The sequence below is a fragment of the Schistocerca americana genome, chromosome 1 (genome assembly GCF_021461395.2).
Source record: "Schistocerca americana isolate TAMUIC-IGC-003095 chromosome 1, iqSchAmer2.1, whole genome shotgun sequence".
NCBI classification, from domain to species: Eukaryota; Metazoa; Arthropoda; class Insecta; order Orthoptera; family Acrididae; genus Schistocerca; species Schistocerca americana.
In genome coordinates this window covers 802684495-802756583 of record NC_060119.1, presented here as the reverse complement: position 1 = coordinate 802756583, position 72089 = coordinate 802684495, and positions in this window count along the sequence as shown.

The following is a 72089-nucleotide window of genomic DNA, read 5'->3' as shown; positions in this document are numbered from 1 at the left end:
GTCGTTGCCCGACGATTTTTGTGATTTACTTTGTGATCCGGCACTAAGCTTTGCGTATGAGTGTTTTCTCTGTAACAGGCCATGGTATGACTTCATTCGGTTTTTGTTTAACGGTCATTTTCTGTTAGAGAATAATTCTGCTATTTTAATTACGCGTCCGGATTTTTTTTTTTTTTTTTTTTTTTTGCAGTGTAATTCCGGGTCATTTACAGTTAAATGAACAAAATTAACATTAACCTTTAGTCTGACGATTCAAAGCAACGTACCTACAGCTCTTGTGTCTGCTCACTTTAACCTCTTCGAGTGTATCTAAAAATTAATATCTCTCAACGCATGGGCTGTATATTCAGTGGATCGACTATTTTAAGTTAAATTTTTGGTATGTGAGTAAGTTAGTGATCTTGAGTGATGAGTTTCATTGTCATACCCACGTCGTGTAAGGTCTGTTACTGTTTAGTTGGGCAATCGCCTTCAACAATCTACTCATAGTTCTTGTGCGTGCTTTCACTATTTTTACTATGGATTTTGTAATTATTTCCTTTGTGATGGTGTTTAAACTTTTGTGTCACTTGAATGCCACGTATGATGTAGGTGACAATTTCGTGGTCGAATGCACAGACCAAAGCATTCTAATAGAACAAACCCCAGTTTGTGTCGCAAGAACTCAATTTAAATGTAGTTTTCGAAATTATTGACTTTTGTATGAAAGCTCTGATATTGTAATTCTATCCCACTTTAGTCCACCTCCCTTTTTCTTTTGTCTTTGTGGTGTCATGGTATTGAAATAAGGCGGTAATCTTCCTAGAACTTCTGCGGCTCGTTTGATTATGTATATACAAGATGGAATGATTTTCCCTTTTATGAAATTTGCTAATTTTGATGTCCATACCCTCACAAGTCACGCATGTCAGCTCTCTCACTGAGTCCTGACAAGGTTTAATTATTACGAATGTTAAGGGACCACTTTTCTTTCAATACTGATTCAATAATGTTTGATTTTTCTTCATGTGGCTATTAAAATTATTGCTAAGAACCTCTGTTTTGATCATAATTCACTTGTAAATGTTCGAGCTAGTCACACATTTCCATGTCCTATGAAACAAATGATTAATAGCTCATGCTTTTCAAGACATAATGTAATAGATCATCTAATATTTCTCATTATGAGTGAAACAGATAACTTCATACGTATTTCGTCTCCGTGTGTTCGTACCATATCTGTAGCATCCCTCTGTTGCGCAACCTAAATTGAAGGCTTAATAAAGAACGCCAACTGAAAGGAACGGAAAGGATTGCATGCGCGGCAGGCGATAGCGATATAAAAGAAATAAGAAAATTGCGAGCCTGCCCACCTTCGAGTCCAAGGAAAAAGAAAGTCCGTGGTTATACAGCAAAACGTGATCTGTTAAAGGGAACGGCAAATTAAACAGTTATAACTGATAAAATATATAATCAGAAAAAGGAGTAGGCAGTTTTGATTCACTGACAACTGCCACAATTACTTGAAATAAAAACTAGTAGACTGTTTCTAAGCTCCCGTAAAATCTAAGTTAAAACACGTGCACTCACGAATATTTATAAGTCAAACTGTAGCTAATTGGAGAAAAATGGCAATTTCAGCGCTTGTCCTCGGAAGTCAAAATCCCTTCCAACGTACCCGCAAAAATAAGTTCAAAATTTGTTCTCATAAAATGAAGATCTCCAGTGGCAGGTGATTAGAAAATATTCTCAGTTCAACACTGGTGGCCAAACAATCAGAGTACTATTTTTTTTCAGCGGATAATGTGAAGTTTCGCAGGGAATCTTTACGAATATTACAAGACCACATTGCTGTAGTGCGAAATATTCTAAATCCTTGACTGTCAATGGAAGGCTGTCCTCAGAATTACGTCCTTATGTCTACAACGCTGTACCTCGATAATTCTTTTAAGTACACAGCAGTGGTGCCAAGAAAATTAATCTAAGGGCTCTGAAAATTTTCAAGCAACTAAGAGTCACGTGTGTATCCGATAGTATCTACTAAGATTACATGAGAACTAACTACTAACCAAGATGGCCATCGCATTTTATTATTTCTGCTCTGTCGTGGCAAATTCTTAGAAACATGTTTCTCACACAACAATCACACATGTACCACATTAATGTAGAGTAGAATTTTCTCACCTTTCTAGCGCTGTCCTCAGAATTACGCTGCCTAAACTAGTTCTAAGGAAATTAATAGTTTTATCAATGTCGTAACTATAATACTCAAACCATGAAAGAAACACATTTATAGCAAAATATCTTAGCGTAGTTTAGCATGTTACTGCCACTTTTATTTAATTACAGGATATTTTAAGTCAAGTTTGGTTTTTATACACGTTAAGACAAAAAAAAGAAAGAAAAAACGTCGCACCACGAAGGAATTATCGGAATGGGACAGAAATAGATAGATGTGAGGTACATGTACAGACAGACAAATGACTGCAATTTCAGAAAAATTGGGTGATTTATTCAAGAAAACAGCTTCACAAATTGAGCGAGTCAATAACATGTGGGTCCACCTCCGGCACTTATGCAGCTAGTTATTCGGCCTGGCATTGGTTGATAGATCTTGGATGTCTTCTTGAGGGATATCGCGCCAAATTCTGTTCAATTGGATTGTTAGATCGTCAAAATCCAGAGCTACTTGGAGAGTACTGCCCATGATGCTACTAATGTCCTCAATTGGGGAGAGATCTGGCGATCTTGATGGCCAAGGTAGGGTTTGGCAAGCATGAAGACAAGTAGTAGTGCGGGCGGGCATTATCTTGCTGAAAAGTAAGCCAAGGATGGCTTGCCATGAAGGGCAACAAAACGGGATGAATATCGTCGACGTACCACTATGCTGTAAAGATCTACGGATTACCACCAAAGGTGTCCTGCTATCAAAATAAATGGCCTTTTGCGGGCTACAGTTCAGTCAGGTAGGTATCCCGTCGCTGTCTAGTCCGTCTCCAAACATATATTTACCGGTAGTCGGTGCCCAGTTCGAAGTGGGACTCAACAGTGAGGTGATTTCTACTCCAGTCCGTGAGGATTCCCGGCCGAAGTCGTGGCTAGAGACGGCCATGTGTATCACATCTACCACTTTCCTTCTAATTATGATTATTCTTTCATTTATTTTTGCCTTAGAGTGTACCTCAGAATGCAAATGCTTATAATTAAAATTCTATTAAAAGTTTAAAAAATTCTGATAGCATGCTTAATAGCGTTTATCACGCGCTGTTCTTTGAGAAGTCATTTCTAAAAGTTACCCAGGGAGTTAGGGAATTATTAACTTTCAAATTTCATGAATATTAATAAATCTTCCATCCTAAATAACTTTACTCATTTATAGTCTGTTCAGTTCCCGCCATAAGAGGCTCATACCACTGTGCACTCTCAGCCGTCGCCAGCTTGGGTTTTTCCGGCGCCAGCAAAGCTCGCGCCGCTACCTGCTGGTCTCCTGACAGCGTGCCGCTTCACGTGCTCCAGTTTCAGCTAGTCGCCGAGTTCTTGTCGCCCACTGTGCCGACCATTGGATTCACTCCAGCGCCTCGCTCACACTGCGGCCCAGTATCCGGCTAGCCTAGAGCCGCGCCCCCTTCCCAGCCGTAGTAACACGTCGTGCACCCCATGTCAAGCCCCGAGTGGCCACGCCCCCTTTCGCTGTCATAACAAGGCGCCCGCGAACAGCCCCGTCCGTCTAAAATTCATATGTGCTCACGGGTCGCTAACGGCCCTGCTGCAACACGACAAGTCAACATACTGCACCCCGGCACGAGAAGTGGCACAAGTCAAAAAATGGCATTTCTTTCGTTTTTGCCACTGAAAAATACGTGTGAAGTGTCCATATGTGCACGAAAAAGGCACATCTCTATTTCGCAGTTTGTCCACTTCAGGGTTATAGTGTCACTTTGGCACAGGCTACCCATTATTCGACACAACAAGAGCGGTGTCACTTCAGCGTTGCTACTGGTGGGTGTGCATGGGTTGAAACGTCCCCTTAGAAAAATTATTGAATTACTGTGCTGATAAATCTCTTACATTATTTGATTTTCAAACAGCTGAGCAAAACTGAACGTACTCAGACATTTCGCTCTTTACCTATTCTGATCAACACTAAAATGACACACAATATTTTTAGTGCAACGCAATTTGACTTCCAATAATCCCTACAAAAGAATGGCCTGACTAACATTAAACTATACCTTTAAAAAACACTTACCTCACAAAAATCTTCGTTACTCGGACTACTGCAATACAGCGAGCGCCACTACTGCCAGTTAAATAAAAGATTCAAACTACTGAAGGCACTAACTACTGATAGGCATAGTTAGCAAATGAAAGATTTTGATAGAGAACAAACAATGTATTTACCTTAATAGTTTTCAAAGGTCATAATATATAGCAGTTCATGACATCCAGTCTTACAAATTTACTGTCTCTGATGGACACATGTCCACATCACCTGCTCTCAAATCTCCGCCATTTCTCTCCCCACATCCACCACTGCTGGCGGCTCACCTCCAACTGCGCAATGCTACGTGCTGTTAACAGCCAACAGCCCAACACTACAATAGCAGACAACAATGCAAACTAGCCACAGACTGCACACAGCACAGCCAGTGATTTTCATACAGAGCGCTACGTGGCGTTACCAATAAACAACCTAAACAGCCTACTTACATAGCCCCCACGCTCCCCACAAAAATTTTTACAAGTTGTTTTGGGCACTGGCCAATGCATATTTGTTAAAAAATGTTCACAATTACAAGAACAAAGAAATAAAATGCACACACTTATTGATACAATGTTGGTCAAAAGCTAAAATTTTCTCACAGTCCATAAAGACTGTCCTGATCGTTCATTTTGAAGAATATTGATAGGTAGGTCATCACAGGGCAGGCCCACTGTAGTCCTGGTAGAGATTACGGCATTGGTGGGCCACCAGAGTTGCAGACCCACTGCAGTCCTTGTAGAAATAATGGTATTGGTGGGTCATCAAAGGTGCAGACCCATTGCAGTCCTTGTAGAAATAATGGTATTGGTGGGTCATCAAAGGTGCAGACCCACTGTAGTCCTTGTAGAGACGGCCAGCAGCCATCTGTTGCGACTGTGTAGGTGCACAATCACCATCGAAGAGTCTTGCAGAGAATATAGCAAGTCCATAAACCACCACTTGTGCACTCACAAAGTTTTTGGAATTGTCCTTAGAACCAGCAATGCTGTTATCCAGTCCCTTGCTGAATTATTAACACACGTGCAAACACTATCAGTCCTTACTTCTCACATATTGTCCATATGCTATGATGTGCGCAGTGAAATGTAACTTACAAGTTACTTAATTTGATGAACTGGTGACAATTACAATTTTATAACATAAGAATAAAATTACAAAGGTACAAAATACATCATTAAAGAACATAACAATACAAATAACATTTGTAGTAATACAGGCTTTACAAAAGAATAGAAATAGACATATACATCAGTGTTACAGGAATTATGACATAAGTAAATACATAAAAGATCAGAATAACTTTTAAAACATCAACTTCACACATGCGCATTAAAACAAAACAGATTAAATAATGTCTAAACAACTTTACAAAGTAAATAACATATTATTAATGCAAATTATATTTGACGATAACAGTATTCCTCATCATAGTGAATGTAGCTGAGTATTAGAAAAATTCTACAACATAAATCTTATTAGCTAAACACATAAAGACAGGAAAAAGACAAATACACAAGGGTACAAAAACACATAGCGGAATAATACAAAAGGAAAGACAGGGTTCGTTTTCTGTGTAGCGTTTGGTACTGCTGTCCAACCCAAAACTTCATTCCATAGATCTTTCGTCTTATTTCAACATTTGTTTCCACAAAAAAATCCAATCCAAGCATGCTTTCTGTATTTATATGTTCACATATTTCTTACCTCATTATTTATTTTCCATTATCTTACCTCATCATTTATTCCCAAGAAAATCCTACCTAAACCTGTTGTCCCTAAATCCTACTTTTTTGTTCATACCCTCTTTCAAAATCCTTTTTTGGCCAAACCATTTTCTTATAGCTTCTCAATGCATTTCTTCCAGTTCATCATAGTTAGTTTCTTATATAGTCTACCCCCTCTTAAGCTAACTTAAATCTACTGAGCTCAAATATATATACCAAGGGACGAGGTAATGCAGCAGCACATAACAAATTAACACAAACAGCAATGACAAAAAAATGGAAATTGGCAAAGCAAGCAGCAGTATAGATAATTAGCAAAGCAATTGCAATATTACAACTAATATAAGGCAAAGTGCAACAAACAAGAAAAATAAATCTGTAGTAAAACTGGCTTAACAGAGTAATACAAAGTCAAATTCAGTAACATTATGCCTGGCAAACAGCAACAGCAAATGCTATAACTTATACCTAAACATGACAAACCCACAAGCAGAGAAAATAGTACACTAAAGACAACAATGCAGATAAGGGAAATGTCTATTCACATTTTAATTTCTATGTCATTAAAGTGGTGCACCACAACTTATTCTACCATAAAAATTACCAAGTACTTGAAAAGAAAATTATGTATGCAGTTACTGTTACTAGTCTCCTCTTATTGTTCTTTCCTTTACAAGTGCTCCTTTTTTTTTTTTTTTTTTGAAGAATGTGGATCATAAAATTATTATCTAACAGATCTGTTGACAGAAAGTGTTCACATTAGCAAATGCATTTAATGTTATTTTATAAAACCAATGATGCAACACACCTGGAAAACAGATATCAAATTAAATAAGCAACTATGTACAAAGTAAAGCATAAAAATATCATTCAGTAGTCATGAGGCATTTCATAAGTTAGTAGAAATTCTCTCAATTCTCGTAGAAAGACACTTGTCCTAATCAGGTGTGCAGATGGATGCATATTTCCCATCAATTCATAAGCATTTCAATAAGTAGCACAAAGTACAAGTAATCATATGTTTCCAAGTAATGAGCGTGTCGTATTTGCGATGCTTTCTACAAAGGACTGTCAATAGCGAGGTTAATGGCCACCTTTTTCTCCACCTAATGGCTGTTTCTCCAGGTGGCTGGCACAGCTGGCCACTCACGACGCATTACGTCAAGGTCAGTTGGCTTTCTTAGCGAAATATTTACAACAGCAGTTTGCACTACAGTGACAGTCTCATATAAAAATTTCACAGGTAGAGAATTTGCGTTACAAATGTGTAGAAACAAAATCCTATAAATATAACAGTGTCCAAAAAATTTTCGTCGGCATTGTAATACATTCACGCATTTACACACATTTCATAACTCTTGAAGTACGATTCTTGGTTTGCAACATCCTTTTTCACAAGTCAGAGTCCCTAACCACTACTCATTATTCCTTACCTTATTACATATATACATATTCGTCGACACTTCTTCAATATTTCACCGTAATAAATACGTAGCATAATCAAATTCCTCATATAGCATCAGCTTATTAATCATAAACATACCTTAACAGCATAATACACATTGTCATCATAATAATAACATCATAAAAACTCAGCCAAATCTCAAAAAGGTCGTAGCTTTCTTCAGTAATTTCAAAACCTAAAAAAATTCTCTGCTCATTTCAACAGTGTCATCTACCTACCTCAATCACACTTTAAAAATCGTGATCCCATACCAAATATATCATTCAAAGCTCTCATAGTATCACAATGGTTCCGAAAAAATATGAACAGTTCACAAAGTACAGACAAAATACAGTTTCATAAGTGTGAAGTTATCCAACTGTGTAATTGTGTAAACATCTGTCACTGATGCAGTAAAAAAAAATGTTTGTTTCTCTGTTAAATAATCAGGTAGCTGTGTAATTCTGTGTTGGAGAAATATGGTACCCATGTGTAAAGTTGTATAAGCAAATACCGTATTAGCTAGGGCTCCTTGTGCTTGCCAAACACATGGTACACAAAGTAAGTGTGTACCCCCCTGAAAATTAATGTAACTATACCCTCAGGTGTTACAGATTACAGCAATGGAATGAAATGTATCACAGAAAACTTTCTTTGTAATTCAAAAATCTTTAAAAAATAATGTTTTAAGTACAAAATTAATCACTCAAATGGAGCGCTAAATGTGCGTCTCACTGTAAGATAATTCTGTGGAAGTCTCGTAGTTACCGTCCTCTGTAAGCAAAGTTCTGCTGAAGTCAATGTACTCACCTCCTCATAAACAAAAATGAAAAGCTTTGCGTATAGATATCTTAGTTATTACGCTTATTGCCGTGATGAAGAAAGTACTGTGCTGTAACGTATTGTTGTGCTATGGAAAAGGCTGTCTCATTGTAGCTATACCACAAAAGTTACCACTAAAACATGTTTTACTTTCCAGAAGAATTCAGACGAAACTGTGCAGATATAAAACAGATACAGCGCAAAAGCAATAATATAAATTATTTCACTCATTAGTAGCGTCATGATATAATCGTGTAACTGTCAAATAAACTAACCACTGTGTCATCTGGTATCTCTCAGAAAGTACTTTAAACCCAGAATGTATTTTCAAGTGAACCAAAATGTTGCATTAAAGTCTCATTAGCAGTACCGGTACATGTTCTAAGTATATGAGCCTTATAGTCGTTACGCAATCGTGCAACTAACAAGCAAGAATGTACGCACACAATAACACCGTGTCGCCTGTTCACTATAACAATGCACTCGTAAATACTGTCTAAATATGTTCCCTAGGTTCTAGCCTGGATAGTTAACTTCAAAACATTGTTGCATGTTAACGGTTTCTCACTGTGACAAATTGTACTGGTAGTGTGAAGTGAAAAATTTTATGGCAAAGACTAAGCTAAAAAGCAGATTATCTCTCAATAAACGGTTTTCCATGTGAAATGTGGTGCAATCCTTTACTCTTCATAGTACTCAGAGTATGAACTTGAATGCAATTATCATGCGGTATACGTCGGTAAGGAATGCTCAAATTTTTCTCAGGGTTAGCGTCTATGCAATTTTCTCTGAGCCAACCGGCGCACGTGGCTGCCTGGGGTGCGAGTCATTGTCTGGCTATCTCTTTGGTGGCGTGCGTCATTATTGGGATTAGGAGACCTAACTTCTACAAATTCACCTTGCCGAGAGGGCCCAGCCCTGTTTGAATCCCGCCAGTTCTGATGAAATTCAGGTCTGTCGTTATGATTATATCGTCTGTCGTCGTGTCGGTAGTTCCTGTAGTTTCTTTCTTGTCGGTTAAGTGGTGGAGAATTTCTCCCTGAATTATCACTGCATGGTGGACCGTTGTGTCTGAAGTTATTCTCTCTCCCATGATAATAATAGTTCTGGTTGCCATATTGTCTGTTTCTATGATTATTTCTGTCGTATTCATTACTACGGAAATGCGATCTTTCTCTGTAACTATTACTCTGCCAGTGGTTGTCATATGGGTGGTGTCTGTTGTGTTCACGATTTGCGTTGTAAGAATAGCCTTGTCGTGTCCAGTTATTATTTCTTTCATCTCGGAATTGTGATGGATGAGACCTGTAATTGTTGTGTTCCTGTTTTCGCGTCCCGCTATTGTCAGTGTCAATTTCCAATTCTTGTAAGAGTCCCTGAAAAGCTGCAATGTCATCTTTGCAACGTCCTGCCAAAATAATATGTCGCAAATGTTCAGGCAATTTGATTAAGCAAATGCGGATGAGTTCTGAGGGGCTGTAAGGGTTTGACAGGTACTGATTCTTGTGCAACATGTCTTCAAAATATTTCACAAGACTGGAAAATTCAGATTGTTCGAAATGTTTCGTCATTATGATGCTATGTTTTACTCGGTCTTGTGTGGCTTGAGACCAATATGCTGAGATGAAGGCATAGTAAAATTCTCCTTCACTGTGGCAATCATGAATGACCGATCACATTCTTACAGCTGTTTCATTCTCTAAGTAGCCACACATAAATTCTAATCTGTGCTCTAATGACCAGTTGGGAGGAAAACAATGAGAGAATTGATGAAGCCACGCTTGTGGATGAATGTCGTTACCGGAATTCTTAAATGTTTTGAATTTACGTGTAGTAATAAACATCTTATAGTCAAAATCATCATGTCGACGAGTCGCATGTCGGTCATTGTTACGTCGTTTCGGCGGTTCCATCTCAAAATTCGGTGCACCTTGCCAATTTCTTTCATAATTTCCGAAGTGCCCTGTGTTATTATTTTGTGGCTGTTCCGTATTTCTATGTCCCTCTTCCCGTATTGGAGCGCGACTGTCCTCTGAAATATGTAATACTTGAATTACCTGTGTCAACTGATCTTGTACTTCCCGGATTTCTCTTTGGTGTTGCGTATTAATCTGATTCTGATTTTGTTTGAATTTTCTAATTTGTTCGTACTCTTCTGTGTCAGTGAAGGCTACAGGTCTTGGGTCATTCAGATCATCATCCACCTTTGTAGATAAGCTAGTGAACTGATCCGATAGTTGGCTACTTTCTCTGATAGTGAACTTATTTCCTCAGTGTGTTTTTCTGAACCAAGTTTCAGAGTGTCCATTTGTGTTGAAATCGTATCTAATGTGTCCTTTAAGTTTTCCTGAGTTTTTGCAAGTTGCGTAACCGAATCGGTAGATGCAACTGAGTCAATCTTAGCTTGCAAGGTCTCATGATTTTCATGAACAATAGTTTGCAGTTCTTTTATGGCTGCTTCGTGATTCTGTAATGTATTTTCATGCCGCGAAAAAATAGGTTGGAAATGCTCACAAATTTGTGTTTTTACGTCATTACAGACTTTTTGACATTTCGATTCGATTTTATGTAACTCAGTAGTTAAATCTTCACGTGTTTGTTCAAGCGTGGTGTCTAACCTTTGAAGATTTTGTTCCATTGTGTCTAACTTTCGAAGATTTTGTTCCATTGTGTATAACTTTTGAAGCTTTTGCTGTGTTTGTCCCATTTGTTGTATTAATTGTAATAACAATGCACTGGTGTCTGAAACATGTTCCTCAGTGCTTTTCGGCAGTGAATTTGCACCGGCAACATTCACATTTCGACAAGCAGAAAATGTGTCTTGACTTATTTGAGAAAACGTTGAGGACCCAAAACCTGAATCTACAGTATTTGCGAGATTGTGTCCTGTCATTTCGGATTCCTGAGGTGAGCTGTTGCCGACCGATCAATCGATAATGCTTCCCTGTTCACTAATTGTTTCACTGTCTACGCCATTATTTGCCGCCCGCTCCATTTCCCTATGCACAATTACCAAATTACCACTTTGAATGTCTGTTAATTCATTACACAGTGGTGCTGATAAGCTACGCTCGTCGTCACTATCATTTCTCAGTTTACTTTGGAGCCTAGTGTTACGTTTTTGACACGCCATTATTGTCACAATATTTCACACAATAACACAGAAAAGAGCCAGTCATGACAAAACTCTACCATCTGGTGAGCAATATGTATGAGACAGGCGAAATACCCTCAGACTTCAAGAAGAATATAATAATTCCAATCCCAAAGAAAGCAGGTGTTGACAGAAGTGAAAATTATCGAACTATCAATTTAATAAGTCACAGCTGCAAAATACTAACGCGAATTCTTTACAGACGAATGGAAAAACTGGTAGAAGCGGACCTCGGGGAAGATCAGTTTGGATTCCGTAGAAATGTTGGAACACGTGAGGCAATACTAATCTTACGACTTATCTTAGAAGAAAGATTAAGAAAAGGCAAACCTACGTTTCTAGCATTTGTAGACTTAGAGAAAGCTTTTGACAATGTTAACTGGAATACTCTCTTTCAAATTCTGAAGGTGGCAGGGGTAAAATACAGGGAGCGAAAGGCTATTTACAATTTGTACAGAAACCAGATGGCAGTTATAAGAGTCGAGGGGCATGAAAGGGAAGCAGTGGTTGGGAAAGGAGTGAGACAGGGTTGTAGCCTCTCCCCGATGTTATTCAATCTGTATATTGAGCAAGCAGTAAAGGAAACAAAAGAAAAATTCGGAGTAGGTATTAAAATTCATGGAGAAGAAGTAAAAACTTTGAGGTTCGCCGATGACATTGTAATTCTGTCAGAAACAGCAAATGACTTGGAAGAGTAGTTGAACGGAATGGATAGTGTCTTGAAGGGAGGATATAAGATGAACATCAACAAAGGCAAAACGAGGATAATGGAATGTAGTCAAATTAAATCGGGTGATGCTGAGGGAATTAGATTAGGAAATGAGACACTTAAAGTTAAAGGAGTTTTGCTATTTAGGGAGTAAAATAACTGATGATGGTCGAAGTAGAGAGGACATAAAATGCAGACTGACAATGGCAAGGAAGTCGTTTCTGAAGAAGAGAAATTTGTTAACATCGAGTGTAGATTTAAGTGTCAGGAAGTCGTTTCTGAAAGTATTTGTATGGAGTGTAGCCATGTATGGAAGTGAAACATGGACGATAACTAGTTTGGACAAGAAGAGAATAGAAGCTTTCGAAACGTGGTGCTACAGAAGAATGCTGAAGATAAGGTGGGTAGATCACGTAGCTAATGAGGAGGTGTTGAATAGGATTGGGGAGAAGAGAAGTTTGTGGCACAACTTGACTAGAAGAAGGGATCGGTTGGTAGGACATGTTTTGAGGCATCAAGGAATCACAAATTTAGCATTGGAGGGCAGCGTGGAGGGTAAAAATCGTAGAGTGAGACCAAGAGATGAATACACTAAGCAGATTCAGAAGGATGTAGGTTGCAGTAAGTACTGGGAGATGAAGAAGCTTGCACAGGATAGAGTAGCATGGAGAGCTGCATCAAACCAGTCTCAGGACTGAAGACCACAACAACAACAACACAGAAAAGCACAATTTGAAGAGCAAAATAAGAAAACACATTAACATAGCACTGAAAATAATATCTAGTTAATTGCAAGTGCAGCTGCGAAATACTTGGTGCAAATCTACATGCATGCCACAACTATTTTACTGTACAACAATGAAAAACTACAATCACAAAGGAAATTCTCTCTATGATTACGCACTAGCAATAAACAATAGCTACACTAATTACACAAACTAGAAGAAAAAAAAAATCAGAAAATTCCAGTGAGGTATCCTCGGCTAAGGGTCGACATATGTAACGTCCCCTCAGAAAAATTATTGAATTACTGTGCTGATAAATCACTTACATTATTTGATTTTCAAACAGCTGAGCAAAACTGAACGTACTCAGACATTTCGCTCTTTACCTATTCTGATCAACACTAAAATGACACACAATATTTTTAGCGCAACACAATCTGAGGTTCAATAATCCCTACAAAAGAATGGCCCTGACTAACATTAAACTATACCGTTCACAAATCACTTACCTCACAAAAATCTTTGTTGCTCGAACTACTGCAATACAGCGAGCGTCACTACTGCCAGTTAAATAAAAGATTCAAACTACTGAAGGCACTAACTACTGATAGGCATAGTTAGCAAATGAAAGATTTTGATAGAGAACAAACAATGTATTTACCTTAATAGTTTTCAAAGGTCATAATATATAGCAGTTCATGACATCCAGTCTTACAAATTTAGTCTCTGATGGACACACGTCCAGATCATCTGCTCTCAAAACACCGCCATTTCTCTCCCCACATCCACCACTGCTGGTGGCTCACCTCCAACTGCGCAACGCTACGCGCTGTTAGCAGCCAACAGCCCAACACTACAATAGCAGACAACAATGCAAACTAGCCACAGACTGCACACAGCACAGCCAGTGATTTTCATACAGAGCGCTACGTGGCGTTACCAATAAAAAACCTAAACACCCAACTTACAGGGTTATTCCAGAAGACCGACACATTCTAGGTTGTGACACTTTTGATGTGTAAAGTAAGGTGCATGTAATTCTTTATAAAACTGATTATTACAGCGTTTGTGTTTATACCGTGTCTGTGTCGTACATTAAAATGTGCTTCAGACATGCTTGGATGTTAGAAGGAACAGACATTGTATTGGTGATGACAGCTGTTCTAAATCTTACGAAATTTGGTGAGTTGCAACGTACACGGGAGACAAATGGAAACTTCTGCTATACAGAAAGTTCATATTGAATCCCTTTTCTCGGCGAAAAGTATTTTGTGTTTCTTATTTTTTATTTTAAGTACAAATTATCCATGACGAAGGTTCGAATATCGTATTATACGACAGTAAGTAAAAAAATATATATATGTGTATGTATTATATGGGGTGGAAAAGTGGTAAAAGTATTACATGAAGTATCATAACCAAAACAAAACAGCTTTTAGAAAATCAAAAAAAGTGACAAAAGTCAAGGAATTAATTAGTAATTATCTGATAACATTTTAAATTCGAGCAGAACAGAACTACATGTCCATATTACTTTTCTCAAGTACTACATTTTTGAGTTGCATCACTGTTATTGCCAGGGAGCGATATTGTTCTCACTGATTAGGTCGGAAAACCATCAAAATATGCCGCAAACGTAACGTAAATTTGCATGAAAAATGCTTTGCGGAGATTCATTAATAATGGTATTATGTTTTATGTTCATTACCAACCTAATAAGATTGATTAATAGTTCACACCTTGTAATACCAGTAATAAATGCTATTTGTCAAATTCCTGAAACAAGTACTGATTGGCGTGAAATATATTTTGTTCTCCTTATGGAGCTTCTGTATCCATGGGGTAACTGTCGACACTGAAAAAATGTCCTTTCAGAACTCACAACTACAAATTACAGTTACAGGTGTTGTTTGTGGTCACTAAATAGTATACGTGAAAATCATGAAATCCCGTATTTAAAAAAATTCTGGACATGTATGGGTTATGGTTCTGGCGTTTAACCGCCTCAGTCTGTCACCTCACAATATATAGAATTGCATTTCACAATATTTCAAGTCCAATTTTGTTTAGGGCATCAAAACGAATAAGTTTACATTTACATCGTAAGGTCCTCAAAATTACCATCGCGGATCAGCAACAGACAACATGGTTCACAGTGTTTAAGCATCTGTAACGCTCGAGAAAGAAAAGTGAAAGTCAGATGCTCACAGGTTTTTGGAGGGAAAAGTTTGTGGGTAAAAAATTCGAAACAAAAACTTACCGTACGACAAAATGACAGGCGAATTTGAAAAACCTTATATTATGGGCAAAGCTGCTGGATTTAGCTGTTTCAAGTGGATTGATTTGGATGAATATTTAACCTGCAGTCCGTGGACGACCAGGGAATAACATCTGAGTTGTTGCTGGTCTCGGATGGGGAAATTTTGGACCTACCGATCAACTAAAAACCTCTGTTAGTGTACTGAACGAAATTCTATACATATTTTGTATGACTTAACCACAGTAACGAGATAACTATAGCCGTAAATGCCCGAGAATAATAAGGCAGAGAATATAAGGTCAGCGAAGGTAATATCCATCGTCAACTACGCGTCATGGGTAGACCACAGGATAAGGTCACTGTTGATGACGCACTGTACACAAAAGATCTCAACAGATAGCAGTGAATTTTATCCTTCAGCAATAGTGTGGTGTTAAAGATGACAGCAACCAACCTAATGATTTAACGATCGTGATGACATCATTGGACTGGACTACCCTCCACCTACAAAAAAAGAAACTGCTGAAGAGGTAAGTAAGTTAAAGCGTCCCTTTTTAAGAAACATAGAATAAGAGGGACTTAGTCTAGGTTCTGCAGTTATGCACATATCGAAAAGATAGTTAAAAAGAACGTCAGGAATTAGTAAAAGATACAGGATTATTTTGGTCAATTTGGCCTTACCACAAGTAATTTGAACTAACTGAAAGTGACTGAGCATTTTAAATGCTATGTGTTATCAAAATATTATAATATTATACGCACTTTAAATACTCCTTTTTTATATTTGTGTAAGAATTCTTTCTCAGATTTCAATTCACCACAAGTACTTCGTTCCCCTAAGGGCAAAAAAAGCATTGTAAATAAAGCAACAAATTAAGTTATTAAACTGCTGTAGGATGCTAACCTTTCTCTAAACTGCAAACTCTTCTTCATAATGGACAGTTTTCTTTCGTCCAGGACTGCCCGTTATTGAGTAGTTTCTCTGTATTTTTCGCAAGTCCTACAGCCAGTGATAAAGTCCACGTAAGTTAAATTTCTTTCTTCACACTAAAACTATATAATCGTCTTTAGAACTGTCAGTCTTCCAGTGGACACACTTATTAATCCACCATACAAAAAGATAGTTCAATTTGCTCTCTACACGAGATTGTTTGGCTAAACTTGAATAAAAAATGAATAGAAAGTAGACCTGAAGTTCTCCATTTCGGAAATAGAAGTTTACTTGAGGTCCATATGCATCCATTGAAACATAGTTGATTCAGTGAGATTGAAAAGATTTCGTGCCCTAAAAACAAAATCTGAAACCAAGTATACAAAACTAATTGTATGTCAAATGTTTGATAGCTACGCACTAAATATTTTTTTGAAGGTGCATTACTTTGATACATGACGGATAAGCATTTATGGAAAGTGTATTGATTGTAATTATTAATAGGAATACAGATGCTATCCTAATTAAACGATCTGTAATTATGTCATCATATCGTTAATTGCAGAATATGTTATGAGTTAGGAAATAAAGCTATAAAATGTTCACGAAAGCTGCTTTTAATCATATACCAATATTGCCATGTTGATTAATCGGCTGTCTGCTGGTTATTCGCGTCTTTTCTGTACGATATTGCATCTGCATGACTCGCAGTCTTCTTCAGGTGCTGTCTGAAACTGTCAGTTTCAGACAGCACCTGAAGCAGACTGCGAGTCAAGCAGTTGAAATATAGTACAGGAAAGACGCGAATAACCGGCAAAATCCGATTAATCAACATGACAACGCCTCGCCGGGAAAGCTTGAAAAATTACATATATCAATAATGTTGGATTCATATTAAAAACAGAAAAAATCAGATCCATCCAAGAAAGCCTATTCGTTGTCAACAAAATGAACCAGAAAAAATTAATATACTTAGAAGTGGAGAAACAGAAAAAAATACTGCTTACTCAGCTTTGATGTCATGTATGACACTTTATTTGCATACAAAACTTGCTATTTTATGGATTTATTTTATTATCTCCTTGTCTTCTATTTTTTAATGTTGAATAACGTGATAACGACACGTGTTTTGAAAGCTACACTTTTGGGTTGTTTCGATTAGGTGTAACTTAGGAGAGATCATTGTAAGAGACCCTCCGAAGCACTTACATTTAATGGTAGAACCTATTCTTGACAGGGTAGAGCTTAACCAAAACAGTCCTCATCTTCCAGGTTTGAGGATTTATTGTTCAGCGGAGTCAACTGGACTGCAGGATTCGTGATTTTATTTATGCATGTTGCATTTTGTTACGTCCTATACAGTCTGAGTAGGTCCCAACTTCTAGTAAGGGCTTCTTTCCAACTTCGTAATTTCGCAATTATTTTCTCTCGGTTACAGCAGAAAAGGGTTTCCTTGTTTAGAACTCATGCATTTGGGCCTCGAGGTGAAGTACGGAATAATTGAACATACCAACAATATAAGCACAGCCGTGTTTTTCAATGTGCTCTACAATTGCTCTGCCGTGCAAAACAGAATACAGTGTCAGCAAACCTTCACAGCTTATGTCTGTGCCTTCTTTATAGAAAGCTATTCCAGAACTCAAAATGCGGTTTTCTAATGGGTTCTCATCGGTTATTCTACTTGTGCTTCAGGAACTATCGTATGAAATGGATACCAGTTCTCAAATACATATTGCTCGCGTGACCATGGGGAGTCATATAGAATAAATAAAAAGTATGTAATTTTTTAAAAAATTGCCTCTGCCATTCTCTGTAATTAAATAGATACAACCGTCTGCAATCCCTATATTCATTTTTAATTATTCTGTACAAGTAGTCCCAGAGACCAAACCAGAGACAGAACTTCTCATTCAACGTTAGTCGTCTTTAATAACATGGAAAACAGCGGGAACATGAAGCATCAGAAAAAAACCATAAACAGAGACTTTGCTGAGAAGTCACAAAGACCAACTCTTAGGAATTACTACCCACGTTAAAGCAACAACAGGATGGAGTGAAAGTTCGTGGGAAGCACTCAATATTGATGATATCTAACATGCATAAGCGCAACGTCTTTGTTTCTGCGAATCATTTTCTTTAGATTCAACGCAAGGAATGATGCAGTTGCTGTTACGTACGTGACGGGTATTAAAATGAAAATAACTAAATCACGTTTCTGCACAGGTATTTTGCAAATTTGAAAGCAGTTTTCGCGCCTCCGAAGCCAGAGCCGCTGTAGTATGTTCATGATTACGGGCTACAGGGAGGAAAAGAAAAGAAATATATATTATTATCTCAGCACATACACTACCAATCGCAAAATAGACCTAGCGTTTGAGTTCGACATAAGCTGTCAGCGGAAATACTCATTAAGGTTCCGCTGATTTTTCCCCAGACTGAATACGTTTCGTTCTTCATTGCCATTGCAGGCTCTAAGTATTTATTTATTTATTAATTTATTTAGAGTAATTTTGTCAGTTGAATCGGATTCGCTGCACGCATTTCGAAAAGAGATGCTAAGCTTAGTCCAGAACTTAAAAAGCTATCCCATGGACGCTTTAAACTCACGGCGCCCTAATTCTTTAGCGATAGGGAGTGAGTTTTCACGGATAGGAGATTTACTGGCGGGTATGTTGTTGCCATGAGCTTGGCTAAACCACTGAGATGTGAGATTCTCAACTTAAAAGTCTGGTATATTCGAAAACGAGCGTTTATCAGAAATACTGACATCACATCGCATGTATATTTGGCGGGAAATTTTAGAATTTAGAAGTGACCTGTTAGGAGAAGTTGTATAATGTATGGCAACAGAAACATTGGTTGAAACAGTCAGTGTAGACAGTGGAAAATTATTGGCATAGTACGCAGCGTTCCAGTATCTGTCGTGGAATGTTTTGAGGACATCGGAGGTCACTGACTGCTTTGTGTGGGCGCCGACGTAGGGCGCTAGGCTGGGAACCTGTTTCTTCGAGAGTGACTCACCCAACCAGCAGCTGGTCCCAGCTGGAGCCCGAGTGTGCCACTCGGTGGTACGACGACAGATTTCTGTGGTTTTCTCTTCTTGCTGGCTTCGTCTGAAGTGATCGTTGATCCACGTGCAAATAGTACCCCGTTGTGTATTATTATGGAACATTTCCTGGCGTGTTAAACGAATTACTACATATGCGTCATAATGACAAAACCGCTGCAGTTAGTCTAGATCCTTGTCAGTAACGTACATTTAGAAGGAGAGATACATCTTCACTGTTTCAGCTGGGTATCGGAACTCCTTCATTTTGATGTCAACGCACAGAAACGGGAATGTGTTAGTGGTTATAATGCGATTTTAATTGAAATTCGTAAAATTGTGGTAGAACGTATACGGAATTACGGTAGGCTATAGACACAGTTTACTAAAAATTAACAAAGTGCGGGTGGATTGTGCTGCTATTAGCTCCATATGATATCGCAACGACGTATCTGCTCCATATTATTTACAGTCGTGTATGTGCTTCTCACGGAATATTTTTCAAATATGATCCTACGACTTTCAAAGTACACTACAAACTGAATGGATATTTTAGTTCTTCAGAGATGACACACAGCTTACATGTTAGACCGTCGTAACACTATCTACGAGCAAATTCCACTTAGATATTCAATGGGAAAAATAATATAATTTATTCTAGAAACAAGTTGAAATTAAACTTGAACATTTGTGTTACTGGTTGCAAAACATATTGAACGATTACTGCTATTTCTTTCCTTATAACTGTATATTGGTAATAAATTGCCATCACCAACCATCTTTTGCAGAAACGGCTCGAAAACTGAATTTAATATTGTTTGAACCACAAGCGTCCTTTTGGATGGTGGCAGCTTACGACTCATATCTCGCGGAGCACTAATTGCACTGGAAAACGAAAATAAGCAGTCACCCTGCAGGAAATATGTTGTATAAATACCTCACTAAATAAAGACTGAGGCAGGTTAGAAGTACTCCAGGAGGCAATATGTCACTGATATAACTGCTTATAAAAAAAGTGTAGTTTTCATCTGAGATGAATTCCCACAATATAGAAGAAAACTTAGACACTGTTACTGAATAGTGAGAAAAAGTTAAATGAAACGAAGCATTATACTGTGTTGAATCTGTTAAACACCTCGGGTAAACTTTAAGGAGTTGAGAGGAGACAATATGAGCTCCTTCCAGGTGTCGTTCAAAAATGGTTCAAATGGCTCTAATCACTATGGGACTTAACATCTGAGGTCATCAGACCCCTAGACTTAGATCTACTTAAGTCTAACTAACCTAAGGACATCACACACATCCATGCCCGAGGCAGGATTCGAACCTGCGACCGTAGCAGTCGCGCGGTTCCGGACTAAAGCGCCTAGAACCGCTCGACCACAGCGGCCGGCCCCCAGGTGTTTAAAGAGAGTGTGTGGGTCATGAGATATGATTCGCTATCGTAGTGTATGTGGTCCTGTCCGTCATTACAATGTCCTACCTGTGTGAAAAAGACCAAATGAAGAACAAAATTCTGCCAATGAATGCCTTTAAGACCGTTAGAAACAAGTTTTTGTGTAAATTACTGAATGCAATGATCGTCTTCTTGAATCTCAAAGGGGGAATCGACTACATTCCGCCGGTCGTTGTGGCCGTGCGGTTCTAAGCGCTTCAGTCTGGAACCGCGTGACCGCTACGGTCGCAGGTTCGAATCCTGCCACGGGCATGGATGTGTGTGATGTCCTTAGGTTAGTTAGGTTTAAGTAGTTCTCAGTTCTAGGGGACTGATGACCTCAGATGTCGAGTCTCATAGTGCTCAGAGCCATTTGAACCATTTGACTACACTCCCTCATAAAGTGTAACACGTTAATACGAAACGGTTATAGATACCAATCCGACGCCCAATAAACTACACAGAGTCAACTTAGCACCAAGTCCAAGCTGCAACCCATGCGTGCGGTGGTCTCCGTCATTCACATCTTTCTGTGGATATAATCGCTCCACACGCGGTCAAGTTCAGTCACATTCTGAGACACGACTGGCTGATTTTTCTTGTAGCCAAACAAAGTGGCTGCACTTGATTAGCCAGCCGCTCCACATATTACAGGGTTATTACAAATGATTGAAACGATTTCACAGCTCTACAATAATTTTATTGTTTGAGATATTTTCACAATGCTTTGCATAAACATAGAAAAACTCAAAAAGTTTTTTTAGGCATTCACAAATGTTCGATATGTGCCCCTTTAGTGAGTCGGCAGACATCAAGCCGATAATCAAGTTCCTCCCACACTCGGCGCAGCATGTCCCCATCAATGAGTTCGAAAGCATTGTTGATGCGAGCGCTCAGTTCTGGCACGTTTCTTGGTAGAGAAGGTATAAACACTGAATCTTTCACATCACTATGCGTGAAACTTGCCCGCACGCGTTCAACCGTTTCTTCGCTCACTGCAGGCCGACCCATTGATTTCCCCTTACAGAGGCATCCAGAAACTTTAAACTGCGCATACCATCGCCGAATGATGTTAGCAGTTGGTGGATCTTTGTTGAACTTCGTCCTGAAGTGTCGTTGCACTGTTATGACTGACTGATGTGAGTGCATTTCAAGCACGACGTACGCTTTCTCGGCTCCTGTCGCCATTTTGTCTCACTGCGTTCTCGAGCGCTCTGGCGGCTGAAACCTGAAGTACGGCTTCAGCCGAACAAAACTTTATGAGTTTTTCTTCGTATCTGTAGTGTGTCGTGATCATATGTCAATGAATGGAGCTACAGTGAATTTATGAAATCGCTTCAATCATTTGTAATAGCCCTGTACATAACTAGCACCACAAACCGTCTGATGCAAGACTTCTCAGTGTACCACACAGATCAGTATTGGAAAGTTCAAACGGATTTAAGGAGTTATACACAAAACTCCTCCAAATTTCTTGTGTATTACTCTCTTTACCCCTTCAAGTGATAAATAAGAACTCCCACGATGATGAAACTCAGCGCACTTCAAGATGAAAGGGGCTACTTTCTAGAACACTGTTTTTCTCTTAATTTGGAACAAGAATAGTTCTACTAAGCTTATCAAGAAGTGTCATCTGCAAGAAGCATATTTCAAATACTTATTAATTTTATCTTTCCCTGACAAGGGGTAGTGTAGAAACGCCTTCCACATAGAATAAATTTTAAGCCCTTATTTAATTCAACCCAGCCTGAAAAATACGATATAGTTCCTTTTGTCTGAAGCTCTAGTTCATAGGCAAAACTCTTTGTCTTTGGCTTTTTTTTCTTTTTTCCTTTTTTTACTATGTCCCTTATTATAAATGCTTGTATAATTCAAATTCCATATCCTTCTGTATAAAAACTGCTGTCTGCCGCTGTTATTTTCGTAACGGATTAATCTGGACAACTATATAAAGACAAGACGTTGTTTAACGTTGTGACCGAAAATCGCGAAAAGTTCTTGATCGATTTACTTCAAATTTTTACACGCTGCTATAATAAATACTGGGACGGGAGTTTTGTAAATAACGTTTCCCTCTTTTATATATAGCTTTGTTCGTCTGAATGCTGATTAGAGTATGGTGTAAAAATTTGAGATTAATCGGCTAAGAACATTTCGAGATTTCCACTGCAACGCATTTCCGCCAGTAGACGAGTGTTTCTCCCACATATATTTCTTCTTTTACATATTTTTAATACACAACAGTTAGTTGCTTTGTTTTTTTCCTCGCAGTCGCTTTTACTAGAGCACACGAAAGTTGTATTTATGGCTTATCGGTTTAGGAACAGAATACCACTACAAAATGGGAACTGACCAAAAATTTATGATTCTACCCATTTGCAGATTAAAACTATACGAAATAGTGTTACTGAAGCAGCTATCCTCATAGATACAGCAGCTGGAAAGGTCTCCCTCATACCGCGTATACCAATGATCTCAACTGATTTACGCACTCATTTTAAGCGACTTCAATTCGCAATCAAGGTTTCGTTTGCAGAAACAATAAACAATGCTGAGGGTCAAAGAGAAGGAGGAAGAGAACATGAACAGATATGGTGGGGGGGGGGGGGGGAGGAAGTGAACAAATAGCCGCGCGGGGTAGCCGCGCTCTCTTGGGATTCTTGTCACGGTCCGCGCGGATCCCCACGTCTGAGGTTCGAGTCCTCCCTCGGGCATGGGTGTGTGTGTGCGTCAACCTTAGCGTAAGTTAGTTTAAGTTAGATTAAGTAGTTTGTAAGCTTAGGGACCGATGAAAAAAATGGTTCAAATGGCTCTGAGCACTATGTGACTTAACTGATGTGGTTATGTCCCCTAGAACTTAGAACTAATTAAACTTAACTAACCTAAGGACATCACACACATCCATGCCCGAGGCAGGATTCGAACCTGCGACTGTAGCAGTCGCGCGGTTCCGGACTGAGTGCCTAGAACCCCTAGACCACCGCGGCCGGCCTAAGATTAAGGTAGCAATACCAAAGGAACTTCAGGTTGTCAATTGTAAATAGCATCCAGAACCAAGTTAAGTTATTTTTATGCTTGTTATTATTTTAATAAATGTGTGTGAAAATTAAAGTGTTTACAGTTGGTCACCGTCAATCTGCTACTCTAAGCGTGCAAGTGGCATTTCTATCGTCTGACCTAACGGCAGAAGATAAACACGCCACGATAAGACCACGAGACATATTGCTGACACTCGCCTACTTCGTTACAGCGACATGTCAAATAATCTGATGGTGTGTGTACTGAAGGTCTTACAGTACGCACACCATACTCTGGGAAAGGGAGAGAGAGAGAGAGAGAGAGAAAGAAAGAGAGAGTGAATCGATTACAAGTTCTGCAGATTAACTATGTACAAGAACACATGGGCGCACAAGAATTCGCAGGAAGTATAGACGTTAATCTAGTAGTAGTGGTAGTAGCTGGTGTCGAGTATAGTTCGACAGCATTCTGTATTCATTATCGCAGCAGTTACGTGGAACGACTAGCCACTTCTCTTCCCAAATTATCCTTCATCAGCCTGCCTTTTCCCTTGTCGATGTAACACTGAAGAGACCCAGTAGCCGAGGCTCCACGGGATCTTTAGCAGCGCGACCCGCCCTTTCCTTGTCGACGTTTGCCGGACCATCGATCCCCGAGCCAGACGGCTAACAATTTGCAGCCCGTCCCGCCGGAATGGCGACTCACCGCCTCCTCTGAGGGGGGAGAGGGGAGCGCATTTCTGGCCCGGTAATTGCGTCGTTAGGGGAAATAGCCTGCCTCCCACGGCGGCAGTGCTTGTAACCTCGTTCTCCACTTCTCTGGGGTACCAGCCGTCCCTGCTCATCCGTTTGCGAGATTTTCTTCCTGGGATGTGGAGAGTAAGGCAGTACGGTGAGAGCATTTGCACCCGTCGAATTCCGCGTCATTTAGTGTGTGGACGACTTACAGGGGCTACTGCACGGAACTAAGAGACCGGTGGTGACTCTGTACTGGACACTTCCAGACACAGGCAGTTAATCTCACTGCACATTGCCTGACGTAAATGGAAAGAGTTGAACCATGAATATTTGACCGAAAGCTACCAAACTGATGCCCCAGTGCATTCATGGATGTGAAGTGAGTTGTTTAAAATTTCGTCCCTCGTATTTTCAGTGCATTTCTACAGAACGAGAATGCAGCATTGGCCTTCGGGTGTATCAAACGTTATTGGTATTTTTCAGGTGAAGATCATAACAGAGCATGCCCAGAAAACGTGCATCACCAGCTTATCGCCAACATTAGGATTTTGAGGAATGTCAAATCATTAGCATGAGGTTAATGGAAGCATCACACTGACAGATCGCAGACCCCACACGTCCAGAATTTCTACAGAGTAGGGACGATGTGGACTCAGTACTACAGTGTGGCAATAAGAACACGCACGGGTCCTTCCAGAAGAACTACACCGCGAGAATATAGTAGAAATGCTTCTTTGACTCTGACGAATACACGGTTGACAACAGCTAGAATAACTACAGATGTCACAGGCAGAGTGTCACCACGAACCGTGGAAAATATACTACTGGAAGCTGGACTGAGCTGTCTAGTTGCCAGCACTGTTTTACTGCTGACACTACGTCACAGGCCAAACACTTCCATGGTATAGAGCAAGAGGCAGATAGTACTTTGTATGACATCCTATGGTGATCAGCGGAGAGGCTTCCTTCTGTTCGTGGCGGTCACATCGAGACCAGTGTGTCCATAGATAAAGGTATCAAGAAGTAGCGACACCTTGGACCCCTACCTTCCCAAGTCACGGGATCGCGGTGTGTGGAACTATTGGATATGACAACAGGACTGATTGGGTAATTTTTGAAGAAAGGTTGAATGCTTCCCAGTATGTGGCAACAATGGTAAACTCAGGAGTCGTACCCTTCATTACCAGGGTAGAGCGTATTTCAGTAGTACACTGTAAGACACCATACTTCACTTCACACCATAATCTTTAGGAATGCATGGATCGCTGACTGGCCTGCCTGGTCCCATGGGTCCTCACATACAGGGCATGTCTGGCATGCGATGGAAGCTTTCATACCAACCTCCTCTCAGAAGTGTTCATGATCTAACACAGTATGTTTTTCAGCCATGGCTGCGAATTCGTCAAGAAAACATTTTAAGATTGTTTGTTTTCATGCGACAATAAATATAAGATTGAATTCATGCCCGTGGGGCATACGTGTTATTGGTTTTGACGGCCATCAGTTCATATTGGGATGAAAATTTAATCGTTTACTGCCCGTAATGCTAAGAACATATTCACCTAGTCTGATAAATATTTGACTTTCCTTTCACATCACCGTATGTATAGCATGACTTATGAAAGACCTCATCTTTTGTCTGGTTAGTATTGGAGAACGTAGTCTCTTGCCTTTTGGATGGGGAGGGGAATATGAGAACCCAGCGGTGGCGATGGGAATCTCCCGGAAGGAATCAGGAGCAGACAGGGCCAAAAGTTAAAACGAATTTGTTACATAAAATGTTTTAGACGAATTGCCGCTTTACTCTGTACAAAATCCCGATCTTTAGACAATATTCACGATTATCTTGGCGAGAAGGGCAATGATTGACACGCAGCTGACGGAATTAACTATTTTCATTTATGTAGTTATTCCTTTGAAAATATCAGGCATTTAATCAGTTAAAAGATACATAATATATTTTTATGAAGTTCATTGACTGATGTAACATGCAGTTAATAAAGTCACAAGCTTAAGAGGGCTGTCTCTCAGGCCAAAATTACGTACTTTGATTCAAATAAGAGGAAAATAGGAGCTGAATTATAAGTACAGCTCAGAAGTACTGACTATTCGATTTTGTCACAGACGGACAAATAACGAAGAGCATTATGTACAAGTAAAGCAGATGTTTATGAAAAACGATGGTTGTTACAGACCCGTAAGTATCTGGTTCTAAGAAGCAATACATGTTAAGTTTAATCCAAGGGAGCTAACAAAACAGTTAGGGTAGTGCGAAAACCTAACTTCTGCAGTTACCATTAAAAGTCACCTGTAACGTCAATATTTTTTAACAACCACTTGAATTAGAAAAATCACGTGCAGAAGGTGACTAATGAGGAAGAGGTAAGAGCCCAGAGAGAACTGTGCTCGACATTTGTGGAAAGGAGAGGAGATCAGAAGCAGAACGGTGCAGACCAACGGAGTTTCCTCCGGCAAAAGACTTCATCTGCTACCAAATATTGAGTTGAGGAGGAAGAATGTTTGAGATAGTCCTTTTTGCATGACGTAATTCAAATGTGAAACGCAGGCATTCAACTAGTCTCGTTCGACGTATATTTTTAACATGCCAAATATATTCAACGCAGTGTATAGTCAGTCCCTAAAGCGGTGGTCACGAGTGATGATACCAGTGTGCTATTAAATATATATGAAATATGTCCAATTACGTAGAAAGCTTGAAAAGTACAACTGTAAAGAAGGCAGTACGCTATATCGTCATTTGTTATTTTGACTGAAACATAGTGAAATTTTAGAAAAAAGAGCGACATCAATTCTTTGCAGGAATAAAACTACATGTCTGTGACGTCAATTAAAAGAAAAACAAAGTTATTGTTATATCAGAGACACAGGTTCAGCGGCTTACAAAAATCGACCTTTCGATACATTGCCTTACGGCATAGGTTCTGTAAGCAACAAACAATGACTGTGTGGCTGTGTGGACGATGTGGCCTATTCTACACCTTATTTTAGATCTGTGTGACGATGCTGTGCTGACTATATTTATATGTTTTGACGATGCCATTATGACCTTATCACTTTAGGACATGATGTAGAAAAGATCTGAGGATGGACATCACAGACTGAAACCGGTCATCGTCAAAAGAATTGATATTGTGATCAAAGACTAGAATATAAAACATTAAACAATGAATGCATTTACACAATAGAATGCTGCATCGCTCGCCTCTGAGAGACGATGCCAGATGTTTCGGTTTTCCATTTCCTCTCGTGAGGACATACCGCACATGAGAATACCTCTTATCACGTGTCCGACAGTGAGCCGTTGGCAGGCCGAGTATTTTGCCTCACACAGTCATCGACATACTCATACACTGCCATTCGTGTGTTATGGTGCTCCACAACTCATCCGTCGAGAGACGTTCAGCTGCGTTCGTGCAGTAACGTACATACTCAGGTGTGGTCGTGGTTTCTGTGACCCTCAGAAAAGAGGTTTGTGAATGGTATGGCTGCTTACCACTTCCTATTCTTCAGCACTGGGAACTGACGGACGTCGACTGGAGTAGCCTATAGAATGAGGTGACAAAAGTCAAGGGATAGCAGTATGCACATATACAGATGGCGGCAGTATCGCGTATGGCGTGTCGCGAAAGCCTTGAGGTGCCGATGCCACCCGGCAACACACCACCGTTGGGCTGGTTGCCAGCGCAGCCCCTGAGACTACACGACGTTCCGACTCCCGCCATTTGCAGCGCGACCTGCTGAGGGCATTTGCGTACATTGGACCACAGTATAGGGAGGGAGTGAATCAGCAAGCGAGATCGCGCATTCCACGAATCTTTTGCTGTGTCCGCCAATGTTACGGACAGCCAATCAGGAAAAAGTGCAACTCTGCCGTGAGAGAATTTAGGATCGCGTCCGCGACGATCAGCAGTTACGACTTAGACAGCCAAGAGATGAAGTCTGCTCCGGATCCAGCACCACCACCCGCACGTCGCCGTCGCTGGGAAGGGACCTCGGAGCAGATCACGGGCCTGTTGGTATTCCGTCAGACTCACTTCGCAAAACTGTAGGACCTGCGAACTCGTACAGGCTGAAAGTTAAGTGTTAATTTTTTCCAGTGTGCTCCACTCAGCTAGAGTGAGGACTTAAACATTTGATAGTCAACTAGTAGAAAACGAACTCTGAGTATGGAAGCATCATTTTTGGTGTTCCAGATGTTTGCATTTAGTTGTGAACTTATTCCCCTTGTAGTAAAGAGATTCAGAGTTGGTTACTTGTTTGTTTTGACGGTCAACGAAGACCATTTGTGTTGAATTCATTGTGTCTTAAATATAGAGGATGAACGACATGCTGTGGTGTGTCTTGCAGAAGTGTTCAAAGTTCAGCATACTTCAGTGTACACAAGGTATAAAAGGGCAGTGTATTGGCGAAGCTGTTATTTGTACTCAGGTGATTCATGTGAAAAGGTTCCGACGTGATTATGGATACACGACGGGAATTAACAGACTTTGAACGCAGAGTGATAGTCGGAGCTAGACGCATGGATCACCTCATCTCGGAAATCGTGGGGGATCAATATCCACAGTGTCAAGACTGTGCCAAGAATACTAAATTTCAGGCATTACCACTCACCACGAACAACGCAGTGGCCGACGGTCTTCACTTAACGACCGAGAGCAGCAGAGTTTGCAAGGAGTAGTCAGTGCTAACAGACAAGCAACGCTGCGTGAAATAACCGCAGAAATCAAAGGGGGACGTGCAATGAACTTATCCCTCAGGACGGTATGGCAAAATTTGACGTTAATGGGATATGGCAGCAGACGATCGTTGTGAGTGCTTTCACTAACAGCACGACATCCCCTGTAGCGGCTCTCATCGGCCCGTGACAACATCGCTTGAACCTAGATGACCGGAAAACTGTGGCCTGGTCAGATGGGTCCCAATTTCAGTTGGTAAGAGCTGATGGTAAGGTTCGTCAAACCATGGATGCAAGTTGTCAACAAGGCGCTGTGGAATGTGATGGCGAGTCCACAACGGGTTAGAGACCATTTTCACCAATTCATGTACTCCGTGTTCCCAAACAATGATGGTATTTTCGTGGATAACAATGCGCCATGTTATCGGGCCACAATTTTCGCGACTGAAAAACATTCTGTATAATTCGAGCGAATGATTTGGTCTACCAGATCTCCTGACATGGATCCCATCGAAGATTTATGGGACATAATCGAGAGATCAGTTCGCGTACAAAATCCTGTACCAGCAACACTTTCGCAATTTTATAGAGGCAGCGTGTCTCAGTGTTTCTGCAGGGGACTTCCAACGACTTGTTGAGATCATGTCACGTCGAGACGCTGCACTACTCCGAGCAAAAGAAGTATGTTAGGAGGTTCCCCATGACTCTCGTCATCTCATTGTATGTCGACACCGGGTTTCACACTCTCCCTTCTCTTAACACCTCCAACAGAAACAAGACACCACATGCGCACCTATTACAGTCACCTACACTTGACAGACTCACTTACGCACATAGCTCTTATACTTCGCGAAGGAATGATATCTCTAGGTGAGAAGCATAGGAAAAAAACTTTCCATGTAGGCAGGTGAAACTGTCTTTTAGGGTCTCCCAGCCTTTCATGTCACACTGTTTCCCTTTACTTCACTTTTTTACTCTGTAGTCCGCCGGCCGAAGTGGCCGTGCGGTTAAAGGCGCTGCAGTCTGGAACCGCAAGACCGCTACGGTCGCAGGTTCGAATCCTGCCTCGGGAATGGATGTTTGTGATGTCCTTAGGTTAGTTAGGTTTAACTAGTTCTAAGTTCTAGGGGACTAATGACCTCAGCAGTTGAGTCCCATAGTGCTCAGAGCCATTTTGAACACTGTAGTCCGTCTATCAGTTGTTATAATCTGCGACACTCAACAACGCCTCCTAGCATCATCATGCTTTTGTTCACGTCAGTTAAATCTTACAGCGGCTGTTTTCCTCGTAGCGACTTACTCACGGTACACCATTGACTCTATGGCACATAGAAAACCCACTGGCCACACCACACCTGAGATGGAGAGGCATTGGACAGCTATTATCTCGTTGATATCAAATTCGTTGACGCTGTACTTGTAGTCAACGCTACCCTCGAATGCCACAGTGTTGGCAGTACAAAGTGTGACGACACTCCTGCCATGAAAGCGATTATTTATTTCACCGTCGCGGAGGGGGCGCTCCCTCTTCAACATAGCACTAATCTCTAATTCTAACAGAGCGAGGTGGCGCAGTTGTCGCTAAACTGGACTCACTTTCCAGAGGGCGGTAGTTCAGGTCCCCAACCCGTCACTCATGTTTAGGTTTGCCGTAAATCGCTTCCGGCAAGAGTCAACATAGTTTCTGGCATGGCAGTATGAAGTCACTCTTTAAAATGCAGTAATGAGTGATTGTAAATCTGCTATGCGGAGGTCTGCGCGAGAGATCTGTTTTCCACGTAGTATTTGTGTCAGCTGGCATTCAGCAATGCGTGCACGTATTGGTTCGCTAGATCACACACCAACCCACGGTATATCTTTTGTCCATCTTAGTACACACTGCCGTCAAATTCACCATTGCAGTTTCAAGTAGATAACTTTAATAGTTGACTAGATATAGGAATTAACGTATAACTCGAAATTATCAGTATTGGACAAAGTATTGCTTCGGTATACATTGGGATGTTGCTGTATGCATATCAAAGAAAAAATCGTAGTAAGCTTCTTCCTGGTAAATAGCTAAAAACAGGTGTTCACAGTAACATTAGAATGCATGCTATCGCAAATGTTTCTCGAATATTTGCTCCATTTCAAGTTGTTTTTGGTTAATAATATATACATGCTTTCAAGATATATGGTGGAGTCAATGAGGCGTTTTAACAGAGAATGAATTTTAAAATAGGGAGTGATTAAGTGAGTATGAGCACCTACATGGTATTCTACAATCCTGTAGTGGATGTATGAAACATATTACTTACAAACATCTGCTATTTATGTCGAGTAAGTAATGTTTTTACTTAAGGTACGTAAATATATTATTAGAGTTTCTTTGACGTTTTTAGAGGCAATATTGTGACAAAATTCGCAAATCCATTAAAGGCTTGTGATTGGCCAGGTAGGCGATGTACCCAGTTATATGATCGCAGATACAACCACCATAGGCTACTGACTCAGCCAATCAGAGAAGAGAGGGATCCTCCGTTCTGGAGCCTTTAGACTGCCTGCATACACCACATTACAGAGCTGTCTTTATGGACACCAAGTTTTTCTGCAACAATGTATTCTGGGGCAGAAGACAGTATAAAGCGGACATGATAGTTAATGCCCGATTTGGATGATTTATCTGACCTTTTTTTTTTTTTTTTTAGCTAAAGTGGAAAATACCGTCCTTATTGTGCGTCGCAACATCGTGTGACGTATTATGCAGACTTTCCTGAGCCCACTAGCTAGCTTACGAGTAACGATCTGTCTAATATTTTGCCGAGCAACCCTTATCTTTGGATATTATGTGAGCATCTGACTATTAGTAGAACGACTTTTGTTGTCGTTTCTAATAGGAATGTCGTTGTTTGATATGATACTGACTGTTAGTGAAAGTTTTTAGTATGAGTGAGATGAGTGGATAAGCAGTTTATGGCACGAATTTTGCTTTCGAAACGTTCAATTGTTGTTTAGTATGGACTTGGTGATTACGTGCGACAGCACAATTAAGTTTCAACGATCTTACCTCATTTAGCGAGGGAACCTAGACCTGATGTGAAGAGCATACTTACAATGAATTCATTCAACAGAATTTAATCTACGAACACATCCCGTGCCATCACGGATTAGCAGCTTTTCTGGGCTGAACCACATTGTTTGTATCCCTAGATCAGGCAGCGGATTTAAGAAGCTTACTGAATTAAGTAAGCAACGAGATGGATAGGACTGAGCCGCTGCAGGTACCTATCAAAAGGGCGCTGCCAAATTCCGTCCCCTATCCTTCACCTGATTCGGGCTTGTGGTCCATCATCATTAGAGAAGGTAAATTCTAATCTTCCTTTTTTACCTTAATTCAACTACTCATTAGAGTATGTAGTGTCTACTATCTCTCATGCCTCTTTTCAAACGTAAATCAGTTATCAGTTGTGAGGTTGACTTGAAAACCAAAATGTTGTGTTTGCCTTTCTCGTATTGCATGTTTCATTTGTTGATACTCAAGGCACTGGAAAAGTGGCAAGAAAGCATTTTTGGTAGGATCTCGGAGAAAAAAAAGAACGAAAACTTATCCATTGCTATAGGTGATAACAACGATGGACATTACACTAAGTGGTTAAGTAATGAAATTGCGAGGACTATCCAGAAAGTAGCAAACGTTTTGGTATATGTGGTGCAGGGTGGGGCTACAGACGCCATCTTGGTGCCATAACATTCCTACACTCAGTAAGCATTCAGCAGTGGTAGCGCGTGGTCTGCGTCTCTGCTTTTATTTAGCGTATGGCATTTAGACACAATTGTTATTACAATCAATATGCAAAATTGTAATAATTTGGTATTAGATATTCTTACAGTTATTACAATAGTTATACAGAATTATACAAAATTACACATAATACACATGTTACAGTAGTTATACAAAGTTATAGTAGTTTGGAAGTAATTACAAACAAACATCTAATGAGTTAATATATGCAATTGATTCTGGAGTCGCCATCAGGAAATCTTCTGGAGTCCCATCATAGGCTGTCCTGGGGCAGTCTTCTATTATGTGCTGGATAGTTTGATTTTCTCCACATTGACATAGCGGCGATTCTGTCATGCCCCACTGGTAGAGGGAATAGGCGCATCTGCCATGTTTAGTTCTAATTCTGTTTAAAGTTGCCCAGGTTTTGCGTGATAAGTCAAAACCTGGAGGCTTCTGGGAGATACATGGAAGTTTGCTGATGTTCTTTAAGGACCATTCTTGGTGCCAGGCGCTGGTTATGTTGAATTCTTCCTCTGTTGCAGATGTGGCTATTGCGGTTCTGATGGGTGACCTTCTGGAGCGGAGGCGGCTTTGGGTGGCATCTTCAAAATTCTCATGGATGCGTAGATTCCGATTGCTCATTATCTTTTTGTACTCTCTTATAAGAGCGTTTGTGCGGCGTAGGTTAGGGGGTGGTATGTGGCTTAGTACTGGGAGCCATTCCACGGGTGTAGTCTTTATTACACCAGCGATCATTCTCATTGTGTTATTGAGCTGTGCATCGATTCTATGGGTGTGGGGGCTGTTTAGCCATACCGGCGCACAATATTCGGCAGCTGAGAAGACGAGACTTAAGGCTGATGTCCGTAACGTAGTAGCTGCCGCTCCCCATGTCGTTCCACAGAGCTTCTGTATAATGTTATTCCTTGTTTTTAGTTTCTCTGCTGTTTTCATTAGGTGACCTTTGAAAGAGAGTGTTCTATCGAGGGTCACACCTAGGTACTTTGGGGTTTTATTGTGGGTAAGCCATGTGGTCTCGAATTTTATTCTGAGCTCCCTCTTAGCCGCTTTATTGTTTAGGTGAAAACATGATACTTCTGTTTTGTTGGCGTTAGGTTGCAGGTGCCATTTTCGGAAATATTCTCCCATCTTCTCCAAGTCAGCTGTTAGGGTCTCCTCTGCCCCTTCAAATGACTGACTTCTCGTTGCAAGGACCCAGTCATCGGCGTAGCCAAACTTCTTTGATCTTGTTTCCGGTATGTCTGCAATGTAGAGATTGAAGAGGAGTGGTGCAAGCACCGATCCTTGAGGTAGGCCATTTTTTAATTTCCTCGGTGAACTAATATCTGAACCCATGGTGACTTGGATCGTTCTGTCATTCAGCATGTTGTTTAGTAGGCGAGCTGTTAGTTTACATGGGATTATGCGGAGGAACTTATAAATCATGCCTTCTCTCCAGACTGTGTCGTAGGCAGCTGACAGGTCTATGAATGCTGCAGAGGTTTTAAGCTTTCTTTGGAACCCAGCTTCAATGTACGTCGTGAGTGAGAGAACTTGATCGACACAGCTGCGGTTTGGTCTGAAACCTGCTTGTTCGATTGGTATAGCATTGAGTATTTTCTGGCAGATTCTATTGTAGATGAGCCTTTCTAACAATTTATATATTACTGACAGTAGTGCTATGGGCCTGTAGCTCTTCGGTGAGTTTGTTGGTTTCCCTGGTTTTAAGATGGCTATTATTTTCGATCTTTTGAGGTCACTAGGCACAATTACCGGTTTGGATGATGTCGGTGAAGAATCTCGCCAGCCAGAGTTTTGTGTATTTACCGCAGTGTATCAGGAGTTCTGGGTTAATGCTGTCGAGTCCTGGTACTTTCCCTGGCTTGACCTCTTTGAGTGCTGTTTCTATTTCTTCGAGTGAGAAAGGGAGAGCGTATTCAGTTTCTGTCGCCTTATTCCTCAGATTCCTGAGTTCTCATTTTATCTTGATCGTGTGTGCTCTGTCACTAGGGGCTCTGGACGTGGCCACTATATGAGATGCCATGGTGTTTGGGGAGACGTTTGCTGTCTGTCTTTGAATAGGTGCTCCACTTCCTAATTTCCTTAACAGGGTCCATGCTTGTCGGCTTGAAGTCTGGAAATTCAGGCTCTCCATTGCTTCTGTCCATTTACGTTGTCTTGCAGTATCAAGACTGTGGAGAAGGTCATCGGCCAGTTCTTTGTCGCCCGTCTTGAGGAAGCGCTGGTAGCGCGTCTCTGCTACTTTGGTTTCTTTGATGTGTTAACATGTGCGTTGCAACATAAAATTCCATCACTTCTGAGGTACATCCTGTGATTAGGTTTTCGTTGGCAAAAAACTGCAAACCAATTGAAATTTATCGTGACCTTTGTGATGTGCATGAAAAAGGGATAATGAGTGAAAGCCGAATGACGCAAAGATGCACTGATTTTAAAAATGGCCGTACCAGTGTTCACGGTGAGGATCGCAGTGCTAGGAATAATCTTGTGACTGACGAATTGTTGATGAAAATCAATGACAAAATTCTTGAAAATAGTCGTTTCACGACTTCGGAAGTTTCGGTGCATTTTCCCCAAATTTCACAGAGTGTGGTGCATGAAACCTTGGCGGAGAAGCTTGGTTGCCACGAATTTTGTGCTAAGTGAGTTCCCAAAATCTTAACGGAAGACCACGAGAATCGGAGACTGGCTGCAGCACTGACCTTCCTCGAGATTACGAGAAAAATGGTAATAAAGTTATGGATCGTATCGTAGCTGGGAGCCAGACTTGGGTGAAGCACGTCAGTTGTGAAACAAAAGGACAGTCGATGGAATGGGGAAACACAAACTCTCCCAAGAGATCAAGGAGGTGCTTTCAAACGCAATCAGCAACAAAGATCGTGACTACTGTGCTTTGGGGCTCTAAGGGAGTGATTATCGTTGATTTAATTGTTCGTGGCACAACAATTAAGTAAGACGTGTTTTGTCAAACACTGACAAAGTTACGGCGGGCGAAATAACACAAGCGTCGGGGAAAACGTAAGGCAAAAGTTTCTTTTAGTTCCATGACAACGCACGTCCGCACACGCACACCATACAGCCCGAATTTGGCACCGACTGACTGCCGCTTTTTCCCAGGAATGAAGATATGGCTCGCTACTCAATGCTTTGATACTGACGACGAACTACATGCCTTATAAGCCAGTAATTGCAATCGCAGCTGGCAGATTCCTAGAGAGGAAGTATTGAAAAACTTGTAGCAGTTTGGTAGCCGGGCGGTCTCAGACGTCCTGTCACGGTTCGCACGTCTCCCCCCGTCGGAGGTTCGAGTCCTCCCTCGGGCATGGGTGTGTGTGTTCTCTTTAGCGTAAGTTAGTGTAAGTTGGAGTAAGTAGTGTGCAAGTCTAGGGACCGATGACCTCAGTAGTTTGATCCCATAGAAGCTTACCACAAATTTCCAAAAATTTGTGCCGTGGTATGATAAGAGACGCAGTTTGAGTGCCGATTTCTTTGTTTGTTTATTTACAATATGCTCCATTACACACCATTTGTAATACTACATGTATGTATTTTGTGTGTGTGTGTGTGTGTGTATGTGTGTGTGTGTGTGTGTGTGTGTGTGTGTGTAGTGTAATGTTTGTGTTGATGAGGATAGAGAATGGAGAGGGTGAAATTCGTTGTCAGCACATAGCATACTCATCGCGAATAGCACCATGGGGGCTGCCAAGCTTGACGTCCCCATCTGAAGGACGGGTCACCATCAACAGTGTCACATGTCCTCACTTCATGACTCACTCCGGAGAGGTTTGGTATTTAAACCAGGACGTTGGCGCAACGTCTGGTGATCAGGAACTTCACGCTACCACCTCTCTTCCCTCTGTCCAAATATTGACAGTGAAAATTTTTGTACCATCATGATTCGAACCCGCTTACCCTCAGCTCGTGCGCCACCGCACAAGCATGTGTTAGCGACCTAGGCCACGGAAGTGGGTTTTCAATGGGGATTATGTGGAAAAGTATCTGAAATCTTTCAAATGTATATAATAAAATTTGGTTTTTCCACATTGTTAATTTTTTATTTCAAAAGTCTGTTACTTTCTGGATAGCCCTCGTATTTCTAAATTACTAAACAGTGTTGACAGTGAGGTGTTTGTAGGACTATGGACGAACAACGATTTGTTGTGATTCTTGAAGGTCGTACCGGCAGCGTTTGCTTTTTGGTCTTTGGTCTCCCCCTGTGTGGGGTAGTGCTTTGTTTTAAGCATGGCCGTGGAGGGAGACGCGAGCAGAGGTGTGGGAGGGTGGCCGGACGAGTGGGAGGGTGCTGAGGAGCCCTCCTCACCACAGCTGAGTCACGTGCCCTCTGCTGCAGACAGGGGGAGCGTCTGCCGGGCCGCTGCACTGTACTCTTGCAAACATCTCGTGGCAACCGTACGCGTGCTGCAGATTCTTCGGAGATCTGTTCATCAGAACTGGGGACACGAGATGTACGGGCAGTGTGGCGTACGTCACGGCACTGGACACTACAAGTCTTACGGCGTGCAGCAACAATCTCCGGCGGGGGGCGAATTATTATTTCGCAGTTATTTAATAGTTAGTAGCTGCGCAATTAAATACAGTCAAGCTGACTGACACATGACAAAGTTAAGGACTTTAGTGGATACCTTTTCATTTACATACTGATTTTTCGAATGGCAGCGGACGTAACCGAGCGTTCGCGACGTATGTCGGGCAAGGCAAGTAGTGTGACGTCACAAGTTCCTTGCAGGTCCATATTTTTGCTGGCCCCCATCGGCCACGTGTATAGACACGGGGGGACTAGGTTCAAGACAACTGCCTAATTGTCACACTATTCTACATCTAAGTGATTATAAGTCACACTCAGTGTCTGGAAGAGGTTTCATACAACCAGTTTCAGACTATTCCTCGATCACTCCACTTTCAAATAGCGTCTGGGAAAAATGAACAACTAAATCTTTCCGTGCGAGCTCTGATTTTTTTTTTTTTTTTTTTTTTTTTTTAAGAGGGTTGACTGAAAGGTAATGCCTCCACCTTCGTAGCTCTTCTACAGTTGGCAGCATTGGTAAGCGGCAGGTACTGGCTTGTTCCGTATCCTCTTCTCTACAAGTCCAGTTGGCGGGAAGCATTGAACGGTTGTGTTGTTACAGTGTAAAGTATGGAAACCTGCGCAGACGGTCGGTCAATGCGATTTAAGCAACGTGCAGTCACTGAACTCTTGACAGCAGAAGGTGTCACCCCAAAGGAGATTCATCAGAGAATGAAAGCAGTTTATGGTGATTGTGTTGATGTAAGTACTGTGCGTCGTAGGGCGAGTAAATTTAAGGAAGTTGAGGTCGGAACATCTGACCTGCGTGACAAACAAAGAGTTGGACGTCCTCTGACAGTAACCACCGAGTTTCACAAGCAAAATGTTGACAGATTGATTCAGAACGATCGTCGTATCACTCAGAGAGAAACTGCAAGCACAATCGGCATTTCACAAGAACGTGTGGGTCACATTATTACTTTGCTTGGCTGTCGGAAGATCTGTGCACGATAGGTATCCTGGATACTGAACCCTGAAATGAAAGCGCACAGACTTGAAATTTGTCAAGAACTCCTCTCGCGTTATGAGAATGAAGGTGACTCCTTTCTCCATTCAATTGTGACAAGAGACGAAACATGGGTACACAATTACGACCCGGAGACAAAAAGTCAGTCTATGGAATATCGACACAAATACTCGCCCCAGAAAAAGAAATTCAAGACACAGATGGTTTTATCCATGTGATTTCCTTGATCGTAGAACAACAATAAATTCAGAGCGTTACATCACAACGCTGCGAATTCTGAAACGACGGCTAACAGGATTCCGAAAGGAAAAGGGACATGTTTTCCTGCAGTATGACAACGCCATACCACACACTTCACGTGCCACCACAGCAGAATTTCAGAGACTGAATCTCACCACCGAACGGCATCCTCCATACAGTCCAGATTTAGCACCGTCTGACTTCCATCTGTTCCTGATAATGATAGATGATCTGTGGGGTCATCATTATGCTTCTGATGAAACGTTGAAAGAACTGTGATACTGTGGTTGCGGAAACAGAGTGTCGAATTCTTCCGTGACAACTTCAGACAACTTGTTCATTGTTGACAGAAATGTATCCAATTGGCTGGTGATTATGTAGAAAAGTGAATATTGGTAACTAAAGATCATATTCTAAGGATTACTTCTGCGTTTGATTTATTAAAATATTCCCATCCAAACCCAGTTAACGAAGATGGAGGCATTACTTTTCATTCAACCCTCGTATTATTACGGTAGTCATTTCTCCCTATGTGGGTGTTAGTCAGCAAAATATTTTGGTATTCAGAAAAGAAAGTTGCTGATTGAATTTATGTGAAAAGATATCGCCCCATCGAAAAAACGCTTTTGTTTTAATGATTACCTCCCCTCCCCTCCGCCCCTCCTCAACCCATGTATCATATCTGTGTACGCTCTTCCCTATGTAGTGATAATAAACAACACCCTGTCCTTTTTTAAATTCTTTCGTTGTCCTCTGTAAAAGTTCCATATCGTGTAGCGATACTCCAGAAGAGGACGGACAAGCGTAGTGTATACAATTTTTCTAATACATTTGTTACATGTTTTGAGTGTTCTGTCAATAAAATTCAGTCTTTATTTTGCGTTTTCCACAATGTTTTCTATGTTATGGTTTCATTTAAGTTGTTCTTAGTTGTAATCCCAAGATGTTTCGTTGAATCGACATCCTCTAAAAATTTTATGATTTCTTATGTAACCGATATTTAGAAAAATTTTCTTAGTATTCATGTCGAGGACATTACACTTATTATTGCTATCTTTCCTACTCTTCAGATATCTACATTAATAAACTTCTATACCACTTCATTACTCATGGTTCTGGGTTCATGGTCGAGTTGCAGGTTGCTACCAAACGGCGTCCAGGGGCAACAATAATTTGATATTCAGTATGATGCATGGTTATCGACCCAATTAAAAAATTAAAAAAAGTATCGTAATTCACTCATTAAGTCTTGTAATCTGATCGCAAAGGTTTGACATCGTAAGGCAAGTATTAGAGATAGCAACAGTGCGCAAGTACTCAGTTTATGCTCTTGCAGCATTTGGTGACTTACAACGTGCTTTACACATAATTTCAAACCTTTACGAAACTTCTTATCGGAGGCACACCTCAAAAAATGATACAAGGAAAAAAAACTATCGCCTATTACATTTTCGCTGTACAAGTAGTAAACATGCCGCATCAGGCATATGACGATCTAATTTATTAGTTTTTTACTACCATGTCTATTCACAACATATTTTGCAGACAGTATCCATATATACTACTGAATGTACCTGCAAAATTATGTCATGTTAGGATTCAAAGTTCTGCAGATATGCCGTCATCAACATTAAGATGTTTGAAAAACTACCTTTTGCATACATCGGAGCGCAAATTACCAAGACTATGTCCAGTGTTTGATAATTAGAGTACTTAGCGACTTCCAACAAGCTTAAAACGTTATTTTAAACCTTTTCAAAACTTGTTCTCTCTTACTTGTTTGATGTCAAATATTTAAAACATTAACACATCTGTAAAGTAATCAGAAGTTTCAAGCTGGTTTTTGGATAGTGGCTTAGTTCTATCAAGAATGAGGGATCTGCTGGTCTTCTATAAATCATTTTGAAATTTCCTCTGATCTGCTGATTCTTTAACTACACTATAAATGATGACATCAGCTGCAAACTAGAAACGAGTACTGTTCAAATTGTCTCTTAAGTTGTTTACACAGATTAACAACAGCGAAAGGCCTCTAACGCTGCCTTGAGGAACCCAAGTTATCACTTCAGATTCACTAGACGACTTCCCGCCTACACGCTGTGCGATTTCTGACAGGAAATGACGAATCCTGGAGCATAACGTACACGATACTCTACAGGCTCGCAATTTGATTAAGAAGTGTCGAAACCCTTCTTGAAATCTAGAAATATGTTATCAGCTCCCCTGCCGACAGCACCTATTACTCTTCACTGTCTTATAAAACATTGCACCTATGACAATGCAATTCTTCTGTGACTGCTCTCCTAACCAACAACTTCGAGATCATATTATCAGAATCTTCCGTCGATTCTTGGTTGAACAACATTATAATACCAGAATGAGATTTTCACCCTGCAGCGGAGTGTGCGCTGATATGAAACTTCCTGGCAGATTAAAACTGTGTGCCCGACCGAGACTCGAACTCGGGACCTTTGCCTTTCGCGGGCAAGTGCTCTACCAACTGAGCTACCGAAGCACGACTCACGCCCGGTACTCACAGCTTTACTTCTGCCAGTACCTCGTCTCCTACCTTCCAAACTTTACAGAAGCTCTCCTGCGAACCATGCAGAACTAGCACTCCTGAAAGAAAGGATATTGCGGAGACATGGCTTAGCCACAGCCTGGGGGATGTTTCCAGAATGAGATTTTCACCCTGCAGCGGAGTGTGCGCTGATATGAAACTTCCTGGCAGATTAAAACTGTGTGCCCGACCGAGACTCGAACTCGGGACCTTTGCCTTTCGCGGGCAAGTGCGCTGATTATATGAAGTTTAGGAGAGGAGAAGTGTTTAACTGTGGCTGGTCATTTAGGATGAGATCTGGTCTGTGAGCAAGATGTTTGTTAATTTCCAGGCTTCCAGCAGGTTGGGTTTATGGGCTTTGTTTGCTACGTAAAGTACATGGGACACTGGCTGGCAGTTGTGACCCTCACTCAGCACATGCTCAGCGAATGCAGAGTCTGAATTCTGCAACCTCCAGCTGCGTTCATGTTCAGCCAGCCTAGTTGATATGTCTCTGCCTGACTGACCAATGTAAAATTTGTCACAATCAGAACAGGTGATTTTGTATACCCCACTGTTGGCTAATAACTGGATCTTGTCTTTGCTATTAAAAACACACTTGGCTGTCGTGGTCCTGACATAGTAGGAAAGCCTATACTTGCAGAATTTCAGTGCTTTGGCTACAATCTGTGATAGCTGACCTAGAAATGGTTGTGCACGCCATTGCTTGCAGACAGTTGTTCATTACTTCCCACACTCTCTCTTCCTACATATTGCATTTTCATTAAGTTGTTTTGTTTTGTTGAAGTTGTCTTTGTATTCCACATAGACATTAGGTTCAATAGTTAAGGCTTTCTTTTAACTGGTACTTGTATTACTGTCCATGTTTAACACCCCTTGTAGTTGTCTCAGCAAATACTGTTCATATTTTACTTTGCTCATTTATTTAATGAAAATTGTTACACAGCCACTGCTTTGATTATAATGTTAATGTTAAAATGCAGTACCATCACACTTTCAAACTGTAGGTTCCCTCAAACACCTCCAGTTTCCTGCATTTATTTATTTCTGTTTATCTTATTGATATTGCTTAATTTCCTTATATATTCTGTATTTACATTGATAACTGTCTCTTCTTTTAATTGATTGTGTATCACTCTACAAGTTTCATACCTCCTGATGCAGCCTTGTCTAGTACTAATTTTATTTTATTTTATTAGTTTTGTTTATTAATAGAAACTGTTATGTAGGCATGCTATTCCTATTTTGTGCTGAAGGTTTTCCTGTCTATTCCATTGTTATTTATGTACTGTTCTGTTTTTACTTTTTCATTGCAAAGGTGTTACTTACTGTATGTTTCTACTTCAGTCTAGATGTGTTACTTCTCTTCCAATGTTGTGTGCAATCATTTAACTTCTTTGGTGATAATACTCAGTAAATGTCTGAAGATGACCTTGTAAGCCGAAAACCGGTTAACAATAAAAGTAATATTGTAGAACAAAAGCAAACTGGTGCTTTTCATTTATTATAACTTCGAGATCTTTCACCGAAACAAACTGAGCAGGAAAACGCGAAACGTTAGTGTTTATTAATCGTCAGCAGTTCAAACGCATGGCAAATAATGATACCCCTAGGGAAACGCCAACAAGGAACAGAAAAGAAAACCCAGGTGCTCTCAGTGTGAGTGCCTGGAGACCTCACTCAACATGTTGAAGATGCTATTCCTGCATCACTGAGGGAATAGGGCGCAACCAACTGCAAACTGTGGCGTACGTTACAACAAACGATGCTTCTCGTCTGGGCTTCGAGGTCATAACGCGGATCATTCCAACGACTGACAGAGGAGGTTGAGAAGGCCAGTCTTGTACACGGAGTATCAGTGAAGCTCACAGTATATAGCATTGTCGCCAGGAATGATCGTCTCCACCTGATTTTGAGTTGAGTGGAAGGACTGAATCAAAGACGTCGAAGGTTGTGTGATTCCTGGACTTCCTGGACTTGCACCACGGGGCTGAGAACTGTGAGTCTTTCTAGATGGGCCTCGTGATGACTGGGTGCTGTGTGCTGTCCTTCGGATAGTTCTAGAGGACTGACGATCATAGATGTTAAGTCCCATAGTGCTCAGAGCCATTTAATTTTTTAATCTCTAGATGGCTTGCGTGCACAGCGCTCCAGAGGCTGCTTTCCAGATGGCAGACCGTGCGTGGGGCTCACGCAAGAAATTTTCAAGTTAGGAGACTTTCCATCCAATCAAGCTGTAGAAGACTCAGAAGTATAAGGGCAATGTTCAAAAGAATGTCCCCCACAGGCTAAAGCATTAAAATCCTAATAGTTAACTGCCGAAGCATTCGCAACAACGTTCCAGAGTTTGAAGCGCTCCTAAAAATTAGTGAAGCTTGAAACTTGAAACAGATAATAGTGAGATTTTTGGTGAAAATTTAAGTGTGTATCGAAACAATGGGGTAACGGAAATTGAGGCGGCTATTTGTCGCTGTAGACAAGTAATTCAAATTCATCGAGGTAGAAATTGAAGCTACATGCGAGATTGTTAGTCGACGGTTCAATCCCGCGTTCGGCCATCCTGATTTAGGTTTTCCGTGATTTCCATAAATCGCTCCAGGCGAATGCCGGGATGGTTCCTTTGAAAGGACACGGCCGACTTCCTTCCCTAAACCGACGAGACCGATGACCTCGCTGCCTGGTCTCCTTCCCAAACCAACCCAACCCAACCCTCGCACAGCTTCAAAATCCAACTAGTACATAACTAAACTCAGCCACCACGGAATCCACAGCCGTATCAAGGACTTAATTCACATTCCAAAGCCTGAAAGCTTTCTTGCGCAATCCTGTGTACAAGGCACACAGCACTATTTGCAGTCACGTCTGTGCAGTCCACGCACAGCCTACCGGGCAGGGTTGTCATGTGTTCGGATTTAGTCGGACAAGTTGGACTTTCTGCGACTGTGTCCAGCCAAGATATATACAAGGATGGCCTGTTCGGATTTTGTTAGGCGTTTTAGCGATGAAGCAGAGAACGGACGATTACGGCACGATCCAAGCTAGTGACGTAGGCACGAGAAGTAAGTGTAGGGAGGCATAAGTAGATATACCATGACGGTATATGAGGTACGACAATGAAGTAACGAGACAGATTTTCTTTGGAAGATGTGGCAACCCTGCAGGCTTGCGTAGGCACAATATCTTTGACCTTGGTCTATAAGCTGCTTCTAGTCCAAGCAGCGCATCGATGCAACTGCTCCGTCGTGAGTTGTGCTGTAATAAGTTAACACATGTTGTGTCTCTCGTCACGGAAATGGAACCGCATAATATCGTGCAAAGGTATGCCATTTATTTTTGCGTTAAACTGGGTGAAAACGCGACGACAGCTTATGGTAATCTTCAGAAGGCTTTTGGAGAGGAAGTTATGTCAAGAGCTCAAGTTTTTCGTTGGCATAAAATGTTTAGTGAAGGTAGAAGGAATGTTGAAGATGAAGACTGCAGTGGATGACCATCAACCTCACGAACAGATGTCAACTTGGTCAGGGTGCGTGAACTCGTACAATCTGATCTCAGATTTTCCGTGAAAATGATTGCTGAAGAATTGAACATCAATCGAGAAACAATTCGTCTAATAATAACTGAAGATCTTGGTATGAGAAAGATTTGTACAAAAATGGTCCACAAAAATCTCACACCACAACAGTGAGAAACAGGAAAAATGTGGCAGCCGTTCTGTTAGAGCAAACGGAAATCAATCCAGAATTGTTGAGCTGTGTTATCACTGGTGATGAATGTTGTTTTTTCTCAGTACGATCCAGAGACAACACGCCAAAGTTAGCAATGGTGCTCAAAGGGATCACCCAGACCAAAAAAGCTCGCTTTTGTGCTTCTTTGTTTCCAAGAGAATTGTTCATAAAGAGTGGGTGCCTCCTAGACAAACAGTTAACCAATATTACTACAAAGAAATTTTAGAAAGACTTCGTAAAAGAGTTCTTCGTGTCAGTGCCAATATTAATGATAATTGGATTCTGCATCACGATAATGCGCCACCCAAAACTGCTCTGTCAGTACAGCAATTTTTAACCTCAAAACAAATTTCAGTATTACCACTGCCACCTTATTCACCAGATATTGCTCCGTGCGACTTTTTTCTATTTCTAAGAGTCAAAACGGCGGTCAAGGGACACCATTTTCAAACAACACAAGATGTCCAAAAAGCCGTGACGAGGGTCTTAGAGGATATTACAGAAGATGAGTTCCAGAAATGTTACCATCAATGGCAGAAGCGCTGGAAAAAGTGTGTGCAGTCAGAAGGGAACTACTTTGAAGGAGACGACACTAAACTTGACTAAAACGGTAAGCATTTTTTTTTTTTATACATCAGTATCATTACTTAATTGTCGCACCTCGTATAGATACACCAACCAGTTATTCTTATGTGCCCAACAGACAATGTCACAACCACGCTACGCGCAGAGCGAGCTAGGTAAAGTAGATTGTGCCATACGTAAACTGAAGGTGGAGGGAGGAGAAAGAAATGGAAACGGAAGGGATTATTGATGTCAGCCGCATCGAGACATTACGCGGAATCAACGGCGACGACCGAAAATGTGTGGTGCACTCGAACCCGGCATCTCCTGCTTACTAGGCAGTTGCATGAACCACTACGCCACGTGGACACAGCGTTTGCCGCAAGTGCGCGGCCTACCTCTGCACGCCTCTAGGCCGACCAACACTCCCACCTAGCGCCATCTACCCGCAGTTGCTGTCCGTGTCCTTCACGTTCGCTACTCCGAGATTCCACAGCAGGTCAGACGTATTTGTGGATTCGTTTCCCATCGAGGCGAATCGACTATTTGAATGCTTCGTGTCTGTTCTTTCGGACATATCCGAGAGAACAGACGCCTTCAGTTTGCAATAATATGTCACAGCTGCGGATTCCGCGAGTGTCTGCTGTTTCAGACATATATAAGAACAGGCGCCACGCATTCATGTAGTAGATTGTGTCTGCCGGTTAGCCGATCCAATCTGCTCCACCCCACCACACTCGAACATCGGTTTGCTGCAGAATTGTTGAGCACATTCTGAGTTCGAATGTAATAAATTTCCTCTAGACAGAAAAGCTTCGGCCGGCCACTGAAGCCGAGTGGTTCTAGGCGCTTCAGTCCGGAACCGCACTGCTGCTACGGTCGCACGTCGCATCCTGCTTCGGGCATGGCTGTGTGTGATGTCGTTAGGTTAGTTAGGCTTAAGCAGTTCTAAGTCTAGGGGACTGATGACCTCAGATATTAAGTCCCATAGTGCTTAGAGCCATTTGAATCATCTGAAGAAGAGCTTCTGTCCACAAAAGACCGCAGATTTAGAAAGCATTGTTCGTGCGAAACTCAGGTTGCCCTTTTCTCTAGAAACCGGACGGAGTTCAACAGGTAGATTCCATATTCCTAGATTTCCGGAAGGCATTCGACACGGTAGCCCACTGCGGATTGTTGAAGGAGGTCCGAGTATACTGTTTATGTTACCAGATATCTAAATGGCTCGAATGATTTTTAAGTAATAGAACACAGTACGTGTTCCTCGACGGCGAGTGTTCACCAGAGACAAGGGTATCGTCTGAGTGCATCTAGGAAGTGTGATAGTACCGCTTTTATTCTCTGCATAAATATATGACCTAACGGACAGGGTGAGCAGAAATTTACAGCTGTTTCCTGATGATGCTGTGGTGTACGAGAATCAGTCGTTGTTGAGTGACTGTAGGAATGTTCAAAAGATGTTCAAATGGCCCTGAGCACTATGGGACTTAACATCTATGGTCATCAGTCCCCTAGAACTTAGAACTACTTAAACCTAAATAACCTAAGGACATCACACAACACCCAGTCATCACGAGGCAGAGTGAAGGAATGTACAAGACGACTTAAAAATTTCTAGTTGGTGTGATGAATGGCAGCTAGCTCTAGAAGCAGAAAAATGTAAGTTAACGCGGTACGAGTAGGAGAAATAGACTCGTAATGTTCGAACACAGCATTAGCAATGTGCTGATTTGCACTGTCGCGTCGTTTAAATATCTGGGAGTAAGGTTGCGCAGCAACATGAAAGGGAACGAGCCTGTGCGGATTGTAAAATGGAAAGCTAAGAGTTGACTTCGGTGTACTGAGAGAAGTTTTGGAAAGTTTGGTTCGTCTGTAAAGGGTTTCGCATATAGGACGCTAGTGCGACCTATTCTTGAGTACTGCTCTAGTGTTTGGTATCGGCATCGGGCCCGATTAAGGAAGAGATCGAAGCAATTCACAGCACGCTGCTAGATGTGTTACCGCTAGGTTCGAACAACAAGGAAGTGTTACGGAGATGTTTCAGGAAATCAAATGCGAAGCCCTGGAGGGAAAGCGACGTTCTTTTCGACAAACACTATTCAGAAAATTTAGAGAACCGGCGTCTGAAGCTGGCTGCAGAGCAATTTCGCCAACGTACATTTCGCGGAAAGACCACGAAGATGTGAGAGAAATTAGGGCTCTTACGGAAGTGTATATACAATCGTTTTTCCATCGCTCTATTTTCGAGCGAAACAAGGAAGGAAATGAATAGGATACGGCTGGTTGCGGTGTATGTATGTAGACGTAGATGAAGATGCAGATGCTCTCTGGGCTCTGAGCCGCTGCGGGAAGACACCACCAGGCTTTGCGTCAACTGCAAAGCGGGGCAGAGCACTACTGTGCCACGCAATCACGGCGCAGCTGTCACATGAAACATTCACCCGCTGATTGTACCATGATATTGATTCCTATCTCTTATAGTTTTGGACGTACTACTGCCTTTAATTGCACTACTGGCCATTAAAATTGCTACACGAAGAAGAAATGCAGATGATAAACGGGTATTTATTGGACAAATATATTATACTCGAACTGACATGTGATTACATTGTCACGAAATTTGGGTGCAAAGATCCTGAGAAATCAGTACCCAGAACAACCATCTCTGGCCGTAATAACGGCCTTGATTCGCCTGGGCATTGAGTCAAACAGGGCTTGGATGGAGTGTACAGGTACATCTGCCCATGCAGCTTCAACACGATACCACAGTTCATCAAGAGTAGTGACTGGCGTATTGTGACGAGCCAGTTTCTTGGCCACCATTGACCAGACGTCTTCAGTTGGTGAGAGATCTGGAAAATGTGCTGGCCAGGGCAGCCGTCGAATATTTTCTGTATCCAGAAAGGCCCGTACAGGACCTGCAACATGCGGTCGTGCATTATCATGCTGAAATGTAGGGTTTCGCAGGGACCGAATGAACGTCCACTTTTCAAAGTGCCGTCAATGCGAACAAGAGGTGACCGAGGCGTGTAAACAATTGCACCCCTTACCATCATGCCACGTGATACGCCAGTATGGCGATGACGAATACACGCTTCCAATGTGCGTTCACCGCGATGTCGCCAAACACGGATGCGACCTCATGATGCTGTAAACAGAACTTGGATTCATCAGAAAAAATGACGTTATGCATTCGTGCACCCAGGATCGTCCTGTCTGCGATGCAGCGTCAAGGGTAACGGCAGGAATGGTCTCCGAGCTGATAGTCCATGCTGCTGCAAACGTCGTCGAACTGTTCGTGCAGATGGTTGTTGTCTAGCAGACGTCCCCATCTGCTGACTCAGGGATCGAGACGTGGCTGCACGATCCGTTACAGCCATGCGGATAAGATGCCTGTCATCTCGACTGCTAGTGATACGAGGCCGTTGAGATCCAGCACGGCGTTCCGTATTACCCTCCTGAACCCACCGATTCCATATTCTGTTAACAGTCGTTGGATCTCGACCAAGGCGAGCAGCAATGTCGCGATACGATAAACCGCAATCCTGATAGGCTACAATCCGACCTTTATGAAAGTCGGAAACGTGATGGTACGGATTTCTCCTCCATACACGAGAAATCGGTTGGAAACTTTCCTCATGTCAGCGCGTTGTAGGTGTCACCACCGGCGTCAACCTTGTGAGTATGCTCTGAAAAGCTAATCATTTGCATATCACAGCATCTTCTTCCTGTCGGTTAAATTTCGCGTCCCTAGCACGTCATCTTCGTGGTGTAGCAATTTTAATGGCCAATAGTGTGTAAGGATTTGCTTGAGATTTTGTCGTCACTCCTCACTAGTCACAAAATGCAAAACATGTGCGATTTTCTATGATCCTACCGGATGCAGGCGTTTGATGTCGTCTCATACCTGGTCTCGGAAAGGAATCCCATACATCACAGGTTGTATGCTTCGGGTTATCTCTCTCTGTATGTAAGCACACTCATAAATTGGTAGCGTGCGAACGGTCATACGCTCCTCTAGTTGTCTCAATATTAATCTCAAGATAATAATAAGACGCTCTGTGCTAACTTCTGGACCACAGAGATTATTAAACAGAGAAACGTAATGGACTGCTGCTTGCGTTCCCTCCTTGAGTTCCCTCCCAGCGTGCTGCGCTTCCGTTTAAATTACGGGGAGTGTCATCCACTGTGACAGACATCGTAACCGCGATAAACACTAGAAAACGTTTTCCGCCGTTTTCTTGCACTGCACATGCATAAGGGATGCCCGCTTTTGTTTCAAATCCGCTCAAGCAAGCGATAAACGTAAAGAAACAAAGCTGTCCCCTAAAAGCTGGAACTGGGACACAATCTGGACAGAAATACTTGTGTAGCTGTACTTGCATTTCCGCGGAGCATGCTGCGTTTAATTATTTTTATGTTAGCGTAGGAAGCGCAGCGGCTGCGGCAGTACTAATTGCTGCGCCATTCAGCGCGAGGCGGGCTGCAGAGGCGGCTTACGTTAGTCCTCCCCCGCGCTCTTTGTGGGCGTGGAGCAACCGCTGAAAGCTCGTTTCGTCTGCTCCCCTTTGGAGAGACGCATGTAAAGTTCTTTTTGATACTCGGCTGTTCTCAGGATAAGACGGATTTTCTTTTCGAAAATTCAAACGTCCCAGCGAATATTTTTAAACGAAGTGGATAGATTACAATGGCGGCCATTACTTAGACTTCTTCCTTTGTGGTCTCCAGCAGTTTATACATGTTTGACAAAAATCTACAGTAACTTTACCACCGCTTCTTCGAAATTTCTCGACACCTAGTAGCGACGATCTTTTTGTTGGTTTGCTGCAATTTCCGGCGAAACTTTAGCAGACGTCCAACTTTGGTTAAAATATGTTACAATATCTATGATAGCGAAATGTAGTTAACAATCATATCTACGACCCAAATCATAAAATGTGCCGTATTGTACACTATTAATTAAATTTTAAGAAAAATATGACAAATACATTAGGCAAGAATACATATCGGCTGATTATGTAAGATGGTAGATCCAATGACAGAACTGCATTCCAGTGACGTCATCGTCTCGGTATTCGGGGCCAATGAGCTTTACTTGTCTTGAGGGTGCGTCACAGCATCAGGTCTTACGAGCTACAGCGATCGTCTCTGGCGAGGAATGAGTTACTGTTTCATAAATATTTAATACACTCATACCCATAATTTAAGGGTAATTGTAGAGTGTGGTGCCACAGAACGTGGCACTACACAAAACTGGCGCTAATAGCATTGGCACACTTACGACACAGATCTGTAAGTCCACGGTATTGGTGATAAGTTGAGAAAACCGTCCCGAAACACATGTGCTACAAAACGCCGCTGTTTCCTGTGTATGTACCCCGACATCAATGTGGGATATGATCACCATGCACACGTACACAGGCCGCACATCAGGTTGGCATACTCTGAATCAGGTGGTCGAGCAGCTGCTGGGGTATAGCCTCCCATTCTTGCACCAGTGCCTGTCGGAGCTCCTGAAGTGTCGTAGGGGTTTGAAGACGTGGAGCGATACGTCGAGCGAGAGCATCCCACACGTACTCGATGGGATTTAGGTCTGGAGAACAGGCAGGCCACTCCATTCGCTTGAAATCTGTTTCAAGGTACTCCTCCACGATGGTAGCTCGGTGGGGCCGTGCGTTATCATCCATCATGAGGAAGGTGGGACCCACTGCTCCCATGAAAAGGCGGACATACGGGTGCAAAATGACGTCCCGTTACACCTGACCTGTTACAGTTCCTCTGTCAAAGACATGCAGGGGTGTACGTGCACCCATCATAATACCACCCCACACCATCAAACTACGACCTCCATACAGGTCCCTTTCAAGGACATTAAGGGGTTGGTATCTGGTTCCTGGTTCACTCCAGATTAAAACCCGGCGAGAATCACTGTTCAGACTATACCTGGACTCGTCCGTGCACATAACCTGGGACCACTGTTCCAGTGACCAAGTACTGTGTTCTTGACACCAGGCTTTACAGGCTGTCCTGCGTCCAGGGGTCGGTGGAATGAACCTTGCAGGTCTCCGGGCGAATAAACCATGTCTGTTCAGTCGTCTGTAGACTGTGCGTCTGGAGACAACTGCTCCAGTGGTTGCGGTAAGGTCTCGAGCAAGGCTACCTGCAGTACTCCGTGGCCGTCTGCGGGCACTGATGGTAAGATATCGGTCTTTTTGTGGTGTTGTACACTGTGGACGTCCCGTACTGTAGCGCCTGGACACATTTCCTGTCTGCTGGAATCGTTGCCATAATCTTGAGATCACGCTTTGTGGCACACGGAGGGCCCATGCTACGACCTGCTGTGTTTGACCAGCCTCCAGTTGCCCTAGTAATCTACCCCTCATAACGTCATCAATATGTGTTCTTTGAGCCATTTTCAACACACAGTCACCATTAGCTCGTCTGAAAACGTCTGCACAATTACTCGCTGCACCGTACTCTGACATGCACCAACACACCTCTGAGTATGTGAACTGCTACCAGTGCCACCGTGCGACGACTGCAGGTCAAATGCACCGCATGGTCATACCCCGAGGTGATTTAAACCCGCAAACCGCCCACCAGTGCATTGTTTCACAGTGTATCAGCATTATCCTTAACTTATGAGCATGAGTGTACTTCGTAGCTGCATGTATAAGTACAATCAGGCTCTCGATAACACATGAAAAACTTTAGGACTTTAGCAGGTGTCTTATCATTCACGTACTGATTTCTTGCCTGGCCCAGGACGTAGCCGAGCGGCCACATTGTGTGTTGTGCAAGGGAACTAGTGTATGTCATAAATTCGTTGCGGGCCCGTATTTCTCGTGGCTCCCGGCCGTTACTACAGGGAGATACAAGGTGACGCAATGAAATATTAGGTTGGTACACAAGTTCGTAGCGTTTTTGTTTTGCATGTTGGTATTCCGGTTGCTATAACTTATTTATCGATTGTTATTTTTTATTTGCAATTCACTCTTGCTATTTGAGTTTACACATTGGAGATTCGAGTCAAGCTGAGAACGCTGGAAAATAGTGCCAAGTGGAGAACTTGGGACATTTTATTCTTATGTTTGTTTTCTGTAGAGGGGTGACAGGAGCGGAGGCAGGCAGAAATATTTTCGCCGTGTATGGGGATAATACCATTTGAAAGGGCACGGCAATAAAATGTTTCTCTCGTTTTAAGGAGTATCGTTTTGACATTAGTGACTCTCCACGTTCAGGAAGGCCTTCGAGGTTTGATGAAGATATTTTAAACATGTTAATCCACTGCTGCGCGGGATTAGCCGAGCGGTCTCAAGGCCCTGCAGTCATGGACTGTGCGGCTGGTCCCGGCGGAGGTTCGAGTCCTCCCTCCGGCATGGGTGTGTGTGTTTTTCCTTACGATAATTTAGGTTAAGTAATGTGTAAGTTTAGGGACTGATAACCTTAGCAGTTAAGTCCCATAAGATTTCACACACATTTGAACATTTGTTAATCCACTGCGATCCACGTCAGAGTATTCGAGAAATGGCAGATGCATTGAACTGCGATCATTCCATTATCGTGTGACATTTACGTGGAAAGGAGAGTGTTCAAAAATGTATGGGTACCATACGCTCTAAGCCAAAATCACAAAAATCAGCGGGAGGCCATTTGTTCATCTGCGCTTGCTCGTCATCAATTGGATCGTGAACAACACAGATCATTCCTGTCCTTTATCGTTACTAATGACGAGAAATGGTGTCTTTATGCTAACTTAAGGAAAGGAAAGTCAAAGTTGTGCCCAAACGAAGCAGCAGCTACCCGTAGAAAAACATACGTGCATCCACAAAAAATAATGCTATGCCTCTGGTGGGACAGCGACGTATGGTGCACTACGAATTGGTTCCCCGAGATGTAATCATCACTGTTGACTTTTATTGCCAACAGCTGAGACGTCCTGCAGACGCAGTCTAAGAACAAAGACCAGGAAGGCTAGGCGAAGAGATGTAACTCCATGATAACGCCCGTCCGCCTTCAGCTAGACTAGCAAAATACACTACAAGGGGTTGGGTTGGAAAGTCACTTCGCGTTTATCTTATTTACCTGATCTTGCACTCTCAGATATTCATCTTTTCCGCTCTCTATCCAACAATCTTCAAGCAACTTTCTTTCCAGATGAAAATGCGCTCCGAACATGGCTCGAAGAATTTCTTCGCCTCGGTACTACGTCATTTCTATAGTCGTTGAATCGAAAAGTTACCCCAGCGTTGGCAGACTCTTGTAAACAGTGAAGGAGAATTTATTATTGATTATCAAAATCTCTGTTATGTGTATGTGTTATTTCAAAAATGAAATTTTCACTCTGCAGAGGAGTTTGCGCTGATATAAAACTTCCTGGCAGATTAAAACTGCGTGCCGGATCGAGACTGGAACTCTGCACCTTTGTCCATTCGCGCGCAACTTCTATGTCTACTGAGCTACCCAAGAGCGACTCACAACCCCTCCACACAGCTTCAATTCTGCCAGTACCGCGTCTCCTACCTCCCAGACTCCACAGTGCTGTGTTTATTAATCATATGGAAAAACGCTACGAACTTATGAACCAACCGATTTGAGTATGTACGACATGAGGAATTTCAATTCATTTAAGCTAGGTCCCAATCTAACGAGTAAGTCGGAAAAAGCGCCAGATATATGGAACAAAGATAAGGTAAAAGTCAAAGGAGCTCATTTCACTAGCACAATGTAAATTGTGCCATTATGTCTCAACATAACCACCACCTCGGAAACCGCTAAAAATTCTGAAATGATCCATATGCTACACACCACAAAACAACGCCTCTCAATAAATTAGAGTTACTGGATTTTTTTGTGAAATAATGTCCTAACAAATCCAGTGTAGTCCATATATTTTCCGCAAGAGACTCTACATCTACGACGATTCGAAATAAGTTCATAGGTTATCAAGACGGGACGCTATAATCCTTGTTTATCGTTCTCTACTTTCCTTGTGTCAGTAATAATACTGAAGTTTAGGCACAATTCCCGCGGAGGATGCGACTGTGCTTAATAGAGCAGACACTTTGAAGTTCACCTTCAATTGCAACTTTGTTGAAGCAAACTCATATGAATTTGATGTTTTCTTGAAGAATCTGTCGAGATAGTTTGTGATGATTCATTTGGTATCTACACTCCTGGAAATGGAAAAAAGAACACATTGACACCGGTGTGTCAGACCCACCATACTTGCTCCGGACACTGCGAGAGGGCTGTACAAGCAATGATCACACGCACGGCACAGCGGACACACCAGGAACCGCGGTGTTGGCCGTCGAATGGCGCTAGCTGCGCAGCATTTGTGCACCGCCGCCGTCAGTGTCAGCCAGTTTGCCGTGGCATACGGAGCTCCATCGCAGTCATTAACACTGGTAGCATGCCGCGACAGCGTGGACGTGAACCGTATGTGCAGTTGACGGACTTTGAGCGAGGGCGTATAGTGGGCATGCGGGAGGCCGGGTGGACGTACCGCCGAATTGCTCAACACGTGGGGCGTGAGGTCTCCACAGTACATCGATGTTGTCGCCAGTGGTCGGCGGAAGGTGCACGTGCCCGTCGACCTGGGACCGGACCGCAGCGACTCACGGATGCACGCCAAGACCGTAGGATCCTACGCAGTGCCGTAGGGGACCGCACCGCCACTTCCCAGCAAATTAGGGACACTGTTGCTCCTGGGGTATCGGCGAGGACCATTCGCAACCGTCTCCATGAAGCTGGGCTACGGTCCCGCACACCGTTAGGCCGTCTTCCGCTCACGCCCCAACATCGTGCAGCCCGCCTCCAGTGGTGTCGCGACAGGCGTGAATGGAGCGACGAATGGAGACGTGTCGTCTTCAGCGATGAGAGTCGCTTCTGCCTTGGTGCCAATGATGGTCGTATGCGTGTTTGGCGCCGTGCAGATGAGCGCCACAATCAGGACTGCATACGACCGAGGCACACAGGGCCAACACCCGGCATCATGGTGTGGGGAGCGATCTCCTACACTGGCCGTACACCACTGGTGATCGTCGAGGGGACACTGAATAGTGCACGGTACATCCAAACCGTCATCGAACCCATCGTTCTACCATTCCTAGACCGGCAAGGGAACTTGCTGTTCCAACAGGACAATGCACGTCCGCATGTATCCCGTGCCACCCAACGTGCTCTAGAAGGTGTAAGTCAACTACCCTGGCCAGCAAGATCTCCGGATCTGTCCCCCATTGAGCATGTTTGGGACTGGATGAAGCGTCGTCTCACGCGGTCTGCACGTCCAGCACGAACGATGGTCCAACTGAGGCGCCAAGTGGAAATGGCATGGCAAGCCGTTCCACAGGACTACATCCAGCATCTCTACGATCGTCTCCATGGGAGAATAGCAGCCTGCATTGCTGCGAAAGGTGGATATACACTGTACTAGTGCCGACATTGTGCATGCTCTGTTGCCTGTGTCTATGTGCCTGTGGTTCTGTCAGTGTGATCATGTGATGTATCTGACCCCAGGAATGTGTCAATAAAGTTTCCCCTTCCTGGGACAATGAATTCACGGTGTTCTTATTTCAATTTCCAGGAGTGTATTTCTCGATCGTGAGTACTGTTGTGATATGGAAAAGTGATTGAAACCTGGTAATTAAGGAAAGCAGGATTGGGTTACGATTGTGGACGGGGCTCGAATCAGTTACTATTGGTTTGCTTTGCAATTTCACTCATTTATTTTAATAAATAATTTTTGAAAACAAGCCAATGAGGTCGCAATCAGACTTTTAAGGCACGTAACTACAATCACGGCTGAAGGTCTTTAACGAGAAAAATGGCAGTTATTTATAATTTAACAAATACATAAAATACAGACAGCCAATAATTTTTAAGACAAGCCAATGTGGTCGTAATCAGAATTTTAAGGCAAGTAACCACAATCACGGCTGAAGGCCTTTAACGCCCAAAATGGCAATTATTAAAAAAAATTAAGAAATTTACTGTCAAACTGCGAATGGCTTAGCAAAAGCTAATTTTAAAAACACAAACAACAGATCACCAAACAAGTGAGACAAATGATGGTAACTTAATAATACACTACTGGCCATTAAAATTGCTACACCAAGAAGAAATGCAGATGATAAACGGGTATTCATTGGCCATATATATTATACTAGAACTGACATGTAATTACATTTTCGCGCAATTTGGGTGCATAGATCCTGAGAAATCAGGACCCAGAACAACCACCTCTGGCCCTAATAACGGCCTTGATACGCCTGGGCATTGAGTCAAACAGAGCTTGCTTGGCGTGTACAGGTACAGCTGCCCATGCAGCTTCAACACGATACCACAGTTCATCGAGAGTAGTGACTGGCGTATTTTGACGAGCCAGTTGCTCGGCCACCATTTACCAAACGTTTTCAATTAGTGTGAGATCTGGAGAATGTGCTGGCCAGGGCAGCAGTCGAACATTTTCGGTATCCAGAAAGGCCCGTACAGGACCTGCAACATGCGGTCGTGCATTATCATGCTGAAATGTAGGGTTTCGCAGGGATCGAATGAAGGGTAGAGCCACGGGTCGTAACACATCTGAAATGTAACGTCTACTGTTCAAAGTGCCGTCAGTGCGAACAAGAGGTGACTGAGACGTGTAACCAATGGCACCCCATACCATCACTCTGGGTGATACGCCAGTATGGCAATGATGAATACACGCTTCCAATGTGCGTTCACCGTGATGTCGCTAAACACGGATGCGACTATCATGATGCTGTCAACAGAAGCTGGATTCATCCGAAAAAAATGACGTTTTACCATTCGTGCACCCAGGTTCGTCGTTGAGTACACCATCGCAGGCTCTCCTGTCTGTGATGCAGCGTCAAGGGTAACTGCAGCCATGGTCTCCGAGCTGATACTCCATGCTGCTGCAAACATCGTCGAACTGTTCGTGCTGATGGTTGTTGTCTAGCAGACGTCCCCATCTGTTGACTCAGGGATCGAGACGTGGCTGCACGATCCGTTACAGCCATGCGGATAAGATGCCTGTCATCCCGACTGCTAGTGATATGAGGCCGTTGAGATCCAGCACTCCGTTCCGTATTACCCTCCTGAACCCACCGATTCCATATTCTGCTAACAATCATTGGATCTCGACCAACGCGAGCAGCAATGTCGCGATACGATAAACCACAATCACGATAGGCTACAATCAGACCTTTATCAAAGTCGAAAACGTGCTGGTACGCATTTCTCCACCTTACACTAGGCATCACAACAACGTTTCACCAGGCAACGCCGGTCAACTGCTGTTTGTGTATGAGAAATCGGTTGGAAACTTTCCTCATGTCAGCAGGTAGTAGGTTTCGCCACCGCCGCCATCCTTGTGTGAATGCTCTGAAAAGCTAATCATTTACATATCAAAGCATCTTCTTCCAGTCGGTTAAATTTCGCGTCTTTAGTACGTCATCTTAATGGTGTAGCAATTTTAATGGCCAGTAGTGTACAATAATAAAATAAAACACAAGGGCCAATGACGGTGCTCCAAGAATCGACCTCTGAGTAGGTCACACCAAAAACACTTAAGCGAGCGAAGAGGAAGGCAGCCAAGAGTTGCATTCAGATCACAAGATGGTAACTCGGACTAGTGGCAGTCAAATGAGCGACTAATGATAATCTTGGTGAGGCTACCTAACATCCAACAAAAGAAATGCAAGATGTAAAATTACGTCAAAGCTGGAACCGACGGTCTGGGGTCCGCCCACAGAATACTATGCTTAGAGCGCCCGGAACAAGAAGGAATGACTCACTGAGGTAGAAGAACGCCCCCCCAACCTACAATCAGAAAGCCGTGAAACTTACATGCCTCAGCAGACAGCGGCGGCAAGGCGAGGAAATGTACACTGCCGTTACATACACTAACCCCCAGGGCAGGTAACTGGGGCGTTAGCGGCCACAAGACAGAAAAATAGCGCTGGTTGAACTTAACAATGTAAGAAGCTGAAAATAGTAAATAGTAATTAGAAGCTCAGGAGGCTAATCAGATCCGCCTTCCCCAGGTATTACACTCGTTGCTTTTAGCCTCGGCGACACTACGAGCAGCAACGCGTACCCACGTCACTGGAGAATCCCGAGATTTCACAATGGTGGAGGTTTCTCTACGCGAATTGTACCGCACTCAACTTAAACATGCAGGATCCGGTTTCGACGAGGTCGTGCAACCTCGTGACCACTGCCCTTCGATCCGGCAGTCCATACACACCGCCAGCGGTCCCGGCGTGTTGCAGCTCTGAGCGGACCTCGCTGCTCCTGCGTCCCCAACCGAACTCCCCACACTCACACCACACGGAAGAAGCACGAGGTCGTCCCAAAGATAGAGCAGCACAACTACATATCGATAAGCGCCGCTGCTGCCACTAGCGGACAGGCAACGCTTACGAAACCTAGTGGCGCCAGTGAACACGAGAAGAAGACAAACAACGCAACCATGCCAACTAAACGATACGGTCTGACAGAAACCTACACACTGCACCAACGTGAGCCGCAGCATGGCTCAGTGATTAATGCCGACCTTTGTGATAAAATTGTAGGATCTAGTGTAGGAACATTTAGATTCAAGCAGTCTGACGGAAAAGTTAGGAAAGTTATTTTTCCCATGCAGATTTCGGTACAAGAACAATAGGGATTTTTGAATCACCATTTGAAGTTCCGGGTGAGCAAATAAACGCGGTGGTCTCGGCTTTTGGGATAGTTCTCAGTAATATTCCAGAGAAATAGTCAAACTCACATGCGCTGAATGGTACCAGAACACATAAAATCGGACTACAGAAACATATCCCACCTTATATTAATGATAGTGGCTACCGAGCTATCGTCGTGTATGAAGGGGTGCCTAGAACGTTCGCAGGGAGCGGTTCAACGGGGCACGTAAGGGTCCACTGTATACAAAGGCGGGTGGCCCAGCTGCCGACCGGCGAAGATATTAGACCTAACGCTGTCTTCCATGGACATAACGTACGTGGCGGCTGTCACTGCACTCCCACGCATTGCCCCCCCCCCCCTTCTGGTCACTCCCCAAAATGATAATGGCTCCGCAATCAGCCCAGCATTTCAAGGAAGCCATAAACGTGCCAGTTCCGAATAGCATTCCGAAATCGGATACGCCATCTGCTGACGGGAACGTCACTGCACCTGAGCAGGATGTTGCAGCATAAAATTCTGCGAGCTCACCGAAAAGCCGCCTCACCGGACAAGATAAGAAACGAAGGATTGCACATCAAGCTGCTCAGAAAATTGTTCCACACGTGCGCGAAAAGGTCCAACAAGTAGTCCGGAAATTAAATGAAAGTTCGGAGAAAAGTGTCTGAACCTGTTCACACACCAGCCGCCTGTAGTGTACACAACCACGCGGAAGCAAAACAAGATACAAATGCAGCTTCCCTCAAAGGTACCGTAGAAATCCGCTGTAGAGCCACGAATGACATGTTCAGGTCTCCTTTTGCCAAGAACTGGGCAACAAGACCGTGGAAGATGATGAAATGAGAGAGTCTCCTTTAACTTTCAGAGAACCACTGTCAGTCTCCGCTCATCCAAATCAAGTAACAGGAGGCGGGTGTGTATCCGACACTTATTGATAGATTTCATACTGCCTGCGTGTGATGAACGGGTTGATTTTATAAAGAGTAGTACGTGATGAACCCATCTCAAGCCAACAGCATTGCAACTTTGAACATCAACAGCATACGCAGTTCGGTAAAATTAAGAAGCTTGAAATTGATGATATTCTACTTCAAGGAGTAACGGACATTGCCCTACATGATTTCTTTGGGTATAGCGCTATAACTAATGCGGATCTGAAAGTGAAATGGGGACAGCGATTCTCTCGAAAGAGGGTATAATATTCAACCATGCTAACAAACTCACAAACAATAGAGGGATCGCTTGTACTATCCGCAACACCCGGCTAATTAATATATATGCTCCATCTAGTAGCAGCAAACGACGCAACCGATAAAAAGTTTTTTAAATTTGAAATTGTCCCTCCCTTCGGAGTTCATTATGATAATATCATTTTAGCTGGAGTTTTTAAATGTGTCCTACGTCCCAAAGATCAAGTCCCTAATTTTAAGTCATCTGCTGAATTAGAATACATAATTAAAGAGGTCCGTTTAACCGACATGTGGTAGGGCAAAATCGGTGACGCGCCTGGTTTTAGGTTCATTATTAATTGCTCGGAAAGTCGCTTGGATAGGATATACGTAAGTAACAACTTAAAGACTACAGACGTGGCCCACCAGCTTTACTGACCACACTGCATTTATATGCACAATTAACATGGAAAAACAGGGAACATACCACGCTGGAAGTTAAAAATTGCATACTGGCGAGATGCCGAATGCCGCGAGCGTTTGCACTAAATTTGACAGTAATGCGAAAGTGACTTCACATCCTACAATTCTTCCTTGATCTGGTGGCTAAAATGCACTAAATCACAATTATGGAAAATTTTGATCGACTATTAGCAGGAAGAAAGTTTCTGGTACAGGAAAACAGCGGAATTTTATTTCCAGTGCTGCGGGACTTGTACAAACTGGATGCCCATGTCACTAGAAATTATGTTCCAATCAAAAGAATCAAATCCAAAATTTTGTCGTTGAGACGAAATCAGTTAGAAGGATTCCAAATATGTGCGGGAACGCTGTTTTCGGTGAAGAAACATAAATATTTCATGTAATACGAGAACAGAAGACAGGACGCGGAAGAATTATCACAGTACTTAAAAGGACTGATGGGAATGTTCTCACAACACAGAACGGCATTAAAAAGGAAATCTGTGGCCATCTTGCTGACCTAATGTTGGACAATGTTGTTAATTGCGAAGCACAAGAAGAGCTGTTACAAAATTTTCAAGGCAGCACTGCGGCATCTCGGAGTCTTCTAGAAGAGACTGACGACGATCTTGTAACCGCAGTTACGCAGAGTCCCGAGAACGAAGCGCCGGGGCCTGACGGCCTTTCAGAAGAATCTTGCCAGGTTTTCCAGGTGCAAATGAAATCTAATTGCTCTTAGTATTTAATGAATTAATTAATTCTGACAGGGAATTCTCAAAGGAATTTTTGGAAGGAATAGTAGTGCTAGACCCGAAAAAAGCCTAAGACCAATTACTCTCCTGAATAGTGGTCACAAAGTCCGCCTGCTTGGCTGTATTCAGATACAGATACCTTCCACAAGGATCCCCACTACCGATGAAATATATTGTTACTTGAGGCGTCATCATGGCAGCAATGGTGACGAACTTAAATACCAAACGAGGGCATATTTGGCGAGCTGTCCATACGCCTCTCCTCACCACGGCAGCGAGATCGTCTTGGTATACATTAATCAACTGCAGACAGTCACCCGGCGACGATTGTACGGCATTCGCATGGTAGATTCCCCGCTCTGCTTTATATGTGACATGCAGGACACCGACAAACATTCTCTGCAGTGCGGTGAGGCAAAGTAGGTTTGGCGGCTGACGCAACGCACCATGACCCTCCTCCGACGCACCGACGACTCCGCGATCACGACGGACGCTTTATTTTTCACGGACACTGTCTTTTTCTCCTCACAAAAAACGTCGGCAGTCCACTGTACTGGAGGACACGCTTCGCACTACGTGCTCTCGCGGACATTGATGTCGGACATGGACTATTGGCATTATCTACTAGAACAACACGAAATCATCTGACGTCACTCTAAATACAAGACGCACTATGCGAACTTTCTAGGGAGCATGTTTCATGACCCCAGAAGCGGTGGGGAGGCCCAGGTTTACGTAATTTCGAGGGATAGGATACTACTCCCAGCGAAGTGACAAGCAAGTCACTTCGACCCTGTGTTTCTTTCCCTCCTTTTTCATATGTGATTTTTTTTCTGGGACATTAAAATTAAATAAATAAAAAACAATTACATAAAAGTACATTGTTTCCTTCCAAAAAAAGTAGTCACATGCGGTGGGCGCGGGTTCGATTCCCAGCCGAGTAGGAGATTTTCTCCGCTCGTGGACTGGGTGTTGAGTTGCCTCATCACCTTTTCACCCTCATCACCGGCACGCTTGTCACCCAGTGTGGCGTCGACTGCAGTAAGACTCGCACTCGGCGGTCCAACTTCCCCGGGTGGGGCCTCTCGGCCAGCAATGCCATATGATCATTTCATTTTTAGTGATTACAAAATTACGGCATGCATTCCTGCCCGCAGACTAAAAGTGATCATGCATGAGGTAACCGGCCAATATCAAACTAAACAGATCTGTTATGCAAACCGTTTGGGAATCCAGATATTCTCAGGCTTCCGTGCGCTATAGTGTCACTTGATTTCGAGAAGGCTTTCTATAGGCTGAGCCACCAGTACCTTCTCAAAACAATGACAACACTGGATTTTCCAAAATGTTTTATCAACATCATTGGTAGAACTGAAACCTGGTAGTCAAGGAAGGCAGGATTCGGTTACGATTGTGGACGGAGCCGTAATCAGTTGCTATTGGTTCCTTTTTGCAATTAAACACATTTATTTTAAAACGGTCATTCCAGACTCAGCAGTAAATAAAGATATCACACGTCATTAATGAAGGAATGAACAACTGTGTAATTAATAGGGCTTGCAGTGCGTTACAATTTACCATATGAGCATAAAATACAGACACAACAAATAATATTTTAAAAACAAGCCAATGTGTTCGCAGTTAAAATTTTAAGTCAAGTAACCACAGTCACGGCTGAAGGCCTTTAACGCCAAGAATGGAAATTATATAAAAATTTAACAAACATACTGTAAAACAGCAATGCAATAGCAAACGTTAATTAAAAAAGACGGGCAACTGATCACCAAACGGGTGAGACAAAATGATGGTAAACTTGGTAGCACAACCATTTAAACCTGCTGTAACGCCAAGAATGGCAATTATATAAAAATTTAAAAAAACATACAGTAAAACAGCAAATACAACAGCAGGGTTAATTTAAAAGGACAAGCAACTGATCACGAAACAGGTGAGACAATGATGGTAAACTTGGTAGGGCAACCATTTAAACATTCTGTAACGCCAAGAATGGCAATTATATTAAAAATCTTAGAAACATACAATAATAAAACACAAGCGCCAGTCACAGGCGGTGCTCCAGGGATCGACCTCTGAGTAGGTCCGACAAAAAACACTTTGGTGAGCGATGAGACAGGCAGCCAAGAGTAACTCAGACTAGTGGCAGCCTAACGAGTGACTAATGATAATCTTGCTGAGGCTACCTGACGTCCAATAAACCAAATGCAAAGATGTAAAGATACGCCAAAGCCAGAACCAGCGGTCTGGACGCTGCCCGCGGAATACTGTGCTTAGAGCGCCTGGAACGAGAAAGGATTCACTAACACCAGAGTAGAAGAATCGCCAACCAATCTACAATCAAGAAAGCTCTCAAAACTACACCCCTCAGCAGACAGCAGCGGCAAGGCGAGGAAACGTACACTGCCGTTTTATACACTATCCCCCATGGCAGGTAACTGGGGCGTTAGCGTGCACGAGGCAGGAAAAATACCGCTGGTTGAACTTAACAAACAGTAACAAACTGGCCGCAATACATAGTTATTAGAAGTCCAGGAAAGCTAATCAGACCCGCCTTCCCCAAGCACTCCAGTCGCTGCTCTTCGCCTCGGCAAAACTACGAGCAGCAACACGAAGCCAGGTCACTGGAGAATCTCAAGATCTCACAATGGTGGAAGTTTCTCCACTTGAATCCAAATGCACTCAAAGTTTGCAGGCTCCGGTTTACCAAGAGGTCGTGCACCCCGTGACCACAGGCCTTCCAACCGGCAGTCGTTGCACGCCGCCAGCAGTCCCGGCATGTCTTCGCACTGGTTGGACCTGGCTCCTCCTGAGCTCCCGACCGAAGTGCACACACACACGACTCGGACTAACAACGATGTCGCTCCAAAGATAGGGCCACAGTTACTACATATCGATAACCTCCGCTGCTGCCACTAGCAGACAGGAAACGCTTGGAAAACCAAGTGGCTCCAGTTAACACGAGAAGAAGACAAACAATCGCAACCATGTAAGCTAAATGATACGGTCTGGCCTCCAACAGAGGACGGAAACCTACAAACAGGACCAACGCGAGCCGCAGCACGGCTCAAGAACTTTGAAGAACAACATATCAAAAATTGTGATTAATGGTCAGCTAACCAGGCAACTTTCATTCACAAGTTCGTTGCGACAAGGTTGATCGATGCCTCGTCTGCCATTGCCATTGCCACTGACCCCCCTGCTAGCCACACTGCAGAAACAAATACTAGGGCTGCACATACAGGGCTCTCTATATTGTATATATGGCATACATAGATAATGTGGGTCTCGTGATCACTGGTGAAAGTGACTTGGGGAGAAGGCATTGCAGGTCATCGACAAATACGAGCTTGCATCAGGTGCGAAACTAAGCAAAACTAAATCACACGTCGAAAATGTAAGGCATGGAATATCTTTGCAGAACACGGGAGACCTCAATGTAGTCACGCATAAACAAATTCTGGGTATCGACTAGAGGTCTAATATAAAGCATACTCTAGCTGCAGACTCTAGGGAAATCCTTGCCAGCGTGACAGCCAGCGTTGAATATCATAGAGTGAAAATGCTTGACGTCATCCAAAAGGCGGCCTTTCCAAATATGTACGGGATCTCTAAAGTCAAGTATGTGGCACATACCACGTGACACAGCAGCAAGAATTCTCTCAGCTTTCGGTCATTTAGTAACTCGTAGTAACATTTTAAGTAAAGTTTGTCACGTTGACATCAGCTGAAAACAGCGGATTAAATCTGACCGTCGTTGCAAGACAATCAGAAGCTTTGTTTGTGTGTTCTACATATAAGCTATGGAAGAAGACACCAAGACACCCACCAGCCTCAACGCCCCACTTACTAGACGAAATTACACCCACTGTCTTGAATCTACTCATAGATGTACGGCACATCCCCAGTCGCTTCTATCATTTTCAACAATTTTTGTTCGAACTCAGTTGTATCAGATCAGAGACCGTCACTCGAATATGGAAAAAGTTAAGAACATACAACGTGATTCACGAAGATACGCAGATATTTTAATATGTTATTCTATAAGTAAAACTAAAGAAAAATTTCATATAAACATAGGTCCGCAAATGTTTAGTTACGGGGTTATGTCTAATACAAGATTTTGCCTGAAATTTAGCAAAATCGCTAATATGAAGCCATCGCTAAACGGTAAGAGGTTAAAGCAAAGCACAATTTCCATTTATTTTGTTGTTATTGATCTAGTGAATCTAATAAAGCATGTCCCAGACGTGAATCTGCAGTAGTTTTTCAGAACATCCAGAGAAGCAAAGAAGTAATTTCGTAAAAATTTTAATTTATTTGGCCCAGTTTGGTTTTTAAATTCCAGACAATTGCACAAACTTTTCAACAGATGTTGTAGAGAATTTAATTTTCGGAAAATGATGGTAATAACGTTAACTGGAACTGTATGAACGCGTCAGATAATCTGCTTTTATTAATACCGCAGCGCACGTGAATTCATGTTAAACCGAAAAAAAAAAAACAAAGCTCAGTGTTAAGGAAGTTGTACAGTGTACATACAGTTTCACAATACATCCACAGTAAATGTTCAAAAATGTCTCAACGGAGTTCAATTCATTTAGCTGCACCTGTATGAACAGATTTTATTGCTCGTTTCAGTTTCACAGGGTTGTTCTTAATTTCGTCTATTGCATTCTTAATGCGAGGAAGTAATGCCTCACGTGTATCTACATAAACTATGTACTTCATCCTTCGCCATACACAAAAATCCGTTGGTGTTGAGTCGGCCGATCTGAGTGGCCACAGACAGGTAGCACCACGACCAATCCATTTCTGGCGAAAATGTTCATTGGCGTTGGTGAAATGTGGAGGCGCGCTGCCATGTTAAAGATACATTTGCAATCGCGTTGGAAGTGGAACATCTTCGAGTAAGCGGGGCATTTCTTCTTGAAGGAACTGTAAGTACGTCTCGTCAGTTAGACGACCTGGGAAAATGAATGGTCCAATAAACTGTGTGGTCATTATACCACACCACACGTTCATGCTAAATCGCTGCTGTAAATTGCGTTGGATTGTTGCCTGTTGGTTTGCCTCAGACCATACGTGCTCTTTATGTAAATTGTTTATACCATCACGAGTGCCGGCCGAAGTGGCCGAGCAGTTCTAGGCGCTACAGTGTGGAGCCGCGTGACCGCTAGGGTCGCAGGCTCGAATCCTGCCTCGGGCATGAATGTGTGTGCTGTCCTTAGGTTAGTTAGGTTTAAGGAGTTCTAAGTTCTAGGGGACTGATGACCACAGCAGTTAAGCCCCATAGTGCTCAGAGCCATTTGAACCATTTTTAAACCATCTCGAGTAAACTGTACCTCATCAGTAAATAAGATGTATTTGTGTAACTGCCGATTAGTATTTAACCAATTGCGCAACTCCAAGTGAAGGGCAGGATCTCCTGGATGTAAATAAGCACTTTTTGTTTATGGTAAGGATACAGATTATGGTACTTGAGTGTACGCCATACCTTAGATTGTGAAATGCCTAATCACTGAGAGATACGTCGCATGCTGGTACCCGAGCTGTGTTGAACAGCATCCATAATATCCTCATCCTCGTCTTCACCTATCGAGCGCTGGTATTGATTATGAACGCTATGTAGAGAACCTGTCTCCCGTAAGATTCGAAATACTCCACCGATGGTTCGTGCATTCGGAATCCTCCGAGTTGGATAACGTATGCGATATTTGTTAACTGCAGCAGTAACATTACCATCACATTTGCCGTAAACAAACACCATATCGGCGTATTCTTCTGTCATAAATTTGAAAGGCATACCTGTTCCATAAATAATCTATAAACTAGAACAGTTACTATGTGATTTCACTTAAATACATTGTTGTTATTATGTTCTTTCACTGAACAATACAGAAAACTAACTCGTTTCAAGGTTAGGAACCGACTGAAGCAACTCACTAACGGTTTCCGACAATGACATAAACGTTTCTACATTCTTAATAGAAAGTAAACAAATTTATTTGTACAATAATCTTTGCTTCTCTGGATGTTCTGGAAAACTACTGCAGATACACGTATGGGACATGTTTCATTAGAGTCATCAGTTCAACAACAATAAAATAAATGGAAATCGTGCTTTACTTTAACCTTGTACAGTTTCGCGAAGGCTTCATATTAACGAAGTTGCTAAATTTCAGGCAAAACATTTTACTACCTGTAACTCCGTAACTAAGCATTTGAGGACCCATGTTTACATGAACTTTTTCCTTTAGCTTTACTTGTAGAATAACATATTAAAATATCTGCTTATCTTCGTGAATCACACATTATATGTGAAATTAATGGAAAACAAAAGCAGAAATGTGATTGAAAAAAAAAGAAAAGAAATACCCACACCATAACTGGAAGGTAATTTGGAAAAATATCAACGCCCCTCAGCTATCAACTAATGTTGAAACTTTCGGTACAAGGCAGTAAACAGGAAAATAGCAACCAAAGTGAAACTTCATGCAATTCGTCTGGGTGACTCGCAAACGTGTGAGAATTGCGACCTCACAGACACCGAAGAATATAGGTTTGTGGGCACTCAAGTGAAGGGCATCTGGTGAGTTATCAGACAAATGCTAGGCGCGATAACAAGAACAGTACCCCTCTCCCCCAATACCTTGCCTGTCGATTTTTTGAATCCTATTGATATATATATCCTATTCTTTACATAAAGAAATACACTAAACTGGCTAAATGCCAAAACGGTACATTACCTCCTAACTGAAGAAAATAAAACAAAAGATGATTTCCAAATGTATCTCTTATTTCAAGATCATCACCTAATGAAGACGAAAGACTATAAGAAAAACTTCGCAAACTTTTTAGTAAATACAATAACGTGAAACATTGCGTGCAAAGTGAAAAGAACAAGACCTAAACTCAAGTGCAAAATAAGGAATTCTCGTTCAATTTTTTTCCTCTCATACGGTATTTTTCTAATTAATCTTTTATTTCCTTTTTTTTAAGGAAACACAAATCTGCTCTAAAACACATAGCCCAGAAGCACCTTATTTTGTGTAGAAGCAATCTGGAAGGAAAACTATCCTCACGGGGGAAGACGTCGTACTTTTTGTTATATTTTATATTATTCTGTCCCGTTTGTAAAAACTTCTTTTAACCAGAATAAGTGACTGCCCTAATTTCTTCTGTACTGGGTTGAATTCATCGTTATCCGAGGCATCCCAACTAGCAGCACGGAGATTCTGCCGAATAGAGTGCTCGGAGCTAAGAGAAGACCAACCTGGCAAACAACTTCGGGAAACTGCTGTATAGGATGTCCTACAAGATATTGCGAAATAAATGGGAAATAAACCATCGTGAAGACGAACTTAGAGGCCGTCACTCAGCTGAGATAGTTTCTTTGTAGACATGGACTTCTGGATGAAGCATTAAAAAACCATGCACGAAAGTAACGGACCGACTTGACGACAGGTATGGGGGAGGCATCGCGCTATTATTAAAATAAAATGTGATCTAGTGGCTAGGATATCTGGCTCTCACCCAGGATGCCCGCGTTCGATTCCTGGTACCGGAATTACGCATTTTGCTGCTTCTCTTACGCTTCTTGTCAAAAAAAATCTATAGATGACTAATGTTTTCAGTCGTTTAGCTTCAGTACCACTAGCAGCCTCTCGCACTTCAAAATTGAAAGCTGACAAGCTGTCAGAGCCCTTCTTTCGCCGTTCAAAGTATAAGAAAGTTTCGTTAAGAGACGATCCTCGTATAAAGCCACAAGTTAGGTCTGTGTCTGTGTGGATCAGATCATTCACGCACTGTAGAAGAGACTGAGAATAGGTTCTTTGAGGAATTTAGTCCAGTGAGTCACTGTATAGGGTCTCAACTACGAACGACTGAGATTAAGAGTGTCTACATCTACATCACTACTCAGCAGTTCACAATTAATTATTTGGCAGAGGGTTCAGAGAATCATTTTCAGACTCATTCTCGACAATTCCTGTCTCGAATACCACGAGGGACAAATGAACCTCTAAATCTTTCCGTGCGAGCTCTTATTTCGCGTATTTTGTTACTATTATCATTTCTCCCTATGTGGGCGGGAGTTAACAAATGACTACTTTAAGAGAGTCAACAACGGCAACGTTCAGCAGTTCCCTAATGCTGAAGAAAAAATCTGCAGTTCCCTTATACCAGAGTGAGATTTTCAGTCTGCGACAGCTGTTCCCTCGTCTCATAATGCCCACTCCTCGAGCATTCGTGACAAGTCCCAGAACGAGATATAAAGCCATATCCCTGCCTATCACTGAGAGTTTGCCACTGATTACCTATACGACCTCGCATTACGGACGTACTCAAAACTTTAACCCGCCACCAGTTCCTTCTTTGTGGCGGTCCGTGAAGAAGATCCGGATAGCGAAATGGGTAACAGACTGCCCGCGAAGCCCTAATCTCGGCTCAAATCTCTGTTCAGCGCATAGTTTTAACTTCGCACAAATGTTCATCGCAGCAAAAACGTTGCTAGACGCAAATCAAATCATGTATAGAAGTAAGCCGGCTGGGGTGGCCAAGCAGATCTAGGCGCTACAGTCTGGAACCGCGCGACCGCTACGGTCGCAGGTTCTAATCCTGCGTCGGGCATGGATGTGTGTGATGTCCTTAGGTTAGTTAGGTTTAAGTAATTTTAAGTTCTAGGGGACTGATGACATCAGAAGTTAAGTCCCATAGTGCTCAGAGCCATTTGAACCATATAGAAGTAAACACCTGTCCCGGTTCATGGTTAACACTCTCAGTTGAAGGCTACCTATCTAAAAGGGTCCAGCAGCAACAAAATTTTGAATTTCCGTATATCGCACGATTATTGACTATATTTAAAACTTTTTAGTCCTTAAATAATCTACTCATTAAGAGATTTAATCTTATGTAAACGATTTAACGCAGTAGGACAAGTACACTGCTTGACAACTGTAAGGTTCAAATGGTTCAAATGGCTCTGAGCACTATGGGACTTAACATCTATGGTCATCAGTCCCCTAGAACTTAGAACTACTTAAACCTAACTAACCTAAGGACAGCACACAACACCCAGCCATCACGAGGCAGAGAAAATCCCTGACCCCGCCGGGAATCGAACCCGGGAACCCGGGCAACTGTAAGGAACGGAGACGTTGTTGGATAGGAATAATCACATGCAACGATGGACGAAAAGAAAACCAATACATTCGTAACAGAAACGGAGAAGTACGAAAAATGATACGGTTTTCAGCACATGTGAAAGCAGGTTAACAGACATAAACAACTTTCATGTTTGACACAGGTCAGACTCTCAATATAAAGATCGATATCGGACTCCCAGTAATAAATATGCCCTCCTGCGGCACTAACGGACAATTTGCAAATGTTATTCGTGCTGAATGCAGCAGCTGAGGAGTTCTCGGGTCATATTGTGCCATTCCTCTCTCAAGCCCGTTTTCAGTTCTTGCATGGTTCGGGGTGGTGGGTGTTCCTTGAGGAACACGGCTGCCAAGCGCATCCAAGGCATGCACCATACGGTTTAGGTCCGGGGAGTACGAAGGCCATTCCATACGTTCAATATCTTCACTTTCCAGTGTTTCCGACACCTAAGTGATTCTGTGTGGGCGGGTATTGTCATCCATAAACAGCAAGTCGGGACCTACCGTACACCTAACCTGATGGATATGATCTAGCGTAATCTTTCTGCAGTACCGTTGTGCTGTAATGGTACCTCGCACGAAGATATACAACGGTGACCGACCATTGTGCGTAATGTCTGTCCACACCATATATATATATATTTTTTCATGCACATTCTGTGATGTGCAACCAATTCCCGTCTCTCTCCGCACTAACTGGTGGCCAGAACGAGTTACCAAAGTGAAATATCATTGCAGAACACCACTCTAGATCACTGTTGCTAACACCAACCAACATGCTCCCTACACCAACGAACTCTTTTTTGACGATGGCGTGATTGAAATGGATAGCATTTAACAGGCTTCCAAGCATTCAAACTAGCCCAATTTAATGGCTGCGAAACAGTTCTGGCAGCTGTTGCAAAGTCTGCAGCAATCTGTCTAGGACTGAGATGTGTACTCCTTTTTCGCACTCGAGCTACGTGTCGGTACTCTTGCGGAGTGGTGGCCTGCCTACGACCACTGACATTATTTCCCGTAGCATTACCACTTTCAGCGGCCTTAATCGCGAGGTGACACTTCGAGCCGTTCAGCTGCCCGTCCACGATCGTAAGCACTCAAATGATGTCTTCCAGACGTGTTGCCTCACCATACAGAATGTCGCACTAATCAATTCCACAACAACATTCGTCAAACGCCGTACTGCATGAACTTTCGAATGCATACAGAGCGTTCGTGCACAGGCTTCGCTGCAGTTGACACGTCCCCCGCCCTCTACATTTCCATTTCCTACCTTTGGTGGGGTGTTCCCTAACAAGTGTCATTTGTTTCTTAGCAACGATAAAGCAGTGTGTTACAGTTAGAAACCGTGTATGTGTCTTGAAGCGGCGTAACTCACAGCGCACAAATACCCATATTACACTACTGGCCATTAAAATTGGTACACCACGAAGATGACGTGCTACAGACGCGAAACTTAACCGACAGGA